The sequence below is a fragment of the Beta vulgaris genome, chromosome 7 (genome assembly GCF_026745355.1).
Source record: "Beta vulgaris subsp. vulgaris cultivar EL10 chromosome 7, EL10.2, whole genome shotgun sequence".
Classification (NCBI taxonomy): Eukaryota; Viridiplantae; Streptophyta; class Magnoliopsida; order Caryophyllales; family Amaranthaceae; genus Beta; species Beta vulgaris.
This window is the reverse complement of record NC_079208.1, coordinates 12512725-12584813: the sequence shown is the minus strand read 5'-3', so window position 1 is coordinate 12584813 and position 72089 is coordinate 12512725. Positions and strand designations below refer to the sequence as shown.

Here is a 72089-nt window from a genome sequence, read left to right as displayed (position 1 = left end):
GAACAAACTAACTCACTGGCGTGAAGACTTCACGTCATTTAAAGTTTTTTTTTTCTTTTTTTTTCTTTTATAAACCTTTTGTAAATACTTTTTGATATTTCTTTTTAAAATATCTTCTAACTACTTGGATTACAAATTGTAAACTTAGGCCCAGTATATAATTTGGGCTAGAATTTATTTTGAAAACCCCATAATTTAATATAAAAGCCTATTTAAAACCTTAATAATTAATAAAAGCCTTTTTAGTATATAAAACCTTTTAAAAAATATAACTAATAATTTACTAAAAAATACGGAGTATTACAGAGAGAGGTTTTATTTCATGTATTTCTGAATGAATACAGAAGAAACTAGTACAATGTATTTATACTTGTTTATTACAAGACAGATGATGTAATAACCTCTCTAACAAACATATAACTAACTTCCGAAAATGTAGGAGAGTTAGTTATGAAATGATTAGTAATGATGACTCAGCATGTAAGCTGTTACAAGCTGTTATTTAGGCAAAGTAACAGAAGCTTCTGAGGATGTTATTATATCTTCAATACCCCCCCCTCAAGCTAGAGGTGGATGAAGAAGACATCCCTAGCTTGGACATCAAGTGAGACAATAGAGGAGAAGGTAAAGTCTTTGTCAAAAGATCAGCCAGTTGTTCTCCAGTAGGAACATAAACTAGCTCAAGAAGACCTTATAAAACTTTGTCTCTTGTGAAATGTATATCCAGTTCAATATGTTTGGTTCTCTCATGTTGAACTGGATTCTTGCCCAAATGTATAGCTGACTGATTATCACAATTCAGCTTGATAGGAGTAAGATGGGTAACACATAGCTTAGTGAGAAGTCTAACTAGCCATGTAATCTCAGAGGCAGCAGCAGCCATGGCTCTGTACTCAACTTCTGAAGAAGACTTAGAAACAGTAGTTTGCTTCTTGGATTTCCAAGAAATAGGGCTATTACCCAGCAGCATGATGTAACCAGTTACAGATCTTCTAGTGTTAGGGCATGCTGCCCAATCTGAGTCAGAATAGCCTTGTAAAGTGAGCTGAGTAGAAGCTTGAAGGAGTATGCCTTGACCAATAGTACAAGCTACATAGCTTAGGAGATGTTGAAGAGCTTGAACATGATGAGTTCTAGGAGTATGAAGGAACTGACTGAGAGTTTGAACAGCAAAAGAAATGTCAGGTCTTGTGTGAGTGAGGAAGTTCAATTTTCCCACCAAGCACCTATATTGATTTGGATCAGCATAGAAGTCACCATCTTCTGCTAATAATTTAACATTTAGAGGCAAGGGAGTTTTAGCAGATTTAGAAAGATCTAAATCACATTATGCTAACAACTCTTTAGTGAATTTCCTTTGACTCATAACAATGCCATGAGAAAGTCTAGAGATCTCAATCCTAAGGAAGTAACTCAAATCCCCTAGATCTTTGATGCTGAAAACATGATGTAAATGAGCTTTGATGGTATGAATGAGAGATAAATTAGGCCCCGTAAGTATGATGTCATCCACATATATGGCTGCTATACACATATCTGCACCATTGTTGCTAATAAAAAGGGAGTAATCATTCTTGCTTTGAATGAAACCTTGCATTTCAAACTCTGAGTGAAGCCTAGCAAACCACTGCCTGCTTGCCTGCTTTAAGCCATATAAAGACTTAACCAATTTACACACTTTCTTGTCTGGATTAGGCACTCCCTCAGGCATGTGCATATGCACTTCTTCATCCAATGTTCCATGAAGGAAAGCATTGTTGATGTCACGTTGATGTAATGCCCAGTTATAACTTGCTGCTAAAGCCAAAACACACCTAATTGTTGCCATCTTCACCACAAGGGAGAAAGTTTCAGCATAATCAAGCCCATATCTCTGAGTATACCCCTTAGCCACTAATCTGGCTTTATATCTCTATAAAGTGCCATCTTTCTTCAGTTTTACTTTGAAAACCCACTTACATCCAATGGCCTTCTTTCCTTTAGGAAGGTCAGTGACAATCCAAGTGTGATTGGATTCAAGAGCTGTTAACTCTTTTTGCATAGCATCCTGCCACTCTTGATGCTGAGAAGCCTCCAGATAGCTATTAGGTTCAGTGAGGTGAGACAAGTGTGATATAAAATGCTTTAGAACTAGAGGGAAGAATGTCATAGCTAACTAAGTTACACCAATGTGGTGTACTAGGGGCAGTACAAACATAGTCAGTCATTCAAATGGGTTGTATATGAGGTCTGGTAGATTTTCTTAGTTCAGGGATAGAAAGAGAAGAAGTATCAGGAAGAGGAGTGGTAGAAGTAGAAGAAGAAGAAGTAGAAGGACTATTGTAGTGTGAAGGAGAAGTAGAAGAAGTAGAAGGGGAGGAAGAAGTAGAAATAGGATCAGGGTGTGGAATGAAAACATCAGGTAAGTCATCATAAATAGTGGAAGAAATGTGTGTATGTGAAGGGAGAAAGATAGAAGAAGGATCTGGAGAATTAGAAAGGTGAAATGGTAGATGTCTTTCATGAAAAGTGACATCTCTAGAGACAAAGATTTTGTTTGTTTCTAAATTGAGCAGCTTATATGCCTTATGTCCAGTAGGATATCCAAGTAAAACATAAGATGCAGCTCTGGAGTCAAATTTACTCCTGTGTGCTTTAATTGTAGAAGCAAAAACTAAGCACCCAAATACTCTTAAATGGTCCAAATTAGGCTTCTTCCCATGGATTTTCTCATAAGGAGAGATATAATGAAGACAACTCAATGGCATCCTATTAATAAGATGTGTAGCTGTGAGTAAACATTCTCCCCAATACTTAGCTGGCACTCTAGATTGAAAATAAAGAGCTCTGGCAGTCTCTAAGAGATGCCTATGTTTTCTCTCCACCACTCCATTTTGCTGAGGAGAATTTGTACAGCTTCTTTGATGTAAAATGCCATGTGTGTGAAAGATAGACAAAATTCTGCCTTCACATAGTTCCTTAGCATTATTAGTTCTGATGCACTTGACAAGAGTATGAAACTGAGTGTAGATCAAGCTCACTAAGTACTCCAAGATGTCAACATCATCTGTTTTGCTTTTCATGAGAAAAGTCCATGTGTGTCTAGATAGATCATCAACAACAGTGAGAAAATACACACAATCATCATATGTTTTGACTTTATATGGGCCCCAAATGTCTACATGGAGAAGATCAAAACATTTATTACTTATACTAGTACTAGTATGAAATGGTTTCCTAGTATGCTTTGCTTTAGGACATACTTGACAAATGTCATCAGGACAACAAGAAGTAACAGGGAATTTATCATGAACATAATGCAACTTATTAAATGGCAAATGACCCAATCTTAGATGCCAAAGTTTAGCCTCTTCAGTTGTTGCAGCAATGTTGACTGTAGGTGATTCAGTTGGTGCATTATTGCCTACAGCATACAATCCAGCATCTAGTTTACCAAGAACCAGAGTACCTGTCTGTGAGTGTCCCTGAATCATGCATTTATCATGTGAGAATATGATATTACAATTCAAATCAGCACATAATCTATGAGTGGAAATGAGATTAAAGTGCAACCTAGGCACATGTAATACTCTTTCTAACATAACTCCATTTTCTAGCTGCACAGAACCAATGTGTCTTACCTCCACTCTTTTGCCATCAGCTACTGTGATTGTATTAGGTTCTTTATCAAAAGGTTGATATGAATCAAATAACTCAAGATTTGAGCATATATGATCAGTAGCCCCACTATCTATAATCCACTTTGAATTATGGCATGTAATTAAACATGTACCTGCTATATTAGCCATGGAAATAGGCTTGGTGGCTGCAGCACTAGGCTCTTCTTTGTGTTGCTTTACCAGAGACAGGAAATGTTGATACTTAGCCTTGGTAATAAGATGAGTAGTATCTTCATCAACCTCATCTGCATCCATATCTGTATCATCACCATAAACCACTGCAGCAACTCTTTTTCCTTTGTTAAATTTGCCATTCCCAGTATTGAATCTAGGAGGATAGCCATGGATCTTCCAGCATCTATCCATGGAATGACCTCCCATCTTGCAGTGATCACAATAAAAGGAATTAAGTTTCTTGTTATTGTATCCAGTGGAACCTCCTGGACCTGAATATGATCTGCCTTTATACATGTGAAACTGCTCAGCCTTCTTTTCTTCAGTAGCAACAAATGCCATAGTAGGATGTTGGGTTAGCTCAGTAATCTCTCGTTGCTTCTCATCTTGTATCAAGAGATTATAGGCAGTTGAAATAGAAGGGAGAGGTGTCATCATAAGAATGTTAGTTCTTACTGCAACAAATTTAGCATCAAGTTTCATCAAGAATTGAATCAACCTTTCATCTTGTTGTGTCTTTAAAAACTTCTTGGTCAAATCACATGAGAAACCATTACAAGTACAACATGGAATGGGACTAGCTGAACTAATTTGGTCCCAATTCACTTTGATTTTAGTGAAAAATTCATCAATATGAACCTTGTTCAATTTGCTTGAGTGATTGTTGTACTGAATATAATTGTGGTCCTGAAATGATAGAATATCTATCTTCAAGATCTTTCCAGATCTCTGATACAATAGAGAAATATAACACACTTTTAGCAAGTGTGTTATCCAATGATCTGAGAATATAAGAGATGATCATATTATTGCATCTCTCCTAGGCAGAAAACAATGAATCATTAAAATCAGGTTTCTTTAAGGTTCCATCAACAAACGCCACCTTATTTTTCATTGATAATGCTAGTAACATTCCTCTCTTCCAATCAGCAAAATTTTCACCATTAAATTTCTCAGACACAAGAGAAACAGTAGGATTTTCATAAGGATGAATGTAGTATATTGATGAAGGATCTTGTAATGGATTTAAGGATGAGGAAGGAACAGAACTGTTTGTAGTATTTTCAGTCATTTTGTGAAAGACAAATGAAGAATCAAGATGATTTTCTATGTTCAACTTATAATATATTACACAATTATCAGATTCTTATCATCTAATTTCAATCAATTGCTGGAATTATAGTGAAATCTCTCACTATATTCAATTCTGAGAACTTAATTGCAAGAATTCTTAACAGAAGATCAAAGATCAACAATGAGTTGTTTTAGAATAAACCTGGAAGAAATCAGTGAAGATTTATGCAGAAATTTTCGCGGAATTCATCATTTCAATAGCAGAAAACTTCGGCAGGATTCATCTGCTCTGATACCATGAAATAATTCTGACAAATTGACATCATTGAATATAGAGAGAGAAGAGGGAGAGAGAGGTTTTATTTCATGTATTTCTGAATGAATACAGAAGAAACTAGTACAATGTATTTATACTTGTTTATTACAGGACAGATGATGTAATAACCTCTCTAACAAACATATAACTAACTTCCGGAAATGTAGGAGAGTTAGTTATGAAATGATTAGTAATGATGACTCAGCATGTAAGCTGTTACAAGCTGTTATTTAGGCAAAGTAAAAGAAGCTTCTGAGGATGTTATTATATCTTCAATAATGTTTACATTCCTACCCATTATAATGACATATACCTCCCTCTAACGATGTGCCTAATTTCAACCTGTTTAACCTCTTCCTTTTCTTATGCACTTAGTCATCTAACGGTCCTCTTTTGGTTTTAACCGGCCGAACTCGGTAGGTATTCGCTTCCTAGGCCTGCTTTATGGATGGACTTCTTATCCTATCTTTTCCCGCTCAAATTCTTTGCTCAACATCCTAATTGAGATTTATATAATCTAACAATCTTATCACTTGTCTCCTATCAAATAAAATTCATCCCCCTATCTTAGGTCCTAATATATGCAACCTTATCATTAATTAAGTATACTTTCTAAATTATTACTATTACTTCCTTCCTTTCATTAGTTGTACTCAAAATATGTTTAATTATGCATAATTAAAATTATAAAAAATTAATGTTTTGATAATATTATCGAAATAACTTTAAAAAGACTTCACATGACACATTTATCCTCAAACATAAATAATGCAAGAAGGTCAAAGTAGAGATATTTGTATAAAAACCAAGAATAATTCCTTTAAAGAATCATTTTCTTAATTTCTATTATATAAGACAACTATTGAAAAGTTTGGTGTCCACTTGAAATATCTTAAATGTCAATTTTAAAGAAAAAAAATTACAAGTTGATGTTAATATATTATGCCTATTATAAAACTTTTTATAAATTGAAGAACACATTGCATACATTTGAATCAAGTTGTCTTATTAAACTAGCAGGAGATTCCAAATTCGGTATCATTTTTTATAGATTGAAGAACACATTGCGTGCGTGCATTTGAATCGAGTTGTCTTATTAAACTAGCTAGAGATTCCAAATTCCGTATCATTTGTGACAATTTCATTAGCATCAGAAATAGTAGGGTATATATTTGTACATTTCTATACTTGAGTATAATTTTCTTTGAAGAACCATAGTTTATAGTTTAGTATATTATTTTAAATTTTCATTGGTCTATTTGCAACAATAACTATGTAAGATATTTTGTAATTTTGAAAAGGCACTCACAATAAGAAAAAGAATATATGTACCATCTAATTCTATAATGAGTTCAGTTGTAAATTACATTGCTAAATCCAAAGAATTTTTCAAGAGCTGATTTCAAAGTGTATTGAAATCAATGATAGAAGAGTAATTATCAAAAGAGAATCATATAGGGTAAAAGCTTATGAATTAATATTAAGATCCCTTGTTTCCTCTAATTCATCATCTAGGCCCTTCATCAGATGTAGAATCTGGAGCATGAGTAACTCGTACAAATTTGGAGGAAAGATGAAGCTGCCAGATGTTTACTTTAGAACAATCTTCTGATGGTACTATAATTTTGCTTTCATCTTCATTAAATGCTTGCTTGACAAATTTGAGTGAATTCTGCAAGAGGAAAGAGCATCAAGATGTTACCAACATAGTCTTGTGATTAGAATGATGATGCAAGAGAATGAAGTACAATATGAAGACTGTAATATAACTACACTTCTTGTTACCATTAAGGATCTAAACTATAAGTCTATAACTTCGCTCCATCAAGGAATTATAGCCCTAACTCTCATTAACTCCGTCAAAGCAACAATAGACATGGTACCAATGATGCTTTTAGAAAGAAAAAATCTACCCTCACACTAGGGGTGTCAATGAAGCAAGTCGAGTCAGCTCACTCAAGTTAAGTTTTGACCAAGTCTAGCATTGATCGAGTCGAGCTTTGACCAAGTCAATCTCGAATAGCTTGCGAGTTGTCTTATCTCATTTACACCCCTACCTCACACTATTCCAGGAACTAGGCAACATGATCAGCACATATAGAAGTGGGGTTAATTTTGGCACCATTCATCACTTCCTCCTTATTTTCTATCATTTTATGAAGGGAAGAGAACCATTAAATTGTCAAAGTAAGGTGAAATTCCTCTCCTTATTGTTGTTTTATCTACAAATAAGTTGGATGTAATTGTTTTTCTAAAAACAAAATCATGTTTATGTTTAGTTATGGTCTTATGAAAATATTATATGGGTTCGAGCTTAGTCCATTCTCAATATGCAATATACTAGTGATTCGATAAATGTGTCCTTAAAAAAAGGGTAAACTAATAAAAATAGAAAGGAGTAGTTTAGATCCTTAATAGAAAAAAGAAGTATAATTTAAATCTTTTTATGAATAATAGAGGTATAATATAAATCATTTATAAAGAAAGAGTATAATTAATTTAGGTCTTCCAAGGATAGTTGTTAATCTCTTGTAGATCAACAAAATCATAATGTAGGTAAAATCTAAGGAGGTATATATGAACCTGATTGGTGGCCTCTGAAGAAGGGAGACGGCCCCATCGCGCAGGATCCCATAGGATAGAGCTATTGAATCCAAAACTAGAAATGTGGATATTTAATTCCTCTGATTCCATGTTTATGTTTTTCAAATGCCATCCAACCACTTGAGAAGATTGGCAAACTGGCCCTTCTATTATCATTCTCTTCCTCCTTGCTGACAGTTTTGCCAATGGCCACGTCCCAAATGCCCTGCTCAACCAACTTAATTTGTTAGTATATCATTCCATGCAAATATTCTAGCTTCACCATTCCATCAAAATGTTCTACACAGTTCTAGCCGACTTACTATTACCTATCTAGAATTTTTAGACGTACAAGTTTGTTGATCAATCGACCTTTATGAGGGTAGTAACTCATACAAAATTATTACTCAACTTTTACTTAACAACAGAATAATGTATCCATTATTTAGAGGGATATCGAATTCACAGTTGTTTTACTCATAACAAAGAGAAAAGTAATATATTAAATACCCAAAAAAAGTTAGTATGTTAAATCAATGTATTAGTCTTTTGATTATATACTATGTTAATTACTTTGTTTGTGTACTCGTTTTGTTGTTTAAAATGGAAATATACAGGTTTTAACAATATTAACTAGTTATTAGGTTCGGGCTATGCCCTCAGTAATAAAAAGTTTCATTTATTAATAGAATACTTTATAATAATAACACTAAATACAACTTAGTCTAGTGGTTAAGGCTTTACTATATGTACTTGAGGTCTTGGGATCAACCCCTATGTTTCATTTTATATGTTTATACATGCCTTTTAATATATTTGTATAGATTAACTTGATTGTGTCACCGTTTAAACATATTACGTTTACTATGTATACGAATAAGACATTCCTCCATTTAGATATACTAGTATTCTTAACATTAGAAATCTGACCACAAAAAATTATTAAGACTAGAAAAGAGAGGCAGGAGAATGATACATACTCAATAGCTCGAATCTGGTAGAAGAAGTTGAGATCATAAACATTTGAAAGGCCAGCAAAATGGACAATTCCACTTAACCGATGATGCTCTATATGTTTTAGTGCCAAATTTCGTTGGTGATCCACTTCAGCTCTATGATCTGTAAAATTCTCCTTACTAACCAAATGCCTATACATCACCCCTGTTCTCCTAAGTATATCTGATACATCAGAAGTTTCCAGTTGCGACTCCACAACAATCCACAACAATGGTGGAGGCACCAGCTTCAGGGTATTCGCCAACCTATTTAACAAAACTCCTCTTAGAGGATCCTTGTCATTTGTAGGAGTTATCACAATTATTTGTCTACCTGGATTAAGACCGCTTTCCTCTTCACTTTCGTCGATTGCATCAACATTCTGCACTGTAATATCTTCTGATAGACTTCTGTTGACAGAACTGTTGCTGTCTCCTACCACCACACCCACCATTGGCCGCGGTGCTAGCTCAATGGACTCGTTATAGTGTGGGGGTGATGATGACTTAAAACTCGTGAATGGAGATTTTCCTGTAGGAGCAAAGCCTGTGAAGAATCCCATTACAAAACATAACATGAATTGTAAAATGGCTTTCTTCCATACATGAATCCGCTTCTTTGATCGTTCCGTTGATCCCATTTATCTGAGATATGATATTAACAGCCAACAGGGGTGATTAAAGATAATAATGTTCAGGGTTATGTTAATATGGGTAATGTAGAAGAATTGAAATGACTTGTGGGTGACATTTTATATGGTGATATTGGGAACAAAATTCATGTTGTAGAATAGAGAAGTTTGTTTTATTGTAGTACCAGACCATATTAATGATGGGCACTAGCTAACTCAAATGACTGAATCATGAGAAATGAGACATTTGTTTATATTAATTCTTAATTTTGTTAGGAGTATTAGATGGTTTAGGTGTTTCATGGGTTTTGTGTTGTTTTATTTGTTGCTTCTTCAAGTCATCACTTAAAGTTAAAGAAAACACTGACATGAAGCTACATTTGGTGGCTTCACCAAATGGTTGTTGAAGATGCAAATATATTACCTAATTAAATGGAAATGTGAAAAATGATTACTAGTACGTACATAATATAAATAGGGTTATTATTACTACAAATTACTTAATGAATTAATTTACAAGCTACATATATAGAGAATGATAAAAATCACATGGTACCTCTCGTTATATAAAACCATAAGTGACTTGGAGAAACAAGCCAGAGAAGCACGTCCAGCTCAAGCAATAACCGTCTATAACTCCGGCGAGGCGGCGAGGCAGCGACAGTTCAGCACCCATAAGCGCAGGAAGAAAATAATGGGCAATGGGTGAAGAGAGGGATTTTGGGATTTTGTCCATTGGGAATTTTCTAAAACCTTCAAGGGACTTTTTATTGGAGTTTTGGGTTGCATTTGGGTATTTTCATGGTGGATTTCCTGCAGCAAAAAGGTGGCCAGAACATGATAATTGTGACCAAATGCGATGGAAGAAAGAATAGGGAAAAAGTTGGAAGTTCTATACGAGTATTTACGAGTGTTAATGAGCTGCTCGCGAAAAACTCGAGCTCGGATTTTGCATATTTGTGAGTCAAACTTGAGTCTTTGCAGGCTCAAAAGCTCATGAAAAGACTTATATATTTAACATTTACATAGTCCCCTCAAAAAACATTTATGTAGAATAATAAATGTTCTACATTGATTTAGAAAGCAAACAACAATCTTATTTTTTCTATAAAATGTTACTATCCATAAATTGTAATTATTATTGTTTAAATTTGTTTCATGTTACTTTGAAAGTAAAATCTAAAAGAAATAAAAACTATATTATCAAGTCTTAAACTAAATTGAAAAATAAAACCTAAAGACTTTGTTTCTATAAAGATAATAAAGAATATTTTAAGAATTCCCACATTTATAAGAAAACAAAACATAAAGCATTCGATATGTTTATGAGATCACACATTGGTTAATACATGAAACTTGAAATTTTTTCGTTATTTAAGAGATTAAGTACTTTTTTCAAGAAACTCCATACGTTTTCATTATAAAAAGTTTTTCCAAATACAATCTCACTGACCAAGTACTTGGATTGGCTCAAGTTTTTGGACACTCGAGTTGACCCATGAGTTGTGCTCGTATTTGGGATCTGGAGCCTCTAGTCGAGCCTTTATTAGTCCTCTCAAGCTTGGGTTGAGCCCATATTTTTATGTTTGACGAGCTTAGGCTGTCGGATCTAAGCACAAAGGCGAAGGGAGGCGCAAAACAAAAGTGCGGGCATCCCATAGGCAAAGCAGTGTGCACCCCGTAGGCGAGGCGTGTTTTCGATGCCAAAAACCTCAAAAAACAATTACATTATATATTTTATACATACGCAAAACAATATAACAATTAGAAAAAAAATATATAATTGTTCTAATTAAAAATAAAAGTGTCTACCGATCGAATTGAAAAAATTAGTTTTGGTAAATTTTATAATTGTTGTACTTTTTGGCTATCATGAATTTAATTACATGCTAGCAACTAGAAAGCTAATTGTAGATTTTTTTTTCTAAAAAAACAAACTAATTAAAAGACCACCCATTAATCTTGACCATCGTTTGTTACTATTTTTAAAAATTGATTGTGCAAATCCGCTTCTACAACGGATCCAAATGACCTAATTTAGCATCTTGTCCCGCCTAAGACCAACTTTTTTTTTGGGTCCTATTACGAGTAGTTTCCCATCGCTTTCGGCGAGTGGACTAATCTTTTGCGTGAGTTTGCATGGGTACACCTCAAAGGACAGCATCCCTCCCACCTGAAATTCTTTCCATACCCAAAACTCAAACTCGAGACATTGATTAAGAAACGTAAGGTCATAACCACTCATATCAATTCCAGTTAGTGTCCAAGACCAACTCTTGACTATGCTAACAAAATTTTTTTACTAATCGACTCCACATCAGCCAACAACAAATGTGACACTCTCAAAGACTTGCAGTCAATCAGTAAAAAAAAAAACTACCTGTACCCAACGAGAGAGACACCAAATGAACACCTGCTACTGCTAGGCTGCTCTTCTCTCTTTTGACCAGCCTCACCATTTCTTTTCTTCTTCGATCTATTCTATTCAGCTCAACCTTCCAATTTCTCAGCTCACAATTCCCAAAAATCGGCATAGCTAAAGTTTGTCAAAACTTTCGTCGATCGACGCGTTTGTTTCAGTCAATAATCAGTTAACTTTTCCAGGTTCAGATCATCAAACTTTCCTCTCTTTTTTGTTTGTTTAGGTTTTTTGTATTTCTGAATGCTAAAATTAGTGTTTAATTTAGTATTGTAATTGAATTATTTGACATTTTGTTTTGGTTGATGTTCATTATAACATGGAAATTCACGCTTTTGTGCATTTGTGGTTTGAAATATTGTGACCTTGTTAATTCTTTGCTAGAATTAATTGTTGGTGGTTAGGGTTTATGCTTGATTGTTTTGAATTTGGGTTGATGATGTCGGCTTTTTCTAGCCGTTGTGGATTTCTTTTTTGTTAGAATGCAAGTATGTTGAGAGCAAGATTTTGCAGGGAATTGAAATTTGTTGCTTTCTAGTAGGATGAATTTAACCTGATAATGACTGAGATGCTGCACAGAATTGCGGAACGGAACAAAGTCTTATAAACAAAGGTTGAAAATTTTGTTTCTTTCAATTGGGTAAAAGTAACTTGAGCTAAGGCTTTGCTTTGATATCTTGGAGACTAGCTTTTTCTTTATGGTGGTTGTCGTTCGAAGTATCTTTTATGTTTGTGCAAGCACTAGAGTAATGCATTTCATGTGTGTTGCGAAGTCTCCTTCTCATCTAATTTATGTATTGACAATTCTGGCCGACTCTAAAACATGAGAAACCAAGTCGAAGATGGACTTCTTTGTAAAAAACATAGGAAGAAATGAAGTAAGAGGAAAAGCATGCGCCAACTATATGTGTATACCCTAGTTTTAGCAAATAACCTAGGTTGCACAGAGACGGGTATGGGGTGCGGATTCGGGTACGGTGACAGGACACGGCAAATATTTTGAAATTTTAGGGATGGGTACGCGTACCCATACAGGATACATATTGTATCGGGTACATGTACAAGTATGCGACCTAGAAGAAGTACCCGTGCTACATAGCAAATAACTAAATTTCTTAATGTACGTCTTAGAAACATTTGTTACCCTGAATCCTTCTAAACAACGTGTGATTCTCTAGAGTGTGAAAGTGATCTGAACAAAAATGTCAGGGTTGACATTAGGGTTTTACTTGACATATCATTTTTTTTAGAAGTGAAAGCCAAAGATGTTTTTGCTTAGTGATTCCTAAGCTCCCTCTTTTCCTGGTAATCTATAATTAGGTATGCGTCATCTCGAGCACATTTATTCTTCAACACTAAGCACGAATCTAGACCTCCTTGACCCAACTCGGTGGTGTTGGCGGCATTTCGAAAATTTGCAAGTTTTTGACTAGTAGCAAGACCACTCTTTATGGGCTCTCTAATCTTGTACTTGATCTTGTAGCTGTAGATGAGAGCTTTGTAGTGCTTGTAGTATGTAATATGAAACCATTTTCATGCAAAACTGTGAGTGTATCAGCAACTTTTTCACTTATCAGATTTTCTTTATGCTTATCCCTCTCCCCCCTTTCCCCGTGGAAAAACAAGAAAATAGAAAAAAATATTATCTGATCTCTATCTCAGATCCTGCTTTGTAACTCAGAGAACTAGGGAGTGAGCCTTTATCATTATAATAGCTAGTGCAGGGGATTACATGTATTTAACCTTATTAGTTTACTGCATTTCAACTTAGCGTTTTTTGTTGATTGCTGTTTACTAGTGCTAGCCTCTAGGAGATAACTTTTCTAAATATTGTTCTCAATGAACTTATTTTATGTAGTGTTTTTATTGCTGTAGTTAACACTCATGAATGTACATCGTTCACATTGCAGAATTCTGGTGGCAGGAGTTGAAATTTTGACGACCTGGTGTGCATGATAGATTGAAGACAAGTCATATATAAGAGAGAGAGAGAGAGAGAGAGAGAGAGAGTAAATACAAAAGTTTGCAGATAGACTTGGCTCCCTTACTCCCCCACCCCAATGGAAATGGAGAACCAGTATCACCATTCTGTCGGCGGTGGAGGAGGAAGAACAAGAGGTGAAGCTTCATTATCCAACACTTCCTCCTCTTCTGATCTCAACCATTCCTCTTCTTCCAATTCAATCTCCCACTCTCTCTCTATTTCCAATTCTCATTCCAATCAACATCAGCAACGACAGCGCCATAACATTCATCAGCAACCAGAGGATCCAATGCAGTCCTGGTGGGAATCAGTTTCCAAAGCCCGCTCTCGTATCCAAAGCCTTCTCAGTCTCCTCCCTCCTTCAGCTTCAACCAGTGATTCTCTTTCCTCCCTCGCCGACTCTGATCGCCCTGCCCGCTCCCTTTTGGACTCCTATGAAGCATACTCTGCCATGTCATCTGCTCTCTCTGGATCTGGCGATGATCCTCTTTGCCACTGGCTCTATGACACCTTCCTCGAGTCTTCTGATGACTCTGAATCAGACCTTCGCCTTGTGGTGGTGTCTTTGGTGCCGCTCATTGCTGGCCTTTATCTCTCTCGCATCCACACCTTCTCCACCACTTCCCCTGCCACACTTGGCTCTCCTTCTCTTGCAGGGTTTGAGGCAGTTCTGCTGGCTCTTTACTCTTCTGAGACTAAATCTCGTGCTGGCAAACCCCTTCTCGTTTCCATCCCATCTCCTGCCTACCTTAATCACCATCCATCCCTGTATTACACCCCAACTCCTCAACCTTCTTCACATCATAATAATAATAATAATTATTCCAGATCATCCTCTTCCTTTTCACCTTCTATTGCGTCTGGAGGAATTGGAGTTGGGATTCTCTCTCCTCCGCTGGAGCCCCAAATGGGCATCAAGTCCACCAAGCGTGCTTCCATTGTTGGGGTGGCCTTTCATTGCTACTTTAAACATATAGCCCAAATGCCTCCGTGGTCTAAGATTGATCTTTGCCGTTTTGCTGCTTCTTGGGCTGGTGATGATTGCCCTTGTGCTCTTTCTCTTGACTTTCACTCTAATACTACTACAAATCAACAAGATGATGAGGATATTACTGTCTCTGTTAGCGAGGAGGAGCTTGGTGTTTCTTTGGCCACTGTTAGTAGTACTAATGGAGGTCTAAGTGCTTACCAAAATGGAGTCACGGGAGGCGAAATCATCCTTTCGGAGGCTTTTGCCAGGTTTGATATCAACGGCAACGACAACAATGCCATCCACTCCCGCAATTCAGATTCTTCTTCTGAGGGACAGGAGAATGAAGGAGTTAGAATTCCGCTGCCTTGGGAACTGTTGCAGCCGCTGCTGAGGATCCTAGGTCACTGCCTGTTGGCTCCGCCGCCTCTTATTACCCAGGAGATTAAAGACGCTGCTTCTGTTGCGGTAAGGCGCCTTTACGCGAGGGCTTCACATGATCTGGCTCCCCAGGCTATCCTGTCTACCCGAAGCCTTGTTAAGCTGGACAACAGTGCTCGTGCCACTGCAAAGGCCGCCGAATTGGCTACTGCTTCTTCCAATGCCAACACCCCCAAATCTAAGAAGCCTGAGGTCCTCTTGGCCTCTAAGTGATGCACATTCCCCCTCTTTTATGTAAGTAATTATTCAGCATACTGCATAATACTGTTGTGCAAAGCTGTCATATTGTTACTACTTGCTGATTTCATGCTACATGATACTGATGTGTAGAAAACTGTCATTGTTATTACTAGCTCATTTCATGCTACATAATATTGCTGGGAGGTTTGTTAAGACATGGTTCATCTGTACCCTTGCATTATGTGAAGGTCTATGAAAGTGAAGTATGTGATGTGAGCTTTATATTAGTAAAGTACGTGGTCAATGAAAAACTTGTAGTGGTAAATATTTCCAGAGAGGAATATACTGCATGTTACAATCGCGGTTCATTCGGGGCATCTTCAAGCTATGGAGTATATTGTTTTTATGCTATGTGCAAGTGTTCTTTGTACGTGGTTTCGAGTATGCTCACTGCAAGCCAAATTGTAAATTGTTTGAACACCAAATGTTGTTGGAATCCAACTGAAGAGATCTTAGTTGATTTGTTCATGGAGGAATTAGTTGGTGCTCACATGTTGGGCTCTTAGTCACATACACATGATAATGCAATTGATAATATACTCCCACACACGAGAGAAGTATAAAGAAAGAGTAAAGGACAACCTGAAACTAACTTATTCAATGTTGACTGAATGTTAGTTGAGCCAATAGAGATAGTATAGAACTGAGATTGACAATGAGCTTTATAATTCTAGACGAGTTAGTTTAGCAATAAGGTTTCTAGTACTATTCTGTGTGGGCTCACTTTATGCTGTGGTCGCATACATATGTTTCTTTAACGCTTTGTAGGAAAAACGAAAACTCCAGTCACCAATTAAATAATTATATAGCTTGATCTCAATGTAAAATACCCAATTCTTGAACTTGTACTGTACACATATTGTAGTGTCTCTTATATATTACATAACAGTTGATGCTCTCTCCATCCTCGGAATTTTTTCCTGTTAGGCTTAGCAAACATCAAACACCATCTTCACTTAAGTTTTTCCATATGAATGACGGTAGTGGTGTGACATTCCTCAAGTTTATTGTTCAAAGTTAAGTTTCCTTATTTGGAATGTTGCTCCGACTTTGTGTTAGTTTGAGCATGCACATCAAGAGCTTTAGTAGGGTGAGCTACGCTTCATTCTAGATAGTGGGTCATAAACTAATAAGAAACAAAAATTTGATTGTGAGGATAAGAGTAGGTGGAGAACTCCCGTATCACATGAGATATGGGGGAGAGTGTTGAGAGAAAGATGTTGTGGATGGGGGGGAAGTTCTAAATTCTACATCACATGGGTAGGGTGGGATGGTTAATTGAATTCCCTTTGAAGTAGCAGGAAATTTTTTTGCAGACACCCCAATAGCGCGACAAGAAGTTTTTTGATTGATGAAGAGAATATCCAGTATTTATTCATGCGTTATACTTTTACCAAGTTGCTTTAACTCGGAAGGAATGAAATATGCTCAATTTGTGAACTAAAGAATGTTAATGGACAATGGCTACTTAATCCTTTTTATTTTTGATCTCTTTTTTTTTGGCAAAGATAAATTTTCTATTTGTTAAAACCTTCTCCCATCTTCCTCTTTCTTAATAATATGGCACTTAGACATAATATAATTGTCTTGGGAACAGAAATGAATTTCTTTAACCTTTAGATTTTCTTTTTTGCAGATGTATGTTACACATAGTTGAATCTGCACTTTCAGGATAGGCAAATTAGACACACACCATCCTCGGGCCTCTGAGCATGCTTTATAAATATTTTTCTTATTGTCAGCATTATAAGAGACAAAGAAGCTCACAAAGGAGAGAAATTTAGTCTTCCCTTTTTCTAGATATAGTTGGAACTTGTTAGTTCAAATTATAATGTCATGGTGACAACTATTTACGTACGGTGGGAGTTTAAGAATTCGATTTTCGTATTTGAAAAGATTGCTATGTAAGGTTCAAAGTTTAGAATTTCTGATTTATGGTCACTATGCATAGAACCTTTTCATGCACGAGGAGTGTCAAATTGTGTTTTCTCTTTTTGAATTGATTTTTCTCCTTTTATTGCCGTATATATGTTGTGCTTACTCTAGTTGTAACGCCTAATTTTGGTGACTCATTAATGTGTCTTGCATTGTACTCCCCCCCCCCCCCCCCCCCCAATTTCTTGAAGATCTTTCTATTTACAGTAGCAAACTAGTAACAGATACCTAGGTAAGGAAGAGAGAGTGTGAAAGTGGGTCCCTTTTTTTAAGAGGAGACAGAATGTGATACTAAGATAGTATAAAACTATATGGGTCTACCAAGTGAGGTAAGGCAGTGTGGAAAGTGGAATCACCAAACAGACTTGCTAAGAAAGTGAGGGGGGGGGGGGGGGGGGGTTGGGGAATTCATTATGTTGTGCATCCCTTAAAGAAACCTCCTACTTTATGGGCGGAAGATAATTGGTGGAGCCCTTATATGGCGTGTCCGTCGTAGGTTGCCCCAGTATGTTAAAATAGGCCCTTGACATTTTCTTTTTTTTAGAGGGGTTGCGGTTCAGAAGTTAAAAGGCTGGGAGAAAGTCCCTTGTACATTTTTAAATGTGCTCCAGTGTGCACGATGCTTCTTATTTTACAGAGTGTGTTTTGGTATCTATGATAATGGCTGTTCTGCATCTATTTGCAAGACTTCTGATGCCTTGTAGGGTTGGCTGATTCTATTGAATGCAGAAACTCAAGATGTGAATACCATGTCCATGTGTAAGAAGTCAAATTCCTGATGAGCATTTCTGTTATAGTAGAAAAAGTGGAAGGTGGAATACAGGCTGCTGATGGACCTTTTTTTTTGGTTTACATTCTCTCTGTTTCATCTGTCTATGCTTCATGGATGAGAATGCAAAAAGTTAGTAAAGTAGCAACACTGGAGATATTTATCTATCAATATCAGCTGCATTCGGCAACAAGGACTGAAAGTACCTGCTTCTTTCAGCATTTACTCGCAACCACTATTATTCTATAGACTCTGTAGGCTTTATGATGTGTGTACATTTTTAACTCAATTTCTTCTATCTCCTGATCATAAATGTTTGATATAGCAAGCTGCGGAAGATTCAAAGATGTTGTAATTGTATTCTGAGATCTGTAACCATGATTGCACCATTAGTCAGCTGCTTTCAAGTACATTTTGAGTTTTTTCCCCTGATTGTTGGATGTCTGCTGGTCAAAATTGATGGGTGTTTAAATTCACCCACTTTTGCCATATATATGGTGTTTTTTAAAGCCTTGGGTGATATCTTTATCGCCAAAACTCATTATTAGGAGTGTGCATGATGCACGTCTGATTTCTTCACCTTTTGCCATATGAAATGAGCATACTATGAATAAGTCTGGCGACGAATTCGTATATTGGAAAGCTCCCTTTTGCTGTATGGTCATTTTATTGCCGGACTTGTTGGCAGGCATGCGTGTTTAGCAGTGCCCCCCATTTTTATTTGTCCTGAGGTTGACTCAATTAAACAAGTTTGAACATGAACAGAGTAATACTCGGTACAGCTCGACTTATTAACCAGTCTACCTTTAACACTGATTGATAAAGTGATCTTTGTTTTTTTTTTTTTTTTTTTTTTTTTTTTGGTGTAGAGAGTCACAAGGGTAAATTATATAGAAGAAATTTGATCTTAGGTCTTGAGTATCACCTTTTATGAACTTAACCAACTAAAAGTTAGCTAACATTCACATCACATTATGTGATTGTAATTCATTTTTTTTGTATTGGAAGAAAAAAGATGTCCTTGCAAATTTTATTTGAACCAACAGGAAATAAAATTACTCTCTTTTTTAGTTTTTAGTTGTTACATTTTGTCTTTTGTACTATATACACAATTCACTTTGATTATAGTGTTCAACTAACATAGCCAAATGAATTGAAAGATTCAAGTTTGGTTGCGGAAGGGATCACGAACGTTTTGAAATAATGGAAAAAATAAAAACAAATATTATTGTGTAAGATGGATTTGTCTCAATGTCATTTTCATTTATAAGTTTCATTAATTGATAATAAAAAGAGATATCATGATCAACGTTGTGTATTGACAAATGTGAAAGTTAAAGTTTAATGACCTGATAAAAACACAGGGGTAAGATCATGTCAATTATAATATACAACAAGTCAAGGGGGGTAGCATCATGTTAAATACAACATACAACACAAGCCAAGAGCCTAAGACTATCTCTTTCGAGCAACCATATCTTACCGCCACTATTGTTGATTATATTATTGTGTACCTGAAAATTACATATCGTTTATATATAAGAACACATATTTTCAGCAACTTTTTGAGTAAAAAGAATATGCAATTCATAATTAAAGTTTGGGTATAATCTCGATCTATTTATAAGAGAAAGTAGGTTGTAGGGAAAACATATAACAAAGGAGTATACAATTTAATTTTAAAAAAACAACTTTAATTTTACCAACGAATTTGAATTATTTTCTTGCTAAAAACTTTATAACGAGTTAGATTGTCGTGCAACTTGTAACTTTCACACAATAATTATGAAGTTATAGATGAAGACAAATAACTCAAAAATCAAATGAAAGAAAATACCAAAATATAAAATGGTTCACAAATTCTTATATACGGCCGACCAGACCGAAAATTTCGCGTGTGGCCGGCCCATTCCAATTTGAAATAATAACCCTAGCAAACAGTATCACGCGCCTTCCACTGTTACTAGAATCACCGCTAATACAAACCCGCCTCTCACACAAAGTCCACGCCATGGCTACTCCCTTTTCTCTCTCCTCTGCTACAATTTCACTCTCTTGTCCTTATTCATCATCAACTTCTCTCCTTCAATGACTTTCTTCCGTCGACGATGCACCTACAACTATTTTCAAAGCTTCAACAATGGTGAACTCCACCGAACTTTCACTCGTTTCTCCCTTGGAATCTATATTCGCAGGTTTTAAGCGAACCTACGTGTTTTCTTAGCAATAATGAGTAACCTCATTTAATCTTATGAGTAATCCAACGGTTCACAAAAGTAATTGCGTTTATTCAAACGAGTAACCTCATTCATTATTCATAAAAGTAAACTGATTAGTAACCTCATTTATTCAAATGAATAACTCATTTGTTCACAAAAGTAACCTCGTTTTTTCATACGAGTAACCTCGTTAGTTCACATTATTAACCTTATTTAATCATACAATGTCCCTATTTGATCAAGTAACCCCAATTGTTCACAAAAGTAACCCCAATTGTTCACAAAAGTAACCCCATGTTATTATATGAGTAACCCCTTTTTATTATATGAGTAACACAATTAATTCATACTAGTAATGTCATTCAATCTATGAGCAACATCATTTAATCTTATGAGTAACCCAATTAATTCATACTAGTAACCCCGTTAGTCCTTATTTGGCTCGATAGCTTTCCAACGCCTGGTCAAGAGCTCAATTCCGATAAGAAACGACTGAGATATGACCATTGAAAATGAGCTGGCGCGCTGATAGGCTGTCGCGCGTGCGGCCACACCTGTAATTTCGCGTGTGCTCGGCCACACGCAAGACGTGCTGAACATGGTTTATTTAGAAAGGTTAACTCTGCTCAACGATAGTTGTTTTGCCATATAAGAGTTAAATTTCTTTCAATTTGATCTGTATTTTTTATTTATGATTCTATTGTAGATATCGTAGAGGTGATCATTTTGGCCCGGCCAGGCCCGTTTTTGGGCCGGGTTTTGGGCAGATTTTTTCGGCCCGCGGTCGGTCCCGACCCGAATTTTTTTTGGCTTTGGGCGGGCTTTGGGCAAGCCAAAAACGACTTTTTAGTCTATTTTTTGGCCCGGCCCGTTTTTGGCCCCGCAAAAACCCGCTAATTTAGGCCCGAAGTAGGCTTTGGGCACCAAAATTCGGCCCGAATTCCGGTCCGGCCAATGGGCAAAATTTTTTTGCCCCGGCCCGGCCCATGATCACCTTTAAGATGTCGTATGACTTCATATTAATTCATGAATTTTCACTTCAAAAAAAAAAAAAAAAAAAAATAGAACATGGTTTATAATTAAAGAACATGTTCGATCTTTGCTCATTGAAATAAACATGTCATAATGAAATGAACATCCAATTTAAGTTTGAAGTACATAATTTCCTGGAAAAATAACACACTTTGAAACAAATTAAAAAACATATATATTCTCCATTTTTATAAGATGCGTAATTAAAAAAAAAAAAAAAAAATATAATAGAACAAGGTACAATTAAAATTTAAACAAACATATTTTCTAGATAAAAAGAATATAAAATGAAAAGAACAATGTCTAATCATTCACCAGAAAAATAACATCATCTACATCATGTGAAAAACAGAAAAAACTATCTATCTACATCAATTAAAAAATATTTGAAACAATGATAAAAATAAAATAAGACTTCGTCGTTTCAAAAACCATGACTCTTAAAATGGTAAAACGATATAATTTTTAAAGTACACCATTCTCTATATGCACTCGAGTGCATGTCCCTATGCGACCAACGAAACCTCCATAGTACTCGCTCTGTTTTTTATCATTCACTTGAAATCTTGATATTATTCATACTTGGAGAGAATATTCTCAAAAAATTTCAATTTATAAGAAAAAAAAATATAGCCATGTGGGATCTTGTTTGATTCGTCTCGATTAGTACTTTATTAATAATCGTTATGATTTTTACTAATATACTACCTCTGTTTTTATTTAGTTGCAACGTTTTGACTTTTACGCTTGCCAATGTACAATTTCAAATCGTTTTATCTCTAATTGTATGTAAGTAAAAATTATAAAAATTTGATATTATGAAAGCTTACATCGAAACGAATCAAACAAGACCCCACATGACTATATTTTGTTTAACATATAAATCAATAAATGTGGTCAAATAAGAGAACATAAATAGTGCAATTTGTCAAACGTTGCAACTAAAAAAGAACGGAGGTAGTATAACGAAAGATATTTAAGTTTGAAGATGTGTATTGAGAGACGCGTACAAGAAAAGTTAGAATGATAAATAAATAAATAAATAAATAAATAAAGAGGGGGGGAGTATTGCTTCTTCCATTCAAATGTCATCATATGATCGTAAAGACATACTCCTTCTGTCCCAAAAATGTTGCTACATTTTGACCGTTGGCACTATTTACTTGGTAACTTTGACTGTCTTTTAGTTGATATACATAAGAAAAAACATGGTCACGTTAGATCTTATTTGATTTGTCCCGATTTGTATTTTTCAAATTTATAATTTTATATTTTTTTCATATATGTAACTCCAGATATTGGTGTTTGAAGTCACATCTCGTAACTGTAAAAAAGCAAATGTAACAACATTTTCAAGACAAGAGAGTACTTATTTGACAGTCAATTACTAGTGTGTTAAATAATTGGAAATCATTTTTTTTTCTTGGAGTTTTATACTTGGTGAGCCCATTTTAACACACTAGAATACAATTTGCTTTTAGTTTCATAAGGAGATTAAATTGTGCCATTTTCACCTATTTGAAAAACACATTTGACTGTCTATTTCAAGTTGTACATTATGATATTTTAACTTCTATCAATCCCAATATAATTTTACTTCTTTATGGAGGATCCTGCATCATCACAGCAAATTTACTTTGCTCATATAAGTTGAACCATCATCTTTTTGACAGAAGTCACAGAATACATTCAATCAAAACCAATACATCATTAACCTAGTTGAAATACAATTTACCAAATAATGAAACGAATAAATTAGTGTTAATAAAAAGAAGGTTATTTGATGAAAGAAGGGTAACCGAAGCACAAACGAAACTACATATAGCAAAAGACAAATATAAACAGTTATCAATCTCAGAAACAAAAAGAACTCCTAATGAGTGGAGGAATGAAAAACAAGTTTCAGGACTATTTCCTAGAATACAAACCTATAAAAAGGAACCTACAATTATGTTGACATCCTAATTCCTAGACTAGATTGAAATAAAATTCTGGAGAAAAGATCGGTACAAAAGAATATTACATCATGACTTAATGACATCTTTCCTTGTATTGTCATCTGATAATAAACATTAATTGGTAATTCTTTCATCCTTCGGACCAATAGTTATAGAATCCCTCGTAGGACGATGCTTCTTATATTTGGCTTTGGGCATGGACATGATCCAAGATGGTATGTCACAACCAGACTCTGACATAACATTCGCTATGTTCCGTAAAAATGGTACATCAGCTTCTGTATAAAAGGTAATGGCTTCCCCTGCTCTCCCAGCTCTACCGACTCGACCTATAAAATGAACACAACATTTATAACCAAGTTATTTTTTACGAACTAATAATTTCAAAAAAGTTCTTAAAGAAGCCTGCATTAGCATCAGAATGAAAATTAATCAGTAAACTATAAGCATATGGCATCTTATGTAGTATTCATTCCTGAATATTAACAACTCAAATTTTCTTATAATTTTCATATGACTAATTGCGAGACTGATACTTAAAACACAAACCCTGTGTATCCATGACAAAAGAGCGACAAGCAGAGGCCATTAACTGATGGTTTTAAGTAGAGAAAAGATAGAACTTAGATATGAACAAAACATCAAAGATTTGTACTGCAAAATCAAGTTCCTATAGGATCCAGAACATCAATTTTATGGAAAATGAACATTAGGAAGAAATTTCCTTTTGTGATAAAATATTTGAGCATGTGCGCAGTGATTAATTAAAACAAATGCATGGTTTGGCGGAAATGAAACCATAAGATATCAACTCAAACTGAGCAGGATCAATCACAGATTTGTATACTCATGTTTAGGTGAGATTTGATTTGAGCAATTTACCGATTCTGTGGATGTAAGCAGAAGCTGACTCTGGAAAATCATAATTTATCACACAGTTGAGACCTTTGAAGTCCATACCGCGAGCAAAAAGGTCAGTGGCTATCAGAACCCATGTTTTACCAGCCCTGAAATTATCAACAGCATCTTCCCGCTGTACATAGTTAAGCAAACAGTACAATATTAATGGGAAACAGTCAGAAGAAACAAAAATTATGTGATTAAAGAATGTTTCAAGCAGGAAAGGGGAAAGCATTTGACTCAACTGTAATAGTGCTGTCCAATAAGATTATACTACATGAACTGATAATAACAAATTTGTATTACTTTTTTATGGAAGTGGAAATGTTTAGTGCTTAATAAGCATAGTCAACGCCCATCTCAAAATCACCTCACTTAAATTACAGTCCTTTCTTAAGATAAGTACACATAAACATTTCAACCTTCTTTCAGAATTCATCTCCGATCAAAGAAAACAAAGAACAGAAAAAGTTGTGTAATTAAAAGAAATAAAAATTATATTCAAAAAGCAACTTTTCTTCGGTGTTTAGCGATAGGATATCTTTCTATATGTATAAAAGAAAGGAGTTTGCATTCTATATGTATTCACATATTTATCCTGAATCACAAAGCTTGATAAAATTCCATGGTCCATAATCAACAAACATGGTCTCCAGTCTCTAGGTGACACTACTGGTAAAAAGTGAAGGTAATAGATCATCTGCAAAACATTAAGTTCATATACTAGAAACCAAATAAAAGTAGTAGCTTGCTTCACAAGGCATAGGACATTACCTGTGCCTGGGGTAAATCATTATGGATGACATCCACTTTGATATCAGTAAACGCCAGTTCTCTATAGAGCTCTGTGGCACGTTCTTTGCTTTGCACAAAGATTAAGACTGGTGGATCCAAACTCTGTCCAAGGAAAAAATGGGAGGAACTTTTGTAAAAAGAGATTAGTAATGCCTAGATATGCACTATGGATAATCATCACAAAATCACATTGGTAACACCTAAAAGTAAAATCAGAAGCATGTTATTGAAAGTGCATGATCATAGAATCAGTCTAGATATAATTCAAAGCATTTTGTTATATGCTACGCCTCAATAATGTATTTCTATAGTGGAAGCCTAATTTACTTGTATAGCTGAAACATCAAATCCTTAAATTAGGAAGACTATTAAAGAGTATACAACTCTTCATCTAATTTCTAGCATTATGCCGAAAGTATTACTCCAACTGTCCATACTATATTGCTTGTTTCTCATTTATCAAGGAAATTAAGGTAAAGGGACATGAAATTATAAACAGTTAATGGTGTGGGGGGAAAAAGCTATTTTTAGGAGACAATGGAAAATAATGGATGAAAGAGCATGAAATGTATGACTAATTTAACCCTTGGGTTGAATAAACAAAGCAAAAAACTAATTCCAACAAGCAAATAAATGATGGTGGCACGGTATTTTTAGGCAAACCGTGGAAAATGTGGAATTAAAAAAGAAACAAACACTATATTTTGGGACACCCAAAAGGAAACAAACACTAATATGGTACGGAGGAAATACTAGAAAAATCCCTTTTCTGTGTATTTACAAATCCATCTAGTCCTTCATCCAATAGTAAGATTAGTTATTTAGATTCATCTCTATTTAGCATCTAGCATCTATGCATCTCTTATAAGATAACAAAAACAAATCCAAATCAGCAATAAGTTGCGACTCAACGTGGCTTCTACTCTGGATAAAGCAGGGAGACAATTTTGCTTTTACAGACTGGATATATGACCATAACACGTTCATTAATTCTGTATCCAGTACTAAAAACAACTAAAATTGTCTAATTAAAACATATTTTTCAATAGATCCTGTGAACTTGATCCTGGACCACGAGTCACAGAATTCTGCAACACAAACCCAAAAGTAAATATTCTGCAGTGGAAATGAGCCCTGCCTCACAAGTGTAAAGTCAGATAGCAACAATGCATCTGTTATAAAAAATAATAATATAATAGCTGAGTAAGAAGAATATATCAGAGAACAAGAAGCTTTATTGCTGCTGCAATTACACCATCTCAGAAGCCTACCTCAGCAAAAATCTGACGTAGTGCAAGAAACTTCCCTTCTTCACTTCCAGCATAAACCAACTTTTGCTTTACTGATGAAGAAGCTGTATTCCTAATCCAATGCAAAGCAATATCAGATTACTTGGATGGAAATTTATTTAAAGAAAACAAGATAAGACAGGACCAAAGTTATTGATGGAGCACCAGCAATAATTAGAAACCAATTACTAGATAAGACACCAATGTATACATTAAAATAATTAGTGATCTTCTTTAAATGGCCACCTTCATAGGAGAGGTGTGATAAAGATTATAAGCAACGGGAGATAGATTAAGACCAACGTGAGTATGACCTCTATGGCTCTATTAGGCAAGATATGACAAACAAGGTCTAGATGATTCGAGAAGAGATGAAAGTATGAAAATGGAATGCCAGAGAAGAGGTAGATCAAAGCAGAGATGAGAAGGGGAACACGCAGGACTTGACCCTTGACAGAAAACTCTGACACTACCTACAACCATTTATCAGATCAACCCCTACAGGACACTTATCACAACACTTTTAGTACAGGGCCTACAGTCTTAAGAAATGTGTATCACCCAAAAACCATGACAATCTTGTGACCCATACTTGCTCTTGTTGCTGTCGTCTTGCTGCTGGATAATGCACATCAGAGCAAATTTCACATCCACACCAAGCAAGCAAAATTTTCTTTAAATGCAAAACAGTTGCGGCAAAAACACCAAAAAATTGTACTTACTTTCTGCCCACAATAATCCGCACAGCATCATGCATTAATGTCCGTGCAAGATCTTCTACTGTGTCAGGTAAAGTCGCGCTAAACAACATTCTAATTACTGATGGGTTTGAGCAGGATTTAACAGCAAAATCAATCTGCTTCATAAATCCAAGCTCGAATAGCTTATCAGATTCATCAAGAACAAGAAATTCAACCCTGCAGAAACGAAAAAAGGATTGTCAAAAAAGAAGCTGGGACAAATATATTTTGGTTCTTTAAAGTTAAACAAGGGAAGAAATATGCTGAGAATATTCCAGATAGGTCCACAAGGCACAAAGTCTAGGGCTGATTGATCCCAGATTGCAAGTGGAAACTAATAAGCCTTGATAACTTCTTTATAGTCCTATGGCCTATGGGAGTATCCAAGTTTCAGCTACATGTCCAAATTTCACATTACCAAATGATATGTTATATGGCAACATTTCTGATTAAGAGCTAAAAGTGTAAAACACTATGTTACTCGGACTCATGTTGGACACGGGTTTGCATGTCAAAGTGTCCAACTCTCTATTTTGAGATTTTCCATGATCTTGGACCAAAACGAAGTGTCCAAGTATCCAAACCATGCCCTGATGTCGAGGATCCAACATGAGTAATTGAGAAAAAATGAAGAGTCCAAGTAACATAGACAAAAAAAAAAATAACTGGGAAATAGTCCAAACAGCAACCTGATGTACCTCAGCAAGAAATCAACCATATCTCCCGACAATAAGAAAGAAAATAAAATAACCCTGATCATTATTCTATTTAGATATTTCATGTGCATATACTATCATACTTCCTCCATTCTTTAGTAATCAAAACATTTCTCTTTGATAATAGTTTACAATTAATCACTACATGCCTATGATTAGTACTTCTCTCACATATCTACTTTTAGGGGTAGTAGGAACCACTTCTCTCCCATAAATTTCTACTTCTTCTATTTCCTTAATATGTGCGCCCAAGGGGTATGTAGTGATATAATCTAAGAACAAAGAAAGTATCTGCTAAATGCATTTGAAAAAATTAATATTGTGACTAGAACAGCAGTGATGTTCTATATTGTTTCAAGCAGTATATTCTGATACTCATCATAGGAAATTAGTGATATCAAGATAAACAAAAATCAAATTCTTTCTTATTATCGATTAGGCAAAATAAGATGGTGAAAAAGAATACCTTTATGATAGCAAATTCCTCACCTAACAATGAAGTATACAGCAAGATGACTTGTTTAAATAAAAGCCACCTCAAATCAAATAAAAGTTTTGGGAAGTCGAGCATCCCATACAATAACATTAAAAAGTCGCTCCATACCCATAAAATGCCATCCCAGCCTCACTGAACAAGCCTTTTTCTTATCATTAAACCCAGCATCAAGCACTGTCCACTGGAAACTTTTCACCACTCACAAATTTAAAAAGTAAAACAAATCTTCGACAGAATTTAAAGAACCAGTAAACAAACACGATAAATAACTAACTTGAACCACAAACCATACAAATCGACCCAACTTATACCACAGAGGAAGAATATTTTCTAAAGAGAAAAACAAGGCAAGAAGGGCAGAGAATTTCCAGTGATGATTCAATCAACCAAGCCAAAGCACTAATCCCAATATGATGGGGTCGGGTTGGATGAGCCAATATTTTTTCTTTCATGGTCATCCACGTAGATCCTTTCCCTCCATTTCCTTCTTTCAAGTGTTGCACAGTTCCACAGCCTAGAATTGTAACAGCACTATCTATCTACCATGGACTCTACCGAAACAACAGTATCTATCTTGTTCACATTGGAATTTACAACAGACCAACCTCGATGGTGAAGACTAATTTGAGGCCACAGTAAAATGACCACATTGTTGGTTGTTCTGAGAAAACTTAATGAAGTCCTGTGTACAAGACTCTTTTCCTCATGGCACAGCCAACCAATGCCTACTGCCAGTGGCGTACAGCTTCTGCAATATCATCTATCTCTATTGTAGCAACAATGAAATCATCACATTTTACACCATTTCATACCATTCTTTGAATCATAATTTTCAATATAAGAACTGCCTCTAAATTTTCGGATCACTTCCTCTCCACAATACTTCCAGTTCCACTAAACCCATCCATTAAAGAACTTCATACCATTTTTCAAGTTCCACAATTCCCCTACTGAAGATATCTATCAACTTCCTCTCCCTAACTCAATCCAGACCAACTTCTAGCATAAGAATCAAAAAGCTACATACCTCATTCAACCATCCCTAGATCATCTAAAATTAGCCCAAAATGAAAAGTACACATACCTGCTTAAATCAAGCTTCCTTTTGCTGATTGCAAATTGTAAGCGAAGTGGGGTTGTTATAAGTACATCACAAGGCAATTTAGAGAAATCAGCACTTTTGGAAAGCTCTTTAGTCATTAATTTGATATGGAATTTCTTTCCTCTAGCGAGTTTCTTGCATTCCCTAGTCGTCTGAGCTGCCAACTCACGAGTAGGGCAAAGAACAACAGCACGAACACCATCTTTGCTCCCATGCTGATTAGTAGAATAAAAAACCAAATGACATCAGCATCTCTCGCGTCCCTTGATCCTCACATGTGAAAGTAAAACACAAAGATGATTACCTTTAATTTCATTAATATAGGACAAATGAATGCCAAAGTTTTACCAGAGCCAGTGGGTGCACAAGCAAAACATTCACGTCCCTACAGAATTTTTTAGTTCAAAGCATGCAACAAAAACAACAAAAGAAAGTTAAATTTTGCAGTAAATCAACAGATGACAAAAAAGTATATACATTAAAGAGCCTGAAACCAACAGTCAGCAAATAGTTTGAACAGAAGGCATACAGATAGAAGGACTGGAATAGCCTGCCTTTGGATTGGAGTAGGCTCTTTGTATCCAAGTTCAGCAAAATTCCGCAGTAAATATGGTTTGCATCCGTATCTGTCCGAAAGCAGAGACAACTATATTGTCAGAGTGTCATACTATACACCACATATCAAAATATCACTTATACTACTTTCTCTTTCTTTTTAATATATCTTGATGATTTCTTATTATATCTCTACCAATGAGGACAGATGAGGGGCACTTACGATGAAGGAAACTGAAAAGGGTATGAACTCTTCATTATGAAATATAGACCTAAAGAAGCAGAATATAGACCTAAAGAAGCTCCATAACAAAAAGTCGACAACACCCACATAATGGAATAAAATAAAGGATTCAAGTCTTCCTCACATTTTAAAATAATTTTAACTAATTGGAACTTATGTGTCTCAAACCTGGGGGTGGGGAAGAAAAAAAACACTGTACACAATGCTTTATAACTGATAGATTACGGAACCTGTTGTCTTGAAGCACTAATATTAAGTGGAAAATCTATAAGCAAAGCAAGCCTCCGGTGATTAGTCACGCACACATAAAGCTTACTTGGGTGCTTCAGGTCTTAAGTCCATTTCCCTGTGACCCTGTGTGCTCCTTTGAGGCTTTAACCCTTTTTTGCCTCCTTTTCTTAGTTGTGCTTTTCTCTTACTTTTTCCTTTTTTTTCCTTCTTTAAGCAGTGATTTGATTCTCAGCAAAAAGGATTTAGGCTAACCAAATTGACTGTTATAGACTGAATTGTAGCACCTGTTTCTTAGATAGGATAAAGGACACATCTCTACCACTGCCCCCCTATTTTTAATAATTTTTACCCAGCCTCCTTCTGAAGTATCACAAAGAAAGAAACTAATGCCCTCTACTTCTACGAAAATTTCTAAGGATAACAATGACATTAATCAGTGAATAATCACATTCGTAACTCCAGATTCCAGAAAATGATATAGTATCATCAAAGAGCCCTCTTATGAATAATAGAGTGCGTTATAATTGTTCTGTGAAACTAAACAAGAAAAAAAAAAGGGGGGGAGCCTTCTACTTTGACTGGTGTTTGATGAATGTCAGAGTGATTGTTCATGATCTACATACAAGAGAAAAGGCTGCATCCTAGATGCTTAATAAAGATAGATTTTAGGAGAATGTAAGACATAGTTAAATGGCATTTCACTCATGAAAGCTTCGAAAATCTGGCTACAATGATTATTATATTGTCAATGGGGCATGGCCTGTGTCATTTCCTATGTCCATATATTCTCTAGGTGAATATATTTCATACTCCTTAAGGGTGGGCTGATGCCTCATACATGAGGATCTCAGATCTCGTAATATGTTACTATCGTCTATTAATGTAAAAAGTTTTATATAAAGGGTGATTTGCATAACTTTCAGTTCCAGCGAAGTACAAGTAAGGCTAACGTAACTTTAGTTACAAACTATTCCAGACTTTGGAGTCTCTAAGATTGACATCACTGACTTAGCTATATGTTCTGGCGTTCCCATCCAATCCAAATTAGAGTCTGACTCTCTACCCTGCTACATATGATAACATGATTACCAATGCCTTGTATATAGAACACTAGATACGTTTTTTGCTAAATTCTAGGCACAAAACTTATAATTGCTGGAAAGTCTAACTGTTGAATTCCATTGTGTTTAGTGCAGCTTTACTAGGTCCCCCCTCCCCAAACCCTTCTTTCTGGTTGTTGCCACAATGTGCGGTGAAGCAATCAGATATGTTTGCATGGAAGTCTCACAAGGGAAAAAGCTTCACCTGCTTTGGACTTAGGCCTTGTTTGGTAAAGAGAGGTTTGGTGTAAAATTAGAGGTTTGAACTTTTATTAGAGGATTTGATAGTCAATCCTCTAATTTGAGTGTTTGGTAAAGAGACGTTTCAATTAGCTTATTGAGCCCAAAAAGCTCTTTTTAAAAAAGCTGGGGGAGGAGCTTTTTGACATTAGAGGTTTGGGAATGAGTGGATCAATTACATTTATGTCCTAAAGTTGTTGAAAATTACATTAATAAATAATAATATGTACAACAATATATTATACACATGTCCTTATCGGTCATTTTACACAATTATGTAACAATCCGCTATCAGCTACTTACCAAACACCTATATACAAACAGCAGGATACAATCACCTAGTCAAATCAGCTAATACAATCTGCTTTATTAGCTATCAACAAATACAATCAGCTAACAGCTATCCGTTAATTGCCAAACAGGGCATTAGACTTTTACTTACAAAATCTAGTGCCCTCGATATATATACATGAAAGGGATGTAGCATACTGCTGCATATAGAAAATAAATATTGGCGGAGTCTTCAAAAATATACTTAAAAGGATGTGAATAACGAAGGCACTCTCCAACTATACGGACAAGCCGAAAGATGAATGTAATTCTCACAGCAGACGGACGTAATTATAGAATTATTACTGGATTTATGTTTTACAGAAAATGCGCCTGCTAATGGAAAAAGAAGCCTGGAATAGGGGAAGTATATCTAAGCACATAATCCATTGTGGTTCTACACCATGGTAGATAATAAAATAAAAGGAAGTGAACATTGCGCGACCAGATTCTACTAGTTAGTATAATAGATTATCTGAAAATAGTGCCTACTAGAATTAAGCCAGCAGTTTGAAAATAAAGAACAAAATCATCAAAATCAGATCTTGAACATGAAACAAAAAATTCACATGCAAGGAGCACTTTGTTAACAAGTTGTAGATCAAAGCTTTACCTAGTGCTAAGTTCCTCAAAACTCTGAAGAGGAGATGGCACATTACTCCCAGAAATATGGATACCATGATTTTTTCTCAAAACTGTATCACGCTGAAAGTTACAAAAATGACATTGAAGTTATAAAATTGATGTATACATTTCATAATCAGCATAATAATCTCAGCAGTAGCTTGAGTCCGGAGTCAATATAAGATTAAATTTAAAACTAGCCAGAAATCATGCTAATAAAATTGGAACAACAATGATTCTAACAGAAGAGGACCTCAAGCTGCCGGAAATACTCCTTTCTTCCAGAAGGCTTCTCCCCTTCCCCATCATTTTGTTCAGGTTCATTAACTGCATTTGCACTCTTAAACACACTAAATCCCTCCACTGATCCTGAAACCAAACAGTAGAATAACCCGATATAAGTGATTAGCACATACATGTTCAAATTACAGACAAATATCACCAAGCCATAAGGATATAACTTTACCTCCACTAGTGCCCTTCCGTTTCCTCTTCCTAGTTGACTTTTTTCCAACTTCTGTTTCAGTCTTAATATTGTCAACGAACCCTGGATTCACTTCCAATACTTTATTTTCTTTTTTCTCCTACAGAAAACGAAAAGATTAATGAACAAAGGATTAGAAGTGCAAAAATGGAGAAAAAAAGATTGCATACAAATCCGTGCTGAATACCTATACCCTAGATAAGTAAAGAGCAGATAACAATTAAAATAAATGACAAAGGATTTTAATTATGTATTAGAGTTATTTGACTAATAGCAGACCGACCTATATGAACCATAAACATTACGGCCTTGTTTGGTTGAGCTTTTCTGGGGTTTGGAAATGGATTCAGTAATCTGAATCCACTACTCCTTGTTTGGTTTGGGTAATGGGTTAACCATTACCCTTACTTGAGGTTAACTCAAACCTCCAAAATATTACCCTCCAAATTAGAGGAGTAACAAAATTCTTTTTATTCCATTCAAGTGATTCCTTTCCATTGTTGAACCAAACACCCAATAAAAGTAACAATTATTGTTACCATTCCTTCCCTCTACTTGATTCCATTCCATTTCCATTCCTCTATTGGAACCAAACGCCCCCTAAATGCATTTTGGTTCAACTCATGAAATGGAAAGGAAATGGAATCATATAGAGTGGAGGAATGGTCACACCAATTGTTACCTTTGTTGGGTGTTTGGTTGCTCTATGAAAAGGAAAGACTTATAACCTATATGATTTTAGTTGAGGGTAAGACAATGCATTACAGTCGGGTTGAGGAGAGTTATAATTGGGTGGCAATAGATAACCTCAGGAAACATAAACCATTATCCTATCTCTCATACCAAACAACATGTAACGAATCTGGTTCCTTATTTCCGTTTCCAGAACTCAAAAATCTCACACCAAACGTGATCTAAGTACTAATATGAACAGTTACTTCTGAATAAAGGCAGCATTCTCATAAATCCCTCAAGGCTCCGCCTGGATCAACGGTAAGGGAAAAGAAATTTTCAAGGGGAAGATATTACAGGCCCAAGTCATATGCCTGTAATGGGGTGGATCTTTTGGCCCTGAACTTTCTACACCCTATTAGAAGGTAAGGTGTTACCCACAGGCCCTCCCAGAGTAATAATTTCCAGGGTAAAAGTTTCTTAAATCTTAACCCTAAAATTCTTGTTACTTTTTCACATTATGTCCCTCTATTTGTCACTCACTTTCTTTCTCCTCTCTTTCTCATTAAGAATTGCACTAGATGAGAACTGATTGCCTCTGTATAAATTTAGCTTAATACCAAACCTGCTTACATTGTTCCCTTGTAAAATCTTCCCTTATCACCCCTCTCTCTCTGGTCAAGTAGCTTTACCCCTCTCCGTCCTCATTTACGTACCCTATAAGCACATTCTTTATATCCCCAAAAAGTTTGCCCCATATGAGTTACCCCCTAATCAACACTGCTAATCCAGGCAGGCCCTCAATGCCATTTTTTCTATAAAATGATTGATTACCAACATGACAATCCTGAAATTAGCATCTCACAAAATACTTCCTCAGCTCCACAATAATAATGTTACAATTTCGGTATCATCTTTCCCATTTATGTTAGAAAGAGCATTACTTTTCCACACTACCATAGCAAGTTTCAAGCTATTTCAACCAATATTGATTAGCATCAAAGTAACCCAGCAAATATTCAAAGTCTCATCATATTCAAAATAATATTAAAATTCTGATGTACATTAAATACCCAGTAAATCTACACTAATTTAATTGATGTTCAAATCAAAAATCAACTAAAAAAATGAAAAAAGGAACACCCCAACACTGTATTAGACAAAAAAAAAAAGTTACCTTAAACCTCTCAATATCTTTGGCGAACTTCTTTTTATCAAATTTAGTGCCAGCAAATAGGAAGGAGGTGTCTTCCATTATCAATGACGAGAAATATCAAGAAATCCTGATTTTGTATCTTATTCTATGGCTTATTCCAAAAGATTTGAGCTCCGCTTCAGTTGTATTGTTCTTCGTGTTTGTATTGTGTTGTGTTCTTCAGTTTCAGGAGTTACAGGTTTGTCAACAATTGATGAGGGTCGAATAGGCGTTACTACAGAATATACATGATACAATACAGAGACAGAGGTCAGTTCTCAGTTGAGATGCTTTGGAACTTTTTGATATAATTAGGGTTTTGTTTTGGGGTTTTTAGGTTGGCATTTATGAAAAAATATTAATTAATGTTGGAGTTGTAAAAAGCATGCATTTTCGTAAACAAAATTTTACCAGTAAGAGCACTCCCAATAGTGATGGGTTTGATCACCAAAATTTCTTACTTACTCATGTTTTGATCATTTCATGATCAAATGTATCACCTCCACCCCACTCATGAACAAAAAAATCAAACTTCACTTTATCTCTCCTACTTTTCACTACCCCACCTCAACTTTCTCTCTCCTATTTCTCTTTCCTACTTCAATAAAATAATATAATTTACATATTAAAATAAAAATGAATCATCTTATGATTACTTAAAATTATAATAATTAATTACCAAAATTAATTATCATTATTGGGTTATTAGTAAAATAAAAATTTATTAGAAAATATGATTTTTTTCCCTCTTTTTAGGTGAGAAGGAGAAGGTAAAAAGTTATAGAGAAAAATGATGTATAAATATTTTTAGAGAGAAAGGTGAGGAGGAGAAGTGTTTTTTTTTTTTTTCTGAAATATATCAATATGGGTATCATTTTATAGAGGGGAAAAAATATGAATTTTGGTATTTTTTTTTTTTTGAAATACAAATTTTGGGAAATTTCGTGGAAATTTCCACGAAATTTCCCAAAAAGAACAACAGCAGCCACGTGGCAGCTTGCCACTGGCTGGCTGTGTGTGACTAGGCTGATTTTGTCTTCCATTCACACATTTCATTTGCTGATGGATTTGTTCACATGGTGATGGATGACAAAACATGTCATTTGGTGATAGGTTTTCTATCACCAATGGGATGCATGTTTTTTTTGTTCAACCCAAATTTTCTGATTTTGGTGATGAGTTATGTCACCATTGGGAGTGCTCTAAGAGGTTAAATATTAAGTCGTGACTTTTCTTGTTTAAAAAAAAATGGGAAAAAAAACACAGTATAATATTAGTAATATTTATTTATGAAAATATCACTTGATGTGCAAACTTTATACATTTTCGAAATGGACGGTAGTGATTCTTAGTTTACACAATTTGATTTCTATTTTTCTCACTGTCCATATTTTTCTATTGATATACTGTTATTATATTATCAATAGATAAAAATTATAAAAAGTTGAGAAACTTAATAACATCTCACATCATTATATTTTTTTCCTTAAGTATAAAATTATACATTATTATAGTCATTTTTTATATAAAGGATTAACTCTCAGTAATACCAACAATTGTCAGTATGTGACTCTCAGTAATAACAACTATTGTCAATGATTCAAATCATGGGTATTTATATTGGCCAGGGGCTCAGGAGTGTCCTACTAATTAGAATAGAACACCTCTCCTATTGGCTAGATTGAAATCTATCCTCTTTATAGTTATCTTTAGACCCACAAGCCTTCTAAGATATAAATGGACCAAGCCCACTGTTGATGGCCCATGCGCAAAATATCGACAAGGCGCCAATAAGGACCGAATGTCTTATGATATCATCACCTTGAAGATTCTCTTTCTGGATCTGGGCAAGACACACTAGTGGGAAAAAACGGAAGGGCTGCGCTGCAAGGGTTGCGTTTTTTGAAAAACGCAGCCCTTCTTAGTGAAGGGCTGCTGTTAGCCCAAAAACCGCAGCCTTTCACTTACGAAGGGTTGCGGACAATGCAAAAACTGCAACCCTTATAAGTAATAAATGGCTGCGTTTTCTAAAAAAATGCAGCCCTTTATGGGCTTTTTTTAAAAAAAATTTTGAAAGGAATTAATCGCAGGCTTAACATATTAAGCGAACTCATCCCAATAAAATATCAAGATAAGGGTTTTTTAACCTGCCCTCTCCCTCATTATTCTCTCTCCTCTCTCACGTCCTTCCTCCTCCCTTCTCTTTCACTCTCCTTCCTCCTCCCTCCTTCCACAAAAACAAATATTCGTTATCTCTCACCCTCCGACGGCAGCGAGTATTCGTTCCTTCTCCTCTCAATGAGGGTTCGTCGTTTGTTCACCTGTGCCGCCTTGTCGCGCTGTTCCTCGTCGTTCGTCCTTTTCTCTGTCGGTCGAACTCCGGTCATCTTTTCGTCGTCGTCGAACTCCGCTTAAACAACGACAGCAATAAGTGATGATTTTTCATTTTTCAGATCTATAGTTTCTTCATCTTTGTTTTGATTAATGTTCATATAATTTCAGATCTATAATTTTTCTCTTTTGTAATTTCATTCGTTTTTTTTCATTTTTGTTCATTTTTTTTCATTTTCATTCATGTTTTTTTATTTTCGTTCCCTTTTTTTTTCATTTCCGTTCGTTTTTTTTATTTTCGTTAACGAGGCTTATTTTACCACCAGTGTCGTCATTAGCATCCTCGTCATCATCGTACTTGAATCTAATGTGGGTTGCGTTTGTATCATCAATATCATCCGCTAACATATAGAAGTGGATTTTGTCTAACTATGGATTATCCTGCCATGTGTAATGTGTGTTGCTTTTTTTTTTCATTTTCGTTTTGATATTGGGACTTTCGGTTGGGAGAGTTTGCGTTTCAATGGCTCAGATTTATGATTTTCATGTATGGATTAAAGTTAATCATGCTATTTAGCATAATTTTTCATAGTGGGGTAATGCGTGTTCCAAAATTTTGTTTTTCTGGGATGACTTCCATTATTTTCTTTTTGTCAAAAACCATGATTCTATTTTTTTTTGTGCTTATTAATACGCTGTATAATTAAGAGTTAAGATTTGATACTAATCTTAATAAACAATATCAACATGAAGTAGATATATTTAGGAGTAAAAAAATGCAAAAAAAAAGAAAAAAAAATTTTTTTTTTTGGGTCAAAAGGGTTGCGGTTATGGTCAAAACCACAACCCTTTGTACAACGAAGGGCTGCGTTTGAGGCCCAAAATGCAGCCCTTCCATATTGGAAGGGTTGCGGTTTTGGGCCTCAACCGAAGCCCTTCATTGTGAAGGGTTGCGGTTTAAAAACGCAGTCCTTCACTTTTAGTGAAGGGCTGCTATGGAAAGGGTTGTTGGCCAAAAAAGCAGCCCTTAGGGCTGTTTTGACTGCAACCCTTCCGTTTTTTTTCCACTAGTGACACATTGGCGGTTTGACCATAACAGTCTTGAGCGGTCTGATAGACCGATATGCAACTTGGACATCCCCCATACAATTATAGTTTGAAAATAAGGAATAACCATGCTATCAAAATATCTAAATCGTATATAAGCCTTATTGAAAGTAATAAATAACAAAGTTAAACAAAACTAAACTAAACTACAAAGAAAGTTAAATCATAGTTGCAATCATTTTTCTCTTTCCTTCCTCTTCCTCTTTGCCTCTCTGTCTTTGGTTGAATATTCTCTTGGCCCTTCTCCATATGTAGATGTGGTCAATGTTGTCTTCTTTCTCCCTATACACCAACTTTCCTTTACCTTTACCTATAAGAGTATCCTTCCTTTGCGTGGAACTTCTTGCATCGTTCCTTTCACTAATCATTATCCCAGCTGGACGTAGTCTTCTTTCCTGGTTGGAATACCCTGTGGTCCAAGTCTCGTACTAGTACTACTTTTGGCCTTAGACGGTTCTTCATAGAGGAAGTCTTAGCAACAAGTTTTTCGTCATTTTCCCCTATAGATGAACCTCGAGCTTGTCTCTCTCCCTACATCTTGTAGTACTCTGGAGTAGTTTTTGCAATTCGTGGGTTCCACTTACATTTCTTACATGACTCGGAGACTTCCTTCTCCCTCATCTCCTTCCTCATAGAAAATTAGCGTGGTCTTTGCTAAGCATTCATACAATATAGCTCTTAAATTCCTTCTCTTATTCTAGCTTCTCCTAAGTAGACCATAAATGGTGATTTGTCCAATATTTCTCCCACTTCCTAATCCCCCTCCAAGTTGGACATTATGGCTCTGTTTGCCAAATAGAGTTTAGAGTTTGCTATTAGAGTTTTAACTTTTTGTTAAGCAGATTTGACTGCTGATTTTGACAACTTCTTTTTATTAATGTGTTTGGTAACAATTAATTGATTGCTAAAATCTTATTGCTTTTTGTTTTTGTGAAATGACATTTAGGCAGGCATAAAAGTCATTGAACATATTTTTACCTAATCCTCTAAAGAAAAAGCTCCTAAGCTCCTATTAGGAGCTTTTTCATTTTGAGAGTTTTTATTCCAAAACTCTCTCTAAAACTTTCTTTTACCAAACACCCCTTTTAGAGTTTTTGACTAGTCAAAACTCTAAAAGTGGTCCAAAATTCTCTTTTTACTCCAAAATTCTAATCGCCAAACTCCCCTTATGTCTTAGGAGCAATATATAGTGTCATCTAGAATTATTTATTAGTACTCATATTGCCTCACTACTCTAGTGGAGAAATAATAAGTCATGGTATATAAACTGCATACCCTTACATAAGGAGCCTCCCGTGCACTTAACATGACACTAATCTTCCACCAGGGTAAAATCCACCTCAGACTCAGCTCATGATCTTAAAGAACATGGTCCAATATTCAAAGATTTCTTGGTAAAAAATTTCTTCCTAACAATAAAATCTTTCTTATTATACCTTTCCATATTCTCGAAGGGTCAATCAGCCTCAAATGTCCCATTAGCCAGGTTTACATCAACAAGCAACGAAAAAAATTATTGATTCGCGTATGAGCAACAAAAAAGTATTAACTACAAAAAAAAAATATGGTTCTTGAGTAAAGAAAAATTTACCTGCAACATTAGAGGACATCCTGAAAATTACCCTTTCGGATCCTATTTTACAACATCCAAACTAGCTAGTGATCATCTCCAAACACATAGTGGCATGAGTAGGGGTGTTAACAAGCCGAACTGAGACCAAACTCAACTAGGTTCATCTCAACTCGAAAATATGTTTAATAGGACTTGGCTCGAGCTTCAGCCTATAACATACAGCTCGGCCAGAGTTCGTTAGGCTTGAAAAGCTCGTAAGTGACATTCAACTAAAGCAAGCTAAAGGTCAGATTTTTAGAAGGCCCAGCCATTTAATTGTTCAATGGCCTAATATCCAAACACTTGATAATTGCATAGTCCAAAAAAAATGTAAGCCAACCATAAGGAAAACCTTACTCAAATATCTCTTTTTATAGAGAATGACAGCACACCCTCATCATATTTTAGTAATGTGGGATAGCCGAATTCTCAGCTTGGTACTCATTTTTCAAATGTCTCTTTATACAACATTACATATGCACTCTCGTCATTTTTCAACGATGTGGGATGTTATATAGCAAGCATTACAACTAATGACTTAGAATTTATTTTGGATGAAGTATGAACCCCATAATAATGTTCTCATGGTTATTTTTGTCTCAAATAACAAAACTTTTTAGATTTTTTTTTAAAGGCTCTTTACTTTTTTTTAAGTGTTTTTATAGTTTATCAAACATGTAAACTTTGGATTCCTGGTATAGTCTTAGAGCCAAGACTGCCACTTTCTCCTTATAGTTAATATTATTTTAACCTATTTTAAACATTAATAAGATAATTTTAGTAATTTAAAAATTGTTAAGCCTATTCACGAGCTTTTGAACCGAGCTTATGGTAGCTCAAGCTCGATTCGTTAAAGTCTCGAGCCGATCCTGAACTCGAGTCGAGCTCGAACAGTTTACGAGCCACCCTGGCTCATTAGCACCCCTAGGCATACATGAGAGTTTACCCTACCTCTAGTTGCTCTGTCACAGTAATAAAGGACAAAAACCTAGCACCATTGTCCCCATTCACAAACAAAAACGACAAATCAGGCAAGATAGAAATGCCCGCATACGATATGTTTGCCTAGTCTTTTCAGTAGAAGGCCCACATTGCGCATTTGTGCAACTAACCTAGTCAGATTCACCGCCTCCCATATACAATTTCAGATAATTACCATCTCTTAAATCCATAAACCTTTCAAAATATCTTAAAAAAATAATCTTCCGGACTAGGGACACAAGACAGCTGGCTATAGGGCCCCAATCAATAATATCACCAAAATCTGCAAGAAAAAAAGTTAATTCATGATTTTCCGAAGCAAAAACAATGGTTTGCAACATCCTAGAAATTAGCAGCAGCATAAAGAATATTGTAATCTAGTTGCACGAACCACAAAGATACGAGAAGATGACAGTGCTCCAACTCGTGTTTGTCCGCATTGGTCAAGAGGGACAACCATCCGCCTAACGTCGGTTCAAAAGCCTTTGGGAATCAGTCTGACAAGTATAGAGGAAAAAATGTAGACAATATTGCACGGAAAAGTTGTTGAACAAAGCATAATGAAACAATCCCCATGGTATTCCCTATTTATACAAAAACTGAATCCAATTCCCGTTGGAATATGACTCTCGACACTTATCCCCATAAGTCCAGATCGTGCGCGCCATGCAACTTGAATGTGCTCCGCGCATAATTTATACGCAGACACACAAGGATGCAACCACAGTAATGGACCTTGCATTAGACGCATCAGTTTTGCATCACGTGCAACACCTATGCGTAAACCAAATTTGTAAACTATTTCGTCTTAGCACTAGCGCATCTGCCCCTAATCTTTGCGCCTCACGCACAAGAAAGCCACACATACCAACACATCTTGGGAATCCTTATTTTCTCTCATCCATCATTCTTTTTATTTTTCTTTTTCTCTTTTTATTTTTTTTTTGAAAGTTTTTCAAAACAACATTACTGATTTGTTTTAATGTTCCTTCTTTTAACCATCTCTCCGACCACTTATTTTCCCCTCATTTTTTATTCTTTTTTCTATGTTTGGAGAAGGTTGGTTATCCTCCACTGGGATAAACGCTTACATTGTTGACATTCATACAGTCATTTGCATCGCACTGCATAAACAATAATTTTGCATCACATATTAAGACATAGACTTACATTCATAAGAAATATCGTCAACAAAGTCAAAAATCAAAACATAAAAAATCATAAAAGTGCAACATGCACCAATGTGAGATACAAATGTCAAAATAGTATCTATGTACAGTAAAATGGAGTATAATTGTTGGTGCAAAATCAGTTTGTTGACCTTGCAAATAAGTCAATGCACATCTAATAGTTTGATACTGAATGTCACGGGAGGCTTAGTCCCTGGGGGTTACCGGTTTTAATTAGATAAAACCTTGCTATGTACTTTGTTGCAATTTAATTAATGATTAAACTACAAGGCCTGTTAAATTCAGGCAAAATGCAATAAATACAGCAAGCAATAATTAATCTTTTGATTAAGGCAAAACATTCCCATACATACCAAAAACTTTAAGAAAGATTTTACAACACACACGAGGATAAGCCAGGTTGGACAACTAAAGGGAAAGCACGAAGGTTGTTACCTCCATAGTTTCTTGCTTTAATCAGAGAATTACATAACTTGGCGCCATGACATGTTCTAAGTCTAATGGATTAAACTATAATGCTAGAAGGGGTATGGCTAGACTAAGGCTACGCTACGCTAAGAAAAGAGTAAATGCAAGTTGTTGCGTGATGTTTGATTGTTTTCTTGCTTGATGATCCTTCTTTTATTTATAAGCAAACATGTTATGTAACTTTCATGCTTTCTTGGAGGGAAAAAATTTGAATCATTTTTTATTCAAACCTCGACCATCTTCTGGCGCCGAATAACCGTAGCTTTGCACGTTCTTCCTTATGGGGATCCGTCTCATGATTACTCTTTAACCACCTGTATTTTTGCTATTCTTGACTTTCATCTCCTTATGATCTTGATGGCATTTTTCTATTGACTTTGACTTATGTTGACTTCGTCCAATGGGCTTTATAGTCTAGTTGGACCCTCATATTGAGGTGAAATTTAACCTTTTGAGGTCTAATACAACGTACCATAATAAATATTATCATACATCTAAAAATGATGGTAACAATAACAAATTCATGTACGGAAACAACATAAGCCTAAGGAATGTCCGTACTCTGATCTCCCAATATTGAAGGCTCGTCATCGACCTCCTTGACCCACATCCCACTCGGTTGACTCCTAGAAGAGTCCCTCCAGTCATGACCACCACCAAACCCGAAGCGTTGCTGCATTTGCATCTGCACCATCATCATTGGATTCACCACAGGTTCAATAGAGGGTTCCCCATGAACACCATGCTACCCATATTGAACCCGGTACTAGAGCGAGTATCTGCATAACCTGTGTCGATCCTCCCAGAAGTACACACACGAGGGTCACTCTGGGTCGAGTACTTCGACTCGGGACGAGCTCTGCCCTGCTGACGGCGAGGCTATAAACAAGCAGCACAAAAATCAGAAATCGAAAGACAAGAAAAATTAAACAAAAGACGAGACAATTAGCTACCCGGGGGTGCGCATCTGACTGTCTACAATAAATACTCATCTTCAGCTTTGTAACCCCATGTTCCAAGGAGTCGATCACCCGAAGCAACTGAACAAGAGTCTCTTCCGAGGCCTACAAAATCAGTAAACAGAATATTAGTCTACATAAACTATAGCAAGTACATAATAAGTTAATGATTTTGAAATACTTACCAACTCAATATATGCCGGTAAAGCATGGACAAAATGTTGCTCCACCTCTGGCGCCATATTAATGGTCTCCACTACAAGCCCAGTGGCACCCATATACCAAATTCTCAGATCCGGAACAAAGGAGGCTCGATCTCGAGCCGCCGCCTAACAAAGAAAACAACTATTAATATTTTGATCACGTCAAAATAAATAAAGAAGAGAGTTTGTACCTCATTATATCGAACCCGAGGAGTAAGTCGAGGAATCAAGTAATCCGCATAGCCAGATTCGGGAAATATGAAAGCCAAGTAATCCTGGCAGATCGACAATCCATCCTTGATACCCTGAACCAGAGAATCCATATCCATCATGGTGATAAGTGGATCCTGCGGGACAAGAGGGGCTGAGGCAACAACTAGCGTATAACACTCTTGCCCAAGTACCAAATAGAGCCCGGCTTCCCATAGAAGATGGCCCTGTGATGTGTTCTATATATATCGATTATTTACTCCAATTCCCTTAGCTTTGATAGTCGATTTTAGCTATTTTGAGCTCGTTTTGTGTGATTTGATGTGTTTAATTTGGAGTTGTTTTCGTGTGTTACATGTTTTGGTGCAGATTAGGCGTTTGGTGTCTTTATTTAAGTTGTGAAATAGGAGTCCAATGGTCACATAAGTTCCAAAGAAGATCCGGGAGATTGCACGAGTGATTCGGACAAATTGCACGGAAAAAGAATGAGAAATCACACTCCCCTTGTCAACCGGGCGAGCCACGAAAGAAGAGTTGGGAGCATTCTCAATTTGCCCGGTCAACCGGGCAAACAAAAGGCCAAAAGTGCTTACGCGCCCGACCCGACGAATTTTCCTTTTTGTCGTAGAAAGCTGCATCACCGTCGCCCGACCGGGCGAATTTCGCCTGATCGATCCAGTGGTTTTTCGAAACAGTTAATGTAGCCTTTTTTAGCCGGTTTTGTAAAAAGTATAAATAGGTTTTAGTATTTTCGATTAGACTATTTTAATTTTTGCGTTTTTAGGTTTATACATTTAGTTTTCTCTCTCTAGGTTTGCATTAACTCTTGCCTTTGAAGATTATAAAGTTCGTTGATTTCGTTTTCATTATTCTTCAATCATTTGGTATTCCTCTTTACTTTGTTTAATTTAATGAATTATTCTACTTGCATTATGTTTACTGAGTTTATTATTATTATCATGAATGAGTAGTCTTTTCTAGGGCTTAGAGAGAGAAGCCATGTTTATACCTTGTTTAATTGTGGTTTAAAGTTCTTCGATATTTGGATTGAATTAGAATAATTCCTATTGATTTGTTATGCTTGTTCAATTCATGTAATTGCGCAATATCATGAGTTATGTTTAGCTAATAGAAGTTAGAATTGAAAAATCGTATTCATTAGAGGCTTGTTACGATAGGTTGGTTTGATTATGTTGAGCGACCATACTGACATATGTTAATATAACAATTGTTAATGCCCGACTGTAGGATTAACGAAATACCGTAATTATTCGAACCTCAATCCAAGTATTGTTAAACTATATTGTAGTGATTAAATTGGTATAAGCGTGGTGGACTGATCGATTGCCCTAGGCTTCAATTATTTGATAAACTTACATCCTTTTGTGTTTTAGTTCATTCTAGTTTAGTTATTAATTGTTCAATCAATTTCCTCTCTTGAAATAGTTAAATAATTGAGCATAAATCTATAGAACTCCTCTCCATGTGGATCGACCTGTATTTGCCAGTTTCTACTAAACAAACACCGTGCACTTGCAGTATATATTTTAAAACCCCTCACCCTGTAAGTGGTCAAATCCCGAGCCTCGGCTTCTCATCTCCGGAGATCCGGGTATAGAAATCAAGGATGGAAGACGACCTATAAATGATCCAAAGCTCACAAAATCTTATATCACTAAAGAAGCAATCAAACAACTAAGTTACTTTAATTACCTTATCCTCAGCAGCCTCCCCCCTAATGGCCTTTCGAAGCCATAAAACAAGCTAGTGCATTCTCATGATCCAAAAGCTAGTAACCACTAAGCAAAAGTACTCTTTTTTTTTTTTACTAGAAACTGAATACAATATTGTAATTGGTTTTGTTCTTTCTTTGTTTTTTTTTCAATTTAACGTAATTAATGTAGGATTATTTTTTAATATTTTGTAGTTACATTCATTTTTCTCTAATTTTTTAGATATAGTAATACGGTTTAGCTAATTTTGTATCACAAGGTTTTAACTTTGGGTTTGATGTGGTTGGAAAAATAGGAGACAATTTTACATATAAAGTGTTTATTGATTCATCTTTGAAGTCGTTTGACATGAAACAAGTGTTAGAGCCTAAAATGAATTTCTCTTTCTTAAAAGATAGAGAATTTCTCACTAAGAAATGAGCTCCCCACATTATAAAAAAAAACTTCTCACTTTTTTCTAAGCCGTTATACCAGAATTTTCACTGCAAATCTGCAAGCTTTGCATGAATCTCGACATGTGGCATCGTTGCATGTCCTTTTCAGGCGAAGAATTATCCAAGTTTTTCGTCAATCCTAATGATGAGGTATAGTGGATATATTTCTATTGCATACGCGGGATGAATGCAGATTTGACTAACTCATTGTAAAAGTTTTAATTTTGAAATTCGTTTTGAAAAAGAGAAGTCACTAACAAGTCTTTAAAAGAAGAATTATAAACCTAATTGGATATTGGCAAACTATAGGGACAATTTAGGAACTTGTTCAATATATATTTCTCCGTCATGACTTCATAATTGGTCAATGAGCTAAAGGTAAAGTTCGAAAATGAGGTACGAATATGATCAGAAATCAAATGCGCCCATTGATGACCTCTACTTACTACAATATATGTCCTAGTGTTATGCAAATAAACAACCACTCAATGTGTTCATTCAATCTAAAAATTAGGCTATGTTTAGTTCATCTTATTTTTGCTTATTTTAGATCTAATCAGATCAGATAAGTTAAGATCAGATCATGCTTATATTTAAAAACTCATTATTACTATTAATACTATTATTTACTAGTACACTTGTTCAAAAGGATTGGTATTGTTGTTGTTGTACTTATTAATTATTAATATTGATAATTATTGTTAATATCGTTGTTATCATTATAAATATCATTGTTATCGTTATTTTAAGTTATTTTCTTGTTATTAAATAATAGAAAATTAAAAGCCATGTGTTAAGAACATAAGATTGGCGCAAAAATAAGAAATATATAAAATATGATAGCTCAAATTCATGACAACTAAACTACTAAGTTCGGATTACATTTCAAAATAAGCTAAGTGCAAGATACAAATTATAAATTTAGATCTGGTATACCTCTTCCTACGAATTCCAATTCTCTCTAGCTATTTGAAGTTGCACGCTATCCATTTCTTTGTTGCGCAAGTCATAGTTGTTTGTATATCTTATTTTATTTTATATAAAAAATAAAGACTTGAGTCTTCCGACTTCTCAAGTGTAAAGTGTGAAACATTTTATAAGTGCTCTTATAAATTAATGACTTGAGTTATATAATTATTTTTAATTATTATTATTATTATGATTATAATAATTGTTGTTGTTATTATAATAATGATAATAATAATAGTTATTGTTATTAATAAAAGTTGTGTAAAAGTTGTGATAGAAATAAAATGATAATAATAGTAATATTATAAACAAGATCTTATAATGTATTGCATAATGATGAATTACAAAGTAATAATATAATAGTAATACTATATTTTATAAAAGATAAGATCTATTAAATCAGATCAGATCAAATTAGATCAGATAAGTTCAGATCGGAAAATTTCAGGTGAACTAAACATAGCCTTAATATGGGTTGGTTCATTAAACACAAATTATTAATATTTGGTGATATGTTATTTATGCAATCAAAGTAAAGAGAACCTAACAGGTTATCCAGATTATCTAAATTTAGTAGTAGAACATTTATATAGTCTTGATTAGCAAAAAAAAAAAGCATGTGAGGTAATGAAACCATTAAACATATAAGTATGGATATAAATATGATATAGAAATATAAAAGAATAGGAAAGACTAGTGAAGAATATACAAGAAAGCATTAATTCTTTAAGGATCTACATCATGAAAAGTATATTGTTAATATAGTAAGAAATAACTTGGAATTGACCCTCATGAGTTATACCTTTATCGTCTGGTTCGTGAATAGCAATCCGTAGGAAAAACAATCTTGAAGTTTGAATGGAGATTTAATGGAAATTAGAGTATTTAGGAATGTGTTTTAAGTATTCGGAGTGTTTTAGTGGGGATAAAGTTTATGTAAGTAGTAGGAAAAAGTGTAAGAAAGTCAGCCGAAAATCGAGTGAAAACAAGGTCTATTTGTAGGAAAAACGAAAGAAACCGGATAAGATTTTAGGATGTGCAGCACGTAGGCCACACTCGATACAGATATCCTGTCTTGGAATTGTCAGACACTCAATGCCAGCGACAGCCCGACAATTCCTTATATTCACTGGTTGGTAACTTCTTATCACCCGTTGTTTTTATTTATCTAGGAAACAAAAGTCGATGTATCATATATTAACTTTTTGCTTAAGCCAACTAATCCCACTAGTGTCGTAGGCATAGATGCAGAGCCACAAAGGTAAGATTGTTAGTTTTTTGTTAGGCTCCCTTTGATGTCGGTGTAATTAAATGTTCTAAAACTATATCTTTTGTAACATAGTAGCTAATAATGGGAAAGAATGGCATATCGTGTTTTTTTACTGAGAGTCTAAACGTCATTTATGTCATTTATTATAAGAAAAACTAGACAACTTATTATTCAACTGCAAACACTACATGATTATTGTAGTCAACTACAAACACTACTTAGCTTGATAATTGTAGTTATCACCCAAGTAGAGTTCTATATTGACAAAATTGGAGGGATATATATACGATTATTAGGGGATGGAGTAAATTCATGGATTGGAAACATTTACTTGAGCTACAAGATATACCATTCTTTGGGACGTTATTTATGCCTTTTAGTCCGTTCTTGAAAGAATGAGAGCAGAATTTTTTTGCTCTTAAAATAAGATTTCTTGCTGAATTGATACGTAAAAAATATTCCCTTCTATTTCATTTTTTGTATATCTTCTTCCCTCTCTATCGGAAGTCTATTTCTTCATTTGCTTGCTGGAAACCCATAACCTTTACTTATATCTAATCGTCTCATTTTTGGGGTCAATACACGTAATGCAGTTATCTGGCATTTCGACCTTTACCACAACGACGTTGTCCATAGATCAAATTATTTCGTGGATTGGATGGCACATGATTGTCTACGGCTCTATTGCGTGTGCTCAAGGTAGAACTTTTGTATAAATGAATCGTCATGCTATTAGTATTTTCGATTTAAGTTCTTATCTTTCTAAGAGGTGGAATAAAAATAACTCGATGACGAACGATAGATACGGGTAATGGAAAGATTGGATCATGGTTATGCTTTAACAATGTGGTTAGCATATTTCCCATCTACTTTCATCTGGAATTTACCATTTGTACAATCCGACCATGATGTTATTCTCCTATGAACTGAACCCCGACAACAAGCTAGACGGTGACCCTATCAATTCAAAAAGTAGTGTCTTCCCCACACTGAAGTATATCAGATAATTATTTGGCATAGTCGCATCTAAGACTCTCCAATGTATACTCTTTTGAGGAAACTCGAACTTCTTAAGCTAAAGCTCAAGAATTGGTGATTGAATCAACGCAATTTCTAGGGCATTACTTGGAAGAATATTCTCGGCCGATTTCAGCATATTGGGGGACTCAGTAACGTCCACTTATTAAGGAAACATGTACTTCGGTTACTGATAAGTGCGTAATAATATATAATTTAATCCCTTAATACTTGGTTATTATGTCATATAATGCTATAGTAGATATTAATTTATATGTTTTATATGTATTACTAGTATTTATTATAGTGGGTATCTTGTGACCATTTATAAGTAACTTTTTAATACTCCACTAATTGATACTACTATGTTTTGGGCAGGATAGTATATGAATAATCCTAATGTACTTGTTATGGGAAGCAAAAACCAAGGAAGCCCATATCATATCTAACTAATTGACACGCATCATCTAGAAGACTAAAGAGGAAAATATAATTGCCTTGGATAAGCAGCTCATGTCACGCAAGCCAAGGACAAAAGAAAGAGAAGATATTTCCTTTCATTAGATTGATACGATGAATCCAAGGAAGGAAAATTGCTAATTCATACACCCGAAATCTCGTACAAGAGATCGTCTCCTTGGGCAACAAGGAGCAAAAGAGCAATTATAAAGAGAGGGGGCAGCAGCGATACAGAGGGGGGAGAGAAGAGAACATCAACAACAACCTTGGACGGTGGCCGTGGTGGTGGATCGAGGCGGCAATTCAGCGGGTTGCTTCGGGAGATTCTTCATGGTTACTCCTAATTTGGTGATGTTTTCCCTAATTATGAGTAGCTAATTTCTCAATTCTAGGGCTTAGATGAAACCTTATTAATCTGATTTTATAGTTTAATTGTTTGAGAATTATATTTGGTTTTATGATTGCATAACTCTAGATACGTTGTTCAATTATTGTTTCTCCATTTACGTTGATAATAATCCTTGTAGGACTATTTATTGGCTTGAATGGTTATCTAATTTACATATTTGTTCTTGTAGTCTAAAGTATGATGTTTGCAATGGTTCTTATTGATTTTGAGTAATTAGTTGAATAATTTATGCTTTGATGGATAGATTATATGCTATTTGTTCATAATATTATTTACGGTAGAGTAATCCGGACTTGAGTTTAGGTTGCTCATAAAACTTATAATTCTCGTCCTAATTAACCTATTGGTCATATTAATAACGGTGGATTCGACTGTCCTAGAAACCCATTCTTATTGATTGTTGTTCGTATTATTAGTTACTTTCTCAATCTCTCATACTCGTTATTTAATTCGTATTAGTCTTAATAGTTTCGAACCACTTATTATCTATTCTTCTTCGAGTTAATTTATGACTTAGACTAAGTTTTATTCAACGTTCCCTGTGGATACGATACCCTATATTTATCACTTTACTAGAATTTGTTCACTTGCAAGAATAGGGTTTTTAACTTGCTTAAAATCACTATCAAGTTTTTGGCGCCGTTGCCGGGGAACGGTATTAGAATATTTCCGTTTATCTGTCTATTATTTTAATTCTTAGTATTGTAGTTATTAGTTTTATTTTTTATATTTACATTCTGCATTTCTTAAATCTGATTTTTTTAGTCTAGATTTCCTTTCATAGTTGTCTTCTTATTTTTGTTTTTCTGTTTTTATTGTGTTTTTATTTCTAGCACTGATTTTTAGTTACTGTGTACTCTGTGCAGGCAGTGCAGGCAGCTTGATACTACTCCTGATTTAATTATACAGCTTGGAGAATCTGCTAAAGTCCAATCTTTCAGGTGTTTTCCATCCAATCTTTATATTTCTTGTTTGTTTAGTTTATGTTTGGTCGTAGATCTTTGCGTGTGATTTAAGACCATATAATTCTGAAATTGAACGCACACTTAGAGAATTAAGAGCTTTTAAAAGAAATAATATAAGTGGTTGTGATTCGAATAATAAAATCACCATGGGAGTGAAACTAAGCTTAGTGATCATTTCACCCCTGGCACTTACACTTCACCAATTGGAAATAGGATGCCTAATGTTGAAGGGAATTTTGAAATCAAACCTCAATATATTCAAATGCTTCCTACTTTTTATGGCCTTGAATCAGATTATCCTTATAAGCACATTGATGCATTTTTGGAGGTTTGTTCTACTTTTAGTTTTGCTAATGCTTCTCTTGATGCTATTCGGTTGCGTTTATTTAATTTTCTTTAAAAGATAAGGCTAAAGAATGGCTAAATCACAAGCATGTTACTACATGGGCTCAATTACAAAAAGTTTTTTAAAGAGATTTTATTCATTGGTAATTGAGTGCTATGAGACGTGCTATAACAACTTTTTCTCAAAAGCCTAATGAATTATTTTATGAAGCATGGGAACGGTTTAGTAATTGTTAAGTGAAGCCCACATCATGAGATTCCTAAATGGCAACTTATACATAGTTTTTATTATGGACTTAATGGCATAATCAACAAATGGTAGATGCTTCTTGTGGTGGAAATTTCATGCAGAAAAATTGTGATGAGCCTGGGAATTATTTGAGACTTTGAGTGAAATTTCACAACAACATGCTACTTCTAGTACCAGTGCCTCTAATGCATCTAGAACTCTAGGGGTAAGGGAGGAATTTACGAAATTCTCATACTCATGATCTTGTCTATAAAGTAGATGCACTTACTAAGAAAATGGATCAAGTAGATCTTTTGATAAAAGATAGACCAACTTGTGAATACGAACAATATGCATGTGAATTCCAAATACGAATGAAGTTTGTATGCTATGTTCTAGTCCTACTCACTTATCTCAAAAATTTTCTAATAACTATTCTGAAGTGTCACAGGAACAGGTTCATGCAGCCCAAGGCTTCCCTCCCACAACAATCCATATTCAATACATATAATCCGGGGTGGAGGAATCATCCTAATTTTTCATGGAAACAACAAAGTGGAGAAGCACAACAAGGACAAAGACTTAACCAAATGGGCCAATCTGGTATGAATAATAATCCTCCTGGTTATCAACCTCAAAGGTATGCATCTCAAACTTCACAACCTGGCAGTAGCAATTCTGACATGGAAAAAATTATTTCTGCTTTAGGGACTATCACTTCTTCTGTTCAGAATATTGAAAATAAGATGCATGTTGTTGATTCTCACACGCAGTCCATAGCTAAATTAGAAACTCAAATTTGGTCAGTTAGCTAATGCAATAGGTAAAAGAGATGATGGAAAATTACCTAGTAGTTATATTGCTAATCCTAAAGGCCTTAATCAAGAACAAACTAAAGCTGTAATGGTCTTAAGGAATGGTAAAGAGTTAGATAACAAAATTTCTAACAAGGAAGGTAATAATGACAATGATGAATTAGATAATGTAGAGACTAAAATTGCTGAAAATAAAGAAAAATCCCCTTCCCCTAAAAATGGTGAATCTGTGATTACAATTCCTTATGAGCCTAGAATTCCTTATCCTCAAGCTTTAGATGCACCTTCACCTTATGGAAAGAATAAGCAGAAAGAAGACATTTTAGAGACTTTTAAACATGTTCAAATCAATTTACCTCTTTTGGATGCTATTAAACAAATTCCTGCTTATGCCAAATTTCTTAAGGATATGTGCACTTATAAAAGGAAATCTAAAGCTCATTGTTCTAAGAAAGTTGTCTTGAGTGAACAAGTAAGTTCTATTTTGCAATTTGACAAAACACCTAAATTCAAAGATCCTGGAGTTCCTACTATTTCATGTCATATTGGTGATCATAAAATTGAAAAAGCTCTCTTAGATTTAGGGTCAAGTGTTAATTTGATTCCTTACTCTGTGTATAAGCAATTAGGCTTAGGTGAGATGCAACCATCTAATTGTACTCTACAATTAGCTGATAGGTCTATCAAAGTTCCTAGAGGTAGGATTGATGATGTGCTAATTAAGATTGATAAAGGTTTCTTTCCTGTTGATTTTGTAGTGTTAGATATGGAGCCTGGAAACTCATCTAAAAATATTCCAGTAATCTTAGGGTGACCTTTTCTAGCAACTGCTAATGCTACTATTAATTGTAGGTCTGGAGAAATGGATGTTTCTGTTTTAAATATGAGAATCAAACTTAATATTTTCAAAGCTTCTGCTCACCCCACCTTGGAAAATGAATCTGAGTGTTTCTTTGTTGACTTAATTGATGAACTAGTTGAAGAATCATTACCCGCTCTTATTACTAGAGATCCGTTAGAAACTAGTATTTCACGTGAAAACTTAAGTTCTCTTGATTTGGGTGATGTGTTAGAACATTTTTGTCAATTCTTAATGACGTCCTTTGCTTGAAACTTCTTCTTGGGTAGCTAAACATGAACCTTTACCACCTCTTTCTGAGTCTCCAGCTATACCATCCATTATTTCTCCTCCTCAACTTGAGTTAAAAGCTCTTCCATCTACACTCAAGTATGCCTTTTTGGGATCTAATAAGACCTTACCTGTAATTATTTCTTCTCAGTTGTCTAATGAGCAGGAATCACGACTCATAAAAGTCTTGATTGATCATAAAAAAGCTATAGGGTGGTCAGTGGCTGATTTAAAAGGGATTAGCCCATCTATTTGTATGCATAGAATATTTTTAGAAGATAATGCTAAACCTTCTAGAGAAATGTAACGCAGGTTAAATCCACATATGAAAGAAGTTGTTATGAAGGAGGTAGTTAAACTGTTAGATGCAGGTATTATTTATCCAATTTCTGACAGTGGGTCAGTCCTGTGCAAGTTGTACCTAAAAAGTCAGGAATCACAGTTGTGGAAAATAGTAAAGGTGAACTTATTCCTACTAGACAGACTACGGGTTGGAGAGTTTGCATTGATATCGTAAGTTAAATTCTGCAACTAGGAAAGATCATTTTCCTTTACCTTTTATTGATCAAATCTTAGAAAAGTTAGCAGGTCAAAGTTATTATTGCTTTCTTGATGGATACTCTAGTTATAATCAATTGGCTATTTATCCTGAAGATCAGGAGAAAACTACTTTTACATGTCCAGCAGGTACTTTTGCTTTTAGACGCATGCCATTTGGTTTATGCAATGCACCATCTACTTTCCAACGATGTATGATGTCTATTTTTTGTGATATGGTTGATAAGTTTTTAGAAGTGTTCATGGATGATTTTTCTGTATTTGGATCCTCATTTGATGATTGTTTGAAAACTTGACTGTGTTTTAAAAAGGTGTGAAGAGGTAAATCTCATTCTCAGTTGGGAAAAGAGTCATTTCATGGTTAATGAAGGTATTGTCTTGGGTCATAGAATTTCTAAGAAGGGTATTGAAGTAGATAAAGCTAAAGTTGATCTTATTGCTAATCTTCCTACTCCTACTTCTGTTAAACATGTTAGATCTTTTCTAGGACATGCAGGTTTTTACAGGAGATTTATTAAGGATAGATTTCAGTAAGCTTGCTAGACCTCTCACTAGTCTCCTTGCTAAAGATACTACATTTTTATTTGATGAGTCATGTGTGGAGTCTTTTGAAAAGTTAAAATCTCTGCTTGTTTCAGCACCTATAGTACAACCCCCTGACTTTTCTTTACCCTTTGAAATTATGTGTGATGCGTCTGACTATGCTATTGGTGCAGTCCTTGGTCAAAAGGTAAATAAAGTTTCCCATGTAATTTATTATGCTAGTAAAACTCTAACTGATGCTCAGAAAAATTATTCTACTACTGAAAAAGAGTTACTAGCTATTGTGTTTTCACTTGACAAATTTCGCTCTTATCTTTTGTGCTCAAAAGTGATAATCTATTCTGATCATGCAGCTTTAAGGTATTTATTATCTAAGAAAGAGTCAAAACCGAGGTTAATTAGGTGGATTTTATTGTTACAAGAATTTGACATCGAAATTAGAGATAAAAAGGGGTCTGAAAACTCAGTAGCTGACCACTTATCTAGGATAATTCTTGAACAAAATGCTGACCATTTTCTGCAGGATGATTTCCCAGATGAACATTTGTTTGCCGTGTCTCATACACGTCTTCCATGGTTTGTGCATATTGTCAATTACCTTGCTACTGGTAAGATACCTTCTCAATGGTCAAAACAAGAGAAAGATAGGTTCTTTTCGCAGGTTAAGCATTATTTTTGGGAAGATCCGTACTTATTTAAATATTGTTATGATCAAGTAATTCGTAGATGTGTACCTGAAAATGAATATCATGATATTTTAACCTTTTGTCATTCATATGCATGTGGGGGGCATTTTGGGGGGCGTAGAACCGCTGCTAAAGTCCTTCAAAGTGGTTTTTATTGGCCCACTTTATTCAAAGATGCACAAAAATTTTTCCTTGCTTGTGATAGATGTCAGAAAACAGGAGCCATATCTCGTCGTAATATGATGCCCCTTACCCCTATTTTGATTGTTGAGATTTTTGATGTATGGGGTATAGACTTTATGGGTCCCTTCCCACCCTCTTTTGGCTTCACTTATATATTAGTTGCGGTAGATTATGTTTCTAAATGGGTTGAAGCGAAAGCCACTAAGACTAATGATCACAAAGTAGTAATGGAATTTGTTAAGGATAACATTTTTGCTCGATTTGGTGTACCTAGAGCACTTATTAGTGATGGGGGTAGTCATTTTCTTCATCGTTCTTTTGAGTCATTGCTTAAAAAGTATAAGTGACACACAAGGTAGCAACTCCCTACCATCCCCAAACTAGTGGTCAAGTAGAGGTGTCTAATCGTGAAATAAAATCAATCCTTGAAAAAACAGTTAGGCCTGATAGAAAAGATTGGTCTTTAAGGTTAAATGATGCACTTTGGGCTTATCGTACTGCTTTTAAAACCCCGATTGGGATGTCACCGTATAGACTAGTTTATGGAAAGGCTTGTCATCTACCTGTTGAATTAGAACATAAAGCTTTTTGGGCTACTAAAGCTTTTAATTTTGATATGAAACAAGCTGGTTCTAATCGTCGCCTACAATTAAATGAGCTAGATGAATTGCGTAATGATGCTTATGAAAATGCTAAGATATATAAGGCTAAAACCAAGGCTTTTCATGATAAAAATATATCTAGAAAATCTTTTGAACCTAATCAGCAGGTTTGGCTTTATAATTCTAAACTCAAGTTCTTTCCAGGTAAACTAAGATCTAGGTGGGATGGTCCTTTTGTCGTGAACCAGGTTTTTCCCTCTGGTGCTGTACAGATTTCTGACCCCGAGATGGTCGTCTGCTTATGGTTAATGGGCAACGACTGAAGCATGCAGTGTCTAATGATGTTGAGGAAGGACTTATCGAGTCCATCAATCTGGTGGACCCTATATACATCAACTGAATCGGATAACTAAGTCTAGCTAAAGACTTGAAAACTTAGCGTTCTCTGGGAGGCAGCCCAGAATTTCTTTATTTTCTTTTTGTTTCTTCCTTTTTCTATTTTTCTTAATGTTATTTATTGAACTTTATCTTATTAATATTGGTCCACCCCTACTGCTATTGTTTATTTTGTTGCAAATTCACAACAACTAGACGCTTACTATTCTGCCAGGACTGAGTTTGATTTCTAGTATTTTCGCTGCTGAGTTTTCTTTTCTTCAGATTGTGGAATCCGCTCGTCACTCGCCAGGTTGTGTCGCTCCATCTCTCTTATTTTATGTTTTCTTCCATCCTCTTGTTGCATTGAGGGCAATGCTATAAATAAGTGTGGGGGAGAGATAAAATTGGTACATTGATAAGTGCGTTTCTAACGCACTTTATGACCTTCTTTTGGCTTGTTTTAGCTCCCTTTCTCTCCTTTTCTTAGCTTCCTTCTTTCTCCTCACTTTTCCCTTCTATTTCACTCACTTGATCATACTTGGTCATAGTGACATTTTGCTAGACTTTCGATCTATTTTGATCGAATTTCTAGCACATTTGCTTTCACCATGTTTGCTCGTGTTTCTATTGCAGGTATGACCCTTTTTGGGGCCGAGAAATGCGAGGCATGGCACGAGGGAACAAGCTAGAGACTGAGAGTTAGCCTGAGGTGCGTCTGGTGCGCCCGCACCATCAACCAACATTGCAGCACAAAACAGACGACATTGGTGCGCCCGCACCAAGTACAAGGTGCGCCCGCACCTGCGTCTGGTGCGCCCGCACCAACTCTATGTGCGCCCGCACATTTTGACGGATGAATTCAAGCTGAGGCAGAAGCTTAGGTGCGCCCGCACCTTCACATTCGTGCGCCCGCACCTGAGCATGGTGCGCCCGCACCTACTTATGGTGCGCCCGCACCATGCGTTCCGAAACAAAAATTTCGATCAATAAAGCCTTTTCCTTTTCAGTTTAGGGGGGGACGCTTTATTCTATATTTCACACAATATTTTAGGGTTTTGTATTCGAGAGAAAACACTTGAGTTTTCATTGGTAATTGAGATTAGAGATCATAGTTTGTGATTCGATTTACATTCAAGGTACTTTTTATTCAATTCAATTCAAAGTTTTAGTTTTTATTTCATTCTCTTAGTGTTTGTTTATGTTCTCATATTATTTAAGATCTTCATTCTCTTAGTTTATGAATTGCGATTTTCATTAGTTTAATCATTTCTTAATCATGTTTAGCCTTAGATTAGTCATAGATTTTAATGTTTAATTGCTTTAAACTCCATGATTAGTGAGTATTTCATATCTAGGGTTAGGGTGAAAGTATGAATTAGGGTTTTAAATATGATGTTGATGTGATTGTGATGATGGAGAGTTTATGCATTGATCTTGGTGTTTTGAGACCTTAGGATAGATATTGATCACATTTATACTTTGGTATTTTGATTTCAAACGTTCTTAAATCGGATTTTGAACTCTTTTATCATCCCCAAGAATCAACTTAATTTCATACCAAGATATTGGATGAAATTAAGGGGATCCTTCATTAGGGGTTTTCCAAACTTATGAATCTCTTAATCAATTAACTAAAGACCATTCGAGAGAGGATTTAGTTGATTGATTAAGATTACTCTTGAGGACCATTCGAGAGAGGACTCAGAGTAATTTAGAGGAAACTAAACCTTGCATAATCGTCTCTCGTTCCACAATCGCATTAACAATTAATCCTTCTTATTCATACTAGTAACCTTAACTCTAGTCTTTTATTTGATATTTAAACTCGTATTATTGCTTGTTCTAGTTATTAGTTAGTCTTAATTGTTACCAAAACTCTTTCAAACCCCCAAAATCTTCAATTAGGTAGTCTAGACTCTTAGACTTTAACCATAATCCCATTTTCCCTGTGGATCGACCCTTGACTTGCCCTTACTATTCTCTTAGTAATTGCTTGTTAGGACTACAAATATTGTTTGGAAAGCGGTTCTTAGTGCCTTAACGGCACACTAAAAACCTCTTATCAAAATGGCGCCGTTGCCGGGGAGACTGTGCTATTGATTGAAGTATATTTTAGTTTAGTTTGCTTAGTTGATTTTTCTTTTATTTTCTTTTTAACTGTGGTTGTTATTTGCTAATCCTCTGCTTAGCTTTGTTGTGTTACATGAGAAGAAGAACTCACGGTTCACCCACATTGCCTCTAGATCTTGAAATCGACCGTACGTTGCGAAAGCTTCGGAAGAATTTGGGAAATCTGACTTTGGGTTCCGAGCCTTCTTCACCAATCTCAAGTACATCAAGTGAAGTTGAATCAGAAATGGGTGAAGAAAATCCACAACTGTTTAGGGATTTCGGAAATCCGGGTTCCTATGTTCTTCAAGGTGGAATTCGACTCCCTACCACCACTACAAATTTCAGCATTCACCCTCAGTATACTCGGATGGTGAAAGCAGAGCAGTTTTGTGGGGGGTCAGATGAGGATCCTCTAGACCATCTCGACAGGTTTCTTGAGATCTGTGCCATGATAACCACTAATGATGTCTCTCCTGACTACATCAAGATGCACCTGTTCCGGTCCTCTCTTACCGGAAAAGCAAAGTCATGGCTCAAGAGCTTGCCTGCTAATTCCCTCACTACATGGGAAGAAGTCACGATGGCATTCTTGAAGAAATACTTCCCGGAGTGGAAGACTGCGGACATAAGGAGGAAGATCTCCTCATTTGAGCAAGAGAACGATGAGACACTTGCCGAAGCTTGGGAGCGGTTCAAGGAGATGATCCGTTCATGCCCACACCATGAGTTCAACAAGAATCTACTCATGCGATTCTTCTATGATGGTCTTGATCCGATTTCACGGGCCAATCTTGATGCTGGAGCGGGAGGTCAACTATCTAAGATCCCGCAAGAACAACTTGAGTCCACAATTGAGGAGTGATCAAGAACTACTCATGGGGTGGAAGACGAAGAGGTGCTCAACCTAAGAAGAGCGGAAAGTTTGAAATTGACCCCATGGATCAAATTCAAGCTAAGATGGACCAACTCGATAAGAAGCTCTCCAAGATCAATCTTGCATCGTCTACTCCTTCACAGGTAAACTCTTTTTCTTGTGATATTTGTGGTGGTACTAACCATGATACTTCTTATTGTGGAGGTACCCATTCGGAGCATGTGGCGGCAATTAATTCAAGAGGAGATGGATATCAAGGAACAAGGGTATAGGAACAATCAACAAGGAGGTTGGAGACAACCTCAACAAAACTACACCCAAGGATTCAACCAACCTCAACAAGGATGGAATCAACCTCAACAAGGGTACAACCAAGCTCACAACCAAGGGTTTGCGCAAGGGTATAACCAAAACCAAAACTATAACCAAGGTGGTTCCTCCTCACAAGGGTCCAACACATACCAAGCTCCACATCAAAGGACCAACAACCCAAAACCTCCCTCCAACTTCCTTTCCCCAAACAAAAACCGAACCTACACCATCTTCCGATCCAACCTCTCTCCAAATTCTCCAACAACTCCAATCCATGAACCAAATTCTCCAAAACCATGAGCAAAGGTTTCAAGAGCTACAAGCCCACAACAAAATGCTTGAAACCCAAATTGCCCAAGTAGCTGAGAAGAATCCCTCCACCCCACAAATCAACTTCCGGCCAACCCATCCTAACCCCAACCTCCATCAAGCCAAAGCCATTCATTTGAGGTCGGGAACAAGTTATGCGGGTCCTAAGATGCCGAATGGGGAGTTAGAGCAGGATGGAGAAGCTGAGGTTGTTGAGAAGGAGGATGGAGCTGAGGAAACTGAGAAAGAGGACGTTGAGGAGAAGATGAGTCACATGTTCAAGTTGGTGACAAAAACACATTGCCATCACCTCCACCAACCAAATCCTATGTGCCTCCGGTTCCCTATCCTCATAGGTTGGTAGAGAGAAAGTTGAGTGACAAGTTCACTAAATTTCTGAATGTGATGAAGAGCCTGCAAATCAACATTCCATTCCTTGAGGCTATGTCTCAAATGCCAGCTTATGCTAAATTCTTGAAAGAGATCCTCTCCAATAAGCGAAAACTTGAAGATGAGCTTATCTCCCTACCTTACCAAGTGAGTGCTCTTGTGCAACGAACTATGCCCAAGAAGCAAAGAGATCCCGGGAGTTTCACCTTGCCGGTGAAGATAGGTGACTTAGAGCCTAAGGGTGCACTGGCCGATCTGGGAGCCAGTGTCAATTTGATGCCCCTTTCTATTGCAAAGCACCTGAAATTTCCTCTTCATCCTACGCGCAAAACGATTCAATTGGCGGACCGCACTGTGAGAGTCCCTTGTGGTGAGTTGGAGGATATACCGATTCAAGTTGGGCATGTGTTTGTACCATGCGACTTTGTGGTGATGGATATGGAGGAAGATCCTGAGACTCCTCTTATTCTGGGAAGAGAAGCTCTAAAGACTTTGGGTGCCGTGATAAACTGCAAAAACGACACAATCACGGTTGAGGTAGCTAATGAGCGGGTGGTGTTGAGTTCTCTAAGACACTGAAGAGACCTATGATGGAGAAAATTTGCCGGGTAAGCCTAGTAGAAGATGAGGTAGAGGACGCCATGAGTGTGGATAATTCTGGGACGATTTGTATGCTGCACTTACCGACACCCTTACTTGGACATGGAAGAGGAAACGCAAGATGAGGCGTTTGAGGTTCTAGCTGCATCATCCACTGATAAAGAGGAGTGTTCTAAGCCTCCTCCCAAGGTAGAGTTCAAACCCCTTCCCTCCTCTCTTAGATATGTTTTTCTTGATGATGCATGTACTTATCCTGTTATTGTCAATTCGAGTCTTGATGACATTTCTATATCAAAACTGATTGGAATTTTGCAAAAATATAAAGATGTCATTGGGTATTCGATTGATGACCTTAAGGGGATAAGCCCTTCTCTTGCTATGCATCGTATCCATCTCATCGATAGTAATGCCTCCTCCATCGAGCATCAGAGAAGGCTCAATCCCAACCTCAAAGAGGTTGTGAAAAAGGAGATCTTGAAACTACGTGACGGGAATCATCTATGCTATCTCAGATAGCAAGTGGGTGAGCCCGATTCACGTGGTTCCAAAAAAAGGAGGCATGACTATAGTTGAGAATGAGAAAGGAGAAACAATCTCAACTAGGACTGTCACTGGGTGGAGAGTCTGTATTGATTACAGAAAACTGAACAAATCCACCCGGAAAGATCATTTCCCCCTTCCCTTCATTGACCAAATGTTGGAGAGGCTTGCTCGTCATTCACACTTCTGTTTTCTTGATGGTTATTCCGGATTCTTTCAAATCCCCATTCATCCGGATGACCAAGAGAAAACCACCTTTACTTGTCCGTATGGGACATTTGCATATCGAAGGATGCCCTTTGGTTTGTGTAATGCCCCATCCACTTTTCAGAGGTGTATGACAGCAATCTTCTCTGACATGCTAGAAGATTCCATTGAAGTCTTCATGGACGACTTTAGTGTGTGTGGTTCGTCTTTTGACACATGTCTGGTTAATCTTGAATGTGTGTTAAAAAGGTGTCAAGAGACGAACCTTGTACTGAATTGGGAGAAGTGTCACTTTATGGTCGAGGAAGGCATTGTACTTGGGCATAAAGTGTCGAAAAAGGGTATTGAAGTAGATCCGGCAAAGGTTTCGGTTATTGAGAAGCTTCCGCCACCGAACTCGGTGACGGGAGTTCGCGCTTTCCTTGGACATGCTGGTTTTTACCGACGTTTCATCAAGGATTTCTCTCAAATAGCCAAACCATTGACGAATCTACTTCAGAAAGATGTTGATTTTGCGTTTGATGAGTCTTGTACTAAGGCTTTTGAAACTCTTAAGAAAGCCCTTACTTCTGCCCCCATTGTGCAAGCTCCGGATTGGAGCTTGCCTTTTGAACTAATGTGCGATGCTAGTGACTTTTCAGTGGGAGTTGTTCTTGGGCAACGCAAGGAAGGGAGGCTACATGTGATAGCCTATGCAAGTAGGACTCTGGATGATGCTCAACGGAACTATGCAACTACGGAGAGGAAATGTTGCGTGGTATTTGCTTTTGACAAGTTCCGTTCCTACTTGACATGTAATAAGGCGTGGTGTATACGGATCATTCTGCGGTCCGGTATTTGATGAGTAAGAAGGATGCTAAGCCTAGGCTCATTAGGTGGGTGTTGCTTCTTCAGGAGTTTGATTTTGAGATGAAAGAGAAGAAGGGGACGGAGAATGTGGTAGCTGACCATCTTTCACGCCTCCCTCCTGACAATCTGGAGGAGATTCCTATCGAGGACGATTTGAGAGAAGAAGCCTTGTTCGCCATTCTGAACAATGAGGTTCCATGGTTCGCTGATTATGCAAATTATCTGGCTTGTGGGATTGAACCTCATGGTTTTACTTCCCAACAAAGGAAGCGGTTCTTTAAAGAAGTTTCGAGGTTCTACTGGGATGACCCGCTCCTTTTTAAGAAGTGTGCTGATGGCGTGTTTAGGAGGTGTGTTCCTAATCATGAGATGGCCTCGTTTTGCATCATTGCCATACTTTGGCATGTGGAGGACACGGTGGAGCAAGCAAAACTGTTGCTAAGGTGCTCCAATGTGGTATGTTCTGGCCAACATTGCAAAAGGATGCCCGAACATTTGTGGTGGCTTGTGATAGATGTCAACGGAGTGGTGGCATCACAAAGCGACACGAGATGCCTCAACAGAACATTCTTGAGGTTGAGCCGTTTGATGTCTGGGGGTCGACTTTATGGGCCCATTCGTTCCTTCCTGTGGGAATGTATATATTCTTGTTGCGGTCGACTACGTGACCAAATGGGTGGAAGCCATTGCCTCTCCCACCAATGACCATAAGGTAGTCACCAAGCTTTTGAAGAAGATCATCTTCCCTCGATTTGGGGTGCCCCTGTATTTGATCAGTGATGGCGGTTCACACTTCGCCAAAAAGCAATTAGAAGCACTATTGAAGAAATACGGGGTGAATCACAAAGTAGGTCTTCCTTATCACCCCCAAACACAAGGCCAAGTTGAGGTTTCGAATCGAGAGGTTAAGAATGTCCTTAGAGAGTGGTCAATAGGACGAAAGGATTGGTCTTTGAAGCTTGATGACGCTCTTTGGGCTCTTCGCACGGCTTTCAAGACGCCCATGGCACCACTCCCTATCGCCTTGTGTATGGCAAGGCATGTCATTTGCCGGTTGAGCTTGAGCACAAGGTTGGTGGGCAGTTAAGGAGCTCAACATGGATCTACACTTGGCGGAAAGCTCGAAAAGAAAGGCTAGTAGAGCTGGAGGAACTTCGTTTTGATGCTTATGAGAGTTCTAGACTGTACAAAGAGCAAACGAAGAAATGGCACGACAACCGGATTCAACAACGAGATTTCCGGGTTGGGGACAAGGTCTTACTGTTCAACTCAAGACTAAAGCTTTTCCCCGGAAAGTTAAAGTCCAAGTGGTCGGGTCCCTTCTCTGTGTTGAAGACTACTCCATATGGAGCTTATGAAGTTATGGGTGAGAACGGTTTTTGGGTTAACGGGCAAAGGTTGAAGTTCTATCATGATTCTCATGCCGTTGGTTCAATTGGTTGCTTGATTCTCCGCTCACCTGAGCGACTCTTGTGATGGAAGTATCCTTTTTAGTCTAGCTAAAGACTTAAAACAAGCGCTATACGGGGGGCAACCCGTTTCTTTTCTTCCTTTTCTATTATTTTAGTTCATTTTTCTTTTGTCTGTTAGTTAGAATTTTGATTTATCAGTTAGCCATGAGAGCTACATTGGGACATCTGAGTTATTGTGAAAAGTTAAGTGAAATGAGTGATTCGAAAACGAAAGAGTGAGAAAAACAGATGGTTTTGTGTGCCCGCACCTCCTCACGGTGCGCCCGCACAAAGAAAATTTTTTTTCGAAAAAACGTTTGGTGCGCCCGCACATCTACATGGTGCGCCCGCACATCTACATGGTGCGCCCGCACCAAATTCTCCGGAAGTTTTGAGAAGAAAAACAGAAGGTTTTGTGCGCTCGCACCTCTTCAAAGTGCGCCCGCACAAGCAAAAAAATTTTTGACGAAAAATGTGGTGCGCCCGCACCAATATCCTCCGGAATTTTTTCTGAAAAAACAGAAAGTTTTGTGCGCCCGTACCTTCTCCAGGTGCGCCCGCACAAAGGGAACATATTTCGAAAGAAATTTTGGTGCGCCCGCACATGTACATGGTGCGCCCGCACCAAGCTCTCCAGAAATTTTCAGAAAAAACAGAAGGTTTGGTGCGCCCGCACCTCGGGATGGTGCACCCGCACCAAACGCTTTGAAGGTTTTTAAAATCGATTGGTGCGCCCGCACCTGAAGGAGGTGCGCCCGCACCAACCCGGCTGGGCAACAGAAAACCGTGATTTACTTCTCATTTTCGGGCCTCTCTCTCCTCTTCTACTCATATTTTCGAACTATCTCTCACACTCACTCACTTTCTCTCTCTTGCTCCTCTCTAGATCCGGCCACCACGACCCTTTTTCCGGCGACTTTTAACGGGAAATATCACCGGAATCTTCACCACCATCTTCTCTACAACATTCAAAGCACAAAAATTGGGGGTTTTGCAAGGATTCGATTTCTAGGATTTCAAAATTGGGGATTTTCATCTCCATTTTGGTAACTCCCTTCTAATCTTTGCTTTTTCATCAATAATCAACTAAATTGGACCTCTAGTGTGTTTTCTTTTTGATTGCATGCTTGTTTTCCTTAATTTCTTTTGATTGTTCATGAACTTTGGTCATATTTGTGTTTGGTGATGTGGTGAACAAGTGCAATTTTTGTGGTTTGTGATAAATTCATAATATTCTTACTTTTTGAGAACTACATTGCAAAAATTGTTCGGTGTTGTTGATTTTTGTGCATAATTGTGGTTGGTTTGGTGAAATTGGCTTGAAAGTCTCTTTGAGTGGTGAAACTCTTGATTGCTAGCAACTTTGTTGCTACTAATTGTGGATGGCTAGCTGGTAGATCTTAGGCTTAGTTTTTATTTTTCTTTCTTTTTGTGTGTTTTCCCTTTTGTGTGGTTTGATTTTTCTTTTTGTGTGGTTTCGTTTTTTTTTTTTCTTTTTGCGTGTTTCTTTGTGTAGAGAGTCCGCTTTGTGGTTGTGTCTTTGCAGCAGATCATCACTTCTCCTTCCCTTTTTGCCAAACAAAAAATTCTTTTTCACCATGGGAAGAAGTGGTGGTGAAGGCTCATCCCGGTCTAAGCGAGCAAAGACGGGGTCTTCTTCACAAGGACCTTCGTCTAGCTCGCATCCCCCTCCCCTATATGCTCTAAAGTTTCCCAATGCCGCTCACAAACAAATTTTTCAACAACTTTCTGAGCGCACACTTCGTCCAACGAAGTTCTATGACTCCACTACCTGCAACTACCTTGGCATCAACTCGATGATAAGGGAAATGGCAGATAATGTCGGGTTATCGGACTTCCTTTCTATTCATGAACCTACTTATGATCAACTCACTCTAGAATTCTTGAGTACGTTGCACATAAGTAATGTGACAGGTGCTCTAACTATTCAATTTCGCATGTTTAATCAAGCTAGAGCACTGTCTTTTGACGAATTCTGTGAGGCGTTTGGGATGGACCCTCGAGCTCCCTGCGATGCCCCTCTGAGCATCATCTGGCAGGGATACAATGAGCAAGAGTGGTGGGCAAAGATCACCAACGATACGACTTCATTTCGAACGAACTCGTCCAAAGCGTCGGAGATCATCCACCTTGCTCTCCGATACTTCCATAGGATGTTGGTTTACACCATCTTTCCTAAACAGGAAGTCGGGCAGTTGCGGAAGGACGAGCTGTTGGTTCTCTGGTTGGCCACTGACGGTGCCCACCATAGAGCCCGCATTAACTTTGCTGCTCTCCTCCTCAACCGACTGCAGGAAATTCGGGGGGGCACAACGGTGACTTGGGAGATCCTTTGTGGTGGCATGGTCACCCGACTAGCGTCCTACCTTGACCTGCACGATGACCTCGCTCGCTTGGAAGCGAGCGTGCCTACTGTTGGTCAGCCCAACAAGTTGGATGGTGCCAGTTTGCAGCAGATGAAATTTCTGCGCGGTTATCAGAAGGAAACGGAAACCTGGCTTGTGGGGGGGCGACCTTACTGTTTTATAGGGCCCGACTTCAACTGGGACCTCCCCGCTGACGCTGAAAACCGTTGGCGGATTCCCCCTGCCCATGACATCCCACGGGCTATCCCTGAGCCCATTCATAGGGAGCGCATTCCACGCGCTCCGAGTAGGGATGGGCAAGGATAGGGTCTGGGTAGGGTCTAGCCGGACCCTGGACCCGGACCCTAAATTTTTTAGCAGACCCAGACTCGGACCCGGACCCTAAGGGTCTGAAAAAATTGGACCCTGACCCAGACCCTTAGGGTCTGAAGGATCTAGAGGGTCTAGAGGGTCCAGGCTTAAATTCTTTAATTGGCCAAATTTTCAGTATTATTAATATCAATAATCATCTGAAATTTGCATGACACAAACACAAAAAATCGCATGAAAGAAACACAAGAATTTGCATGAAACAAACACAAACATATAAATTGAAAAAAAGAAACAAACACAAACTTATAAACTTAAAAAAACGAAACAAACACAATTCACAAACATATAAACTGAAAAAAAAAACAAACATACAAACTAAAAAAAATGAAACAAACACAACTTACATAAGAGTTCAGAATGGGTGTTTTGGTGTTGTAGTTTAGCTATTAGTCTTTTAGAAAATCAGTTTGTTTTTTTAAAAAAGAGTTAAAATGTATATATTAAATACGTTTAGGGTCTATGGGTAGGGTCTGGGTCCAAAATTTTAAGACCCGGACCCGGACCCTAAAAAAGTTGGACCCAGACCCGGACCCGGACCCTTAGGGTCTGAAAAAGTTGGACCCAGACCCTTAAATTAGGGTTGGGTCCAACAGGGTCCAGGTAGGGTCCTGGACCCATGCCCATCCCTAGCTCCGAGAGGTCCGAGGCCCGACCACCGCATTCCTGAGAGTGAGGTGGCCGAAGCTTCCTCCTCTCAATCCTTCGACATGGGCTCTTTCATGGCAGCCATAGCGCAGATGCAGGCCTCTCAGGAGGCCAATCACCGTGCGGTTACGGCTACTCTTGCCGGTATCCGCACCGACCTGGACCATGTGTCTAGGTGGCTTGGCGCACTCACCTCGCCAATGTCCACTCCGGACATGAGCCTCCCTTCCCTAACCATCCCCACTATCCTCCATCTTTCGACCCTCGAGAAGGGCCGTTTGAGGAGCCTTCATTCCGTCCTTACCCCCACTACCCATCCTACTATGATGGGTCCTCTGGTGGGTATTTCCCCCTTACCCCCCTCCCGATGGGGGGGATGGTGGGAACTATTAGGAGCTTTTCCTAACCCCCCTCCCTCTCCCTCCTTTTGCAACTCCGAGCGCGGAGTTTTGCTTAAGCTTGGGGGACTTGCTTGTATGTCTGTATCTTAGGGAGTTTCGGGGTCATAGATGGTTAGAAGTTAGGGGTCTCATTGGTTTTCGGTTGTTACTGGTGATTGTTTCTGTTGTGGTATTGACATCCTCCACCCCTGCTGACTTCTCTTCACCTGTACAGCTGTGCTTTGGTAGTTTCTTTTGGTCATTTTCTTTTGCTTTACATATTTTTATAAAAAAGAAAAAAATAAATAAATAAACAAAACAAAAAACATTTTCCTCTTTTATTCTTTTTCTTCCCTTTTTTTTGTTTTTTTCTGCATTTAGGATAGCTTGGTTGCATGCATGATTTGTGGCTAAAGAGTTCATGACTTGATTGGAAGACCTTCCTTATATTAGACTTGATGATTTTGGAAGCCCTGTTGTGACTTTAGGCGTCTCTTGAAACCGATAACTTTTGGTAGAGTCTCTTTGAAATTAGGCGAGTTGGATGAATGGATTGCCTTGCCCCTTGTGCGATGAATCCCGAAGGAGGGCCAAGAACCTCGTAAGACTCACTCACAACCCTCACCATTGATCGCCTAACTTGTGACTTGCATTTTAGCTCCCCAAGATTACATAAGACGAGCCTCTAGGAGAATGATTTAGGGCGTTTCTTTTGCTAGTAATAGGAGCTACAAAGCCAAAAGCTTGAATACCTGCATAACATTCGCTTCTCAACCCATCTGAGCCTTTCTATCCTATTTTTGCTTAACCCACATAATGAGTCATGGCCAAACTTTCCCCAAAGTGGAGTACATGTGTAGTTTTTGGTTGAGTTAAGTGGTTTTGATATTAAGTCTTGGTTGAAAGAGAGTTAATGTGCTTGTATGATGGCAAAAGTTGAAAAATTTTGTGAAAAAGAAAGACAAAAGAAATAAAAGAAAGAAAGTTCTTATTGTTTGATTTGGTTTATTATTGAAAATGAAAAGAAAGAAAGATCAAATTGATGAGAAAAAGGAAAAAGTTCACAAAGTGAAAAAGAAACAAGTGAAATTCAAGGATATGTGTGAGAGTTCTTTAATTGAGAATAGTGTTAGGACTAGCTTGGGGGAGTATTTACCCCTAGTTTGTACTCCACTTACCCTTTTTGCACCACATTCCTAGAATATGATCCACACCCCTAACCTAGCCCCGTTACAACCTTAACAAAGCCCCTTTTGACTTCTAGATTGGACTTGATCTATTTAGTAGTGGCGGGTGAGATTTTGTGCAAGTCATGATGAGGGTCATCAAAACATGGTAGAGGCGAGCAATTATGGTTGAGCATCCCTAGGGAGGAGTCAAACTTGGGTCTTGGAAGTGGAGAAGAGTGAGAAATCATTCTTGGAAAGCTTTCTTTCAAAAAGACTCGGTTGATCGGTGGATTGAGACCTTAGAGTCACTCTTGTGCTTCCTAATCATCTTCCCTCTTGTGTTTGGTTGGTCTCCTAAACAGTGGCGGATCCAGGATTTTGACTGAGGGGTAGCGTAGTTTGTGCGATACTATTGAATACCAAAAAAATTGTAACTAATAAATTCAACATGTCACAAAATCCAAATACAACCTCAAAGAGAAAATTATAATTGTTTATGACGCTTTCTCGATTTTCAGAACCGATTTACAATGGTATCAACTTTTATAACCAAAACAATATAGCAATACCAATAATTTATATTTTTTCTAAAAAAAAAAAGTTTTCTTCGCTATTCCAATTGACTTCTTTTGTAAAGGTGTAGTCCAAATTTCTTTAGAAAATAAAATAATTAGAATAGAATACTAGATAAAAAAAATTTACATGGAAATATAAATATGGCTAGTGTTTGTATATTATTTTGCCTTGAATCAACATTCAACACATTCATAAGGTGAATGATATTTTTTTAAATAACAAACTATTTTTTGTGGAAATGTAGTCCAAACTTTTTAATAATAAAGAATAAGGTAATGAAAGATGAAAGGAAATATAAATGAAGTGTAGTAAAAAAAAGTCTAAGAAATAATCACAAATTAGGCCAGTCAAAAGATCAATAAAAGATAAAGCTAAGAGAAATCTGAAGAATGTAAAGGCCAAATTTAAAAAAAAAAAGAATGACAAATAAGGTAGAAGAAAAAAAATAAAAGAGAGTTAGAAAATGGATACAACCTGTTTCGAACTTGCGACCTTACTAACAACAAGCTTTAATTGAAAGCTTCTACCAATGTGCTACTGAAGCTTTCAAGTACATGTTTGTTGAACAAAATATATATATAAAGTTACAGAATTTTAGTTTCTCTTTATTTTTTCCCTGCCTGATTTCGAGGGGTAGCATGTGCTACCCCTTGTTACTACATAGATCCGCCAATGCTCCTAAATCTTGATATGAACTCATTTAGCTTGCATGTCATGTTTGTAACCTTGCATTTAGAGCATATAGGTTAGGTTGTTGCATGTTTCCCTTTTCTTTTTATTCTCCTTTTCTTTTTCTTTCCTTCACTCTCATTCTTGGTTTACTTGAGGACAAGCAAAACACTAAGCTTGGGGGAGTTTGATAAGTGCGTTTCTAACGCACTTTATGACCTTCTTTTGGCTTGTTTTAGCTCCATTTCTCTCCTTTTCTTCCTTCTTTCTCCTCACTTTTCCCTTCTATTTCACTCACTTGATCATACTTGGTCATAGTGACATTTTACTAGACTTTCGATCTATTTTGATCGAATTTCTAGCACATTTGCTTTCACCATGTTTGCTCGTGTTTCTATTGCAGGTATGACCTTTTTGGGGCCGAGAAATGCGAGGCATGGCACGAGGGAACAAGCTAGAGGCTGAGAGTTAGCCTGAGGTGCGTCTGGTGCGCCCGCACACGCTATTGGTGCGCCCGCACCATCAACCAACATTGCAGCACAAAACAGACGACATTGGTGCGCCCGCACCAAGTACAAGGTGCGCCCGCACCAACTCTATGTGCGCCCGCACATTTTGACGGATGAATTCAAGCTGAGGCAGAAGCTTAGGTGCGCCCGCACCTTCACATTCTTGCGCCCGCACCTGAGCATGGTGCGCCCGCACCTACTTATGGTGCTCCCGCACCATGCGTTCCGAAACAAAAATTTCGATCATTAAAGCCTTTTCCTTTTCAGTTTAGGGGGGGACGCTTTATTCTATCTTTCACACAATATTTTAGGGTTTTGTATTAGAGAGAAAACACTTGAGTTTTCATTGGTAATTGAGATTAGAGATCATAGTTTGTGATTCGATTTACATTCAAGGTACTTTTTATTCAATTCAATTCAAAGTTTTAGTTTTTATTTCATTCTCTTGGTGTTTGTTTATGTTCTCATATTATTTAAGATCTTCATTCTCTTAATTTATGAATTGCGATTTTCATTAGTTTAATCATTTCTTAATCATGTTTAGCCTTAGATTAGTCATAGATTTTATGTTTAATTGCTTAAACTCCATGATTAGTGAGTAATTTCATATCTAGGGTTAGGGTGAAAGTATGAATTAGGGTTTTAAATATGGTGTTGATGTGATTGTGATGAATGGAGAGGTTTATGCATTGATCTTGGTGTTTTGAGACCTTAGGATAGATATTGATCACATTTATACTTTGGTATTTTGATTTCAAACGTTCTTAAATCGGATTTTGAACTCTTTTATCATCCCCAAGAATCAACTTAATTTCCATACCAAGATATTGGATGGAAATT

At 36.7% G+C, this 72089-nt stretch overlaps 3 protein-coding genes, 2 non-coding genes and 1 pseudogene across 10 annotated transcripts; 2 read left to right on the top strand and 4 right to left on the bottom strand.

The window, feature by feature from the left end:
• Nucleotides 1-6534: 6534 nt before the first annotated feature.
• On the bottom strand, nucleotides 6535-9736 carry LOC104884838 (beta-1,4-xylosyltransferase IRX9). Its single transcript, XM_010669537.4, has 3 exons — nucleotides 8787-9736; nucleotides 7807-8032; nucleotides 6535-6895 (listed from the first exon to the last, which is right to left on the bottom strand). The coding sequence occupies exons 1-3, from the start codon at nucleotides 9440-9442 to the stop codon at nucleotides 6731-6733; spliced, it is 1047 nt and encodes a 348-aa protein (XP_010667839.1). The 5' UTR covers nucleotides 9443-9736; the 3' UTR covers nucleotides 6535-6730.
• A 2072-nt stretch (nucleotides 9737-11808) lies between these two features.
• On the top strand, nucleotides 11809-18617 carry LOC104884839 (hypothetical protein). Of its 6 annotated transcripts, none has more exons than XM_048647901.2 (4): nucleotides 11810-12037; nucleotides 12394-12465; nucleotides 13763-15481; nucleotides 18152-18617. In XM_048647901.2, the coding sequence occupies exon 3, from the start codon at nucleotides 13913-13915 to the stop codon at nucleotides 15458-15460; it is 1548 nt and encodes a 515-aa protein (XP_048503858.1). In that variant the 5' UTR covers nucleotides 11810-12037; nucleotides 12394-12465; nucleotides 13763-13912; the 3' UTR covers nucleotides 15461-15481; nucleotides 18152-18617. The 6 variants fall into 6 exon arrangements, with proteins under 6 accessions (XP_048503860.1, XP_048503858.1, XP_048503856.1 ...); XM_048647899.2 differs by having other exon boundaries at nucleotides 12391-12465; XM_048647900.2 differs by having other exon boundaries at nucleotides 12366-12465.
• A 4620-nt stretch (nucleotides 18618-23237) lies between these two features.
• LOC104884840 (DEAD-box ATP-dependent RNA helicase 57) lies at nucleotides 23238-35453 on the bottom strand. Its single transcript, XM_010669541.4, has 12 exons — nucleotides 35096-35453; nucleotides 33229-33346; nucleotides 33016-33131; nucleotides 32752-32843; nucleotides 29968-30064; nucleotides 29743-29823; nucleotides 29421-29653; nucleotides 27107-27301; nucleotides 26367-26457; nucleotides 25075-25197; nucleotides 24283-24433; nucleotides 23238-23729 (listed from the first exon to the last, which is right to left on the bottom strand). The coding sequence occupies exons 1-12, from the start codon at nucleotides 35171-35173 to the stop codon at nucleotides 23515-23517; spliced, it is 1590 nt and encodes a 529-aa protein (XP_010667843.1). The 5' UTR covers nucleotides 35174-35453; the 3' UTR covers nucleotides 23238-23514.
• Nucleotides 35454-49391: 13938 nt separating this feature from the next.
• LOC104884841 (uncharacterized) lies at nucleotides 49392-67235 on the top strand (annotated as a pseudogene).
• On the bottom strand, nucleotides 51929-52033 carry LOC125492185 (small nucleolar RNA R71). Its single transcript, XR_007268629.2, has one exon. It is a non-coding gene; the product is annotated as a small nucleolar RNA R71 (small nucleolar RNA).
• LOC125492089 (small nucleolar RNA R71) lies at nucleotides 59633-59739 on the bottom strand. Its single transcript, XR_007268536.2, has one exon. It is a non-coding gene; the product is annotated as a small nucleolar RNA R71 (small nucleolar RNA).
• Nucleotides 67236-72089: the final 4854 nt, after the last annotated feature.

Bases quoted from the DNA above. Each gene is read 5' to 3' on its own strand.
- LOC104884838 (XM_010669537.4), bottom strand. From the start codon at position 9,442: ATGGGATCAACGGAACGATCAAAGAAGCGGATTCATGTATGGAAGAAA. The intron at 8,033-8,786 runs GTATGTATCATT...TTGGTTGAGCAG, and splicing joins TACCAGATTCGAGCTATTGA to GGCATTTGGGACGTGGCCAT. The intron at 6,896-7,806 runs GTTCATATATAC...TTCCTCTTGCAG, and splicing joins CTTCAGAGGCCACCAATCAG to AATTCACTCAAATTTGTCAA.
- LOC104884839 (XM_048647903.2), top strand. From the start codon at position 13,913: ATGGAAATGGAGAACCAGTATCACCATTCTGTCGGCGGTGGAGGAGGA.
- LOC104884840 (XM_010669541.4), bottom strand. From the start codon at position 35,173: ATGGAAGACACCTCCTTCCTATTTGCTGGCACTAAATTTGATAAAAAG. The intron at 27,302-29,420 runs GTATGTGTACTT...TCGTTTCTGCAG, and splicing joins AGGAAGCTTGATTTAAGCAG to GGTTGAATTTCTTGTTCTTG. The intron at 24,434-25,074 runs GTAATGTCCTAT...AACTATGTACAG, and splicing joins ATGATTTACCCCAGGCACAG to CGGGAAGATGCTGTTGATAA.